Source organism: Canis lupus, chromosome 29 (assembly GCF_048164855.1).
Source record: "Canis lupus baileyi chromosome 29, mCanLup2.hap1, whole genome shotgun sequence".
NCBI lineage: Eukaryota > Metazoa > Chordata > Mammalia > Carnivora > Canidae > Canis > Canis lupus.
Window position 1 is genome coordinate 38425071 of NC_132866.1, and position 70726 is coordinate 38495796.

Sequence of the window (70726 nt, forward strand, 5' to 3'; positions counted from 1 at the left end):
AAGCCTGCATTGGAATCACCTACAGGGCTTGTTAAAACGCAGGCCCCATGCCCAGAGTTTCTGATTCAGTAAGGCTGAGGTAGGGTAAAGAATTTGCATTTTTTGCAAGTTCCCAGATGATGCTGTTGCTGCCCGTGCTGCCAGTCCAGGGACTGCATTTTGAAAAGCATAGCTCTAAATGAAAGCAAAAGGCTTCGACCTGGCATTCGAGCACATTCTTAATCAGGTGGCAGTCCATGTCTACTGCATTTCTTCCATGCATCTTTTTCTGCACAGTCAGTTATTAGTCAGGGCTGCCATGTGTGTTCCTGCCTCTGCATATCCACTCATTCTGTGTCTGCCAGGAATGCCTGGACCCCTCCACCTTCCTCCCTGAGATCATGACCTGAACTGAAATAGACTGTCGGGTGCTCAACCCACTAAGCCAGCCAGGCGCCTCTCTTTGTACATTCTGATTTTACGTAGATCCTCCCCCATTCTGCTCTAGTTTACCTGCCTCAGGATATGTTCATCCCTTCCTTGCTTTTGGGGTAGCCTATCAGCTCCTTTCTTCTGGTGCTTATAAAAACTTCTGTCCTTACATATCTGTCTTGTGTGCCCTGCTAGAATGTAGGCTCACACAGAGGCAGGGCAGTACAGTGGTTAAAGGCACAGGCTTTGGACGCTGGCAAGGCTGGTTTCAGGTCTCTCCACTACTTACTATCTGTGTGAACCACCGTGGTCAACTCAGCCTATTAAGGCTTTGGTTTCCTCAGTAGAATGAGGAAAAGAAATACTGTGTACAGTGGTTATTAGACCTGTCTGAAAATGCTTTGACACTCCCCCTGTTAAGTATGATCTAGCCTCAGTGACTCACTTGTAGCAAATAGAATGCAGTTGAAGTGATGCTACCTGGTTCCAAAGTGAGGTCATAAGAGGTCATAGAACTTCTGCTTGGTTCTCTTGGGATATTCTCTCTTGGAATCCAGCCGCTCTTCATGAGCAAGCCAATGCAGATGTTCCAGCTGACAAACCCTTCTGAGGTCCCATCCAGTCCCACATCGACAGCCAGACTTGTGAGTAAGTGACCCTCAAGGTGACTCCTACCCTCATCACTGAGCCTAGCCACCCAGAGCCACAAGAATAAATGATGAAACAATTGGTGTTGCTTCATGTCACTAGCATTCGGGGTGATTTGTGTAGCAACAGATAATTACTTTACATACTTATTTTAAAAGTTAAAGGAGACAATGAAAGAACTTTGAGTACAATCTGGCATACAGGAAACACACTGAGAGGAGTCATCTTGTGGCTCATGTGCCCAGCCACCCCACCAACTAACCCATATTAGAATGTCAGGGTTTGCCCCCATGTGCTCTTCCAAGTTGCCTAGGTCGATCAGATATTTAGATCCATGGTCCATGTGTTACAGGCTTCTCCCAAACTCAAGGCAAGGCAGCAGTTCATCCGGCAGTTGGTCTTACCTGAGACCTAAGACTAATGTGACCCTGACTGTCCTCATCTTGTCTCTAGAAGGGAAATGCATACAGAGGCCATCCCATGGTATTAGGGCTCTTGGCACAGATGTGCTTCTTCACCCAGCTTCCTAGACAATTGTCAGGAAACTTTACCCTGTCTTCAGTCTTAGTTCTCAAAGGGTTATTACAAATTTTATAGTGTGCAGTTGTAAGACATTGGCCCATATTTCTTGGCACTCCTCCTGTCAAAAGGTAGGCTACCCCCCTGCCCCTGCCATGAATCTGGATTTAACTAATAGAGCACAGGAAAGTGATGCTCTGTGACTTCTGGGGCTCAGCCAAAGAAGGCCTGGGTACTTCAGTCTTCATTTCTTCCAGTGAGCTCCCTTGAGATTCTCTCTCTCTGGTCCCTACATATTAGGATTTCCTGGGGGGGGGGGTAAATAGAGAGAGAGAGAGAGAGAGAGAGAAATTTTTAAGGAATTGACTCACTATTGCAGAGGCTCGCGAATCCACAATCAGAGTAGAAGGGCAGGTTGAAGAGCTGGTTCTGCACTCTCAAGTTTCAGGGCAGTTTGGAGGCAGAATCCCTTCTTTCTGGGGGGAGGTTAGTCTTTTTTCTCTTGAGGCCTTCAACTGATTGCATGTGACCAACACACCTTATGGAAGGTACTCTGCTTTATTCAGTTTACTGATTTTTTTAATAATAAATTTATTTTTTATTGGTGTTCAATTTGCCAACATACAGAATAACACCCAGTGCTCATCCCATCAAGTGTCCCCCTCAGTGCCCGTCACCCAGTCACCCCCACCCCCCGCCCTCCTCCCCTTCCACCACCCCTAGTTCGTTTCCCAGAGTTAGGAGTCTTTATGTTCTGTCTCCCTTTCTGATATTTCCTACCCATTTCTTCTCTCTTCCCTTCTATTTCCTTTCACTATTATTTATATTTAAATGTTAATCTCAGTTTTAAAAAAATCCCGGACACCTGGGGGGCTCAGCAGCTTAGCACTGTCTTCAGCCCAGGGGTGATCCTGGAGACCCGGGATCCAGTCCCACGTTGGGCTCCCTGCATGGAGCCTGCTTCTCCCTCTGCCTGTGTCTCTGCCTCTCTGTGTGTGTCTCTCATGAAGAAATAAAATCTTTAAAAATTAAAAAAAAAAAAACCCCGCCTCTCAGTGATATCTAGACTAGCACTTGACCGAATATCTGTGTACCATGGCTTAGCTAGGTTGACATATAAAATTAATCATCACAGGAACCCTCTCCTGGAATCCAGCTACTGCGCTGCAAGCCACCCAAACCACATGGCAAGGAGGAGGCACTGTGGTCAGCAGGCACAGCAGAGCGTAGGCTGTCAGCCATCTAGCTCAGGGTCAGACATTGAGTGAAGGCATCTCCAGATGAGCCCAGGGCAGCCCCACATGGTTAGCGTCACCCCTGGCCACTCAAGTCTTCCTAGATGTGGCCTCAGAGATCATGAAGAGGAGGCAAGCTACTCCCTTCTGCCTTGTTCAAACTCATGACCTATGTAATCTGTGAGCATAGTGAAATGGGAGTGGTTTTATGTCACTGCATTTTGGGAACATTTGATAGAGAGTAGTACATAACTGGAATACTAAAATCTTTAGGAGAAAAATTCTGATGTAGCCCTCAGGTTAGCTAAGGGAGGATTTTGTTGGTATGGCGGAAAGCCACAGCTCCCCAAACAGTCCTCATTAAACCAAATCATAAGGCTTCTCATCTCTTCCTGTCTCATCTTTCTTTGTTTTTCTTCCCCAGAATCCGGCCTTCTCTGAACCATCCCAAGAGGTCTCAATTGTCAAGCATTAACTCCCCAGTCCCCCTCATTTCATCTTCTTATGTGCCCCCGAACCCTCAACAAACCAGGCCTATAGGATGGATCAGTTTAAAGCTTAAAGAATACAATAATGTACAGGCTATAGAATTCTAACTTGATAATTAACTTAGCTGAGAACACATTGGGGGTTGCTTTATTAATGTAAAGAAAGAAATGTCATAATTACTGGAGTTAGTAAGGGATCCTTTCCAATCCAGAAGGGCTTTCTTGTGAATTTCACAGTCAGTGTTGTGCTGGCCCAGAGCCACCTGTAATGAAGGACACTGGGAATATATACGAAATAATAAGATTGCTTTGGAGGGAAACGCATTTCTTTAGGAAGGAAAGAGCCATGATATTTTTGTGGGAAAAAAGTGGGAGAGTAAGGATGATAAACCTGGTTCGCCACATTCTGACACAGAAGGATTCATCTGGGCTCATTCCTTAAAGTTTTTCTGGGAAACACTTTTGGCAAGCTGTCAATACAGACGCGGTGTATCTTTAACATATGAAAACATCGATGAAATTGAAAAAATGCAGTAGACAAAGTCACGCTCCTTTCTACTTGGGCATAAATGAGTCATAATCCAGCTGAGAGAGGCAGGGATGACTGTTAAACAGTTCGCATGAAGGAGAATCCTGACTCCACCTTTCTCTGGGGGGATCTCAGAGCCCTAAATTCTGGTCCAGACTCAGTTCTTGGTGCCATTTATTAAGGCAGGCAGAACGGCAAGCTGCCGAAAAGGCGTTCGAGATACCAGCCAACTGTAGACACTCTGATCAAGACTTTGAATGCATGAAGCTGGGAGGAATTTCAAATGCCTTGGGTGACAGAACCAAGATCCCCAAATTAACTTGGCCAACCTAGAAAAATGGGAAAAAGTAGCAAAACGAAAATGCAAAGAGAGTATCTTGGGATTGAACAGGTTCCCAGACGTCCCCTGTAGAGGAGAAGACTAGAGACAACTTGAAAGTCTTAGGTATCCAGCGACCATGCCTCTGAGGGTTGACTGGAAGGTTCTGAGATCCTAGGGCATATAGATACATTGCAGTCCTCCAAATGCATGTGAGTTCTCTGCACCACTCAGGGACCAACACTTCCATGCCCACAGGGACTGTAGGTCCCAGTGGCAGAGGACAGGGTGACCCTGAACCCATGGGAAGTCAAGTCCCTCCGCATAGGGTGCCAACTGGGCATGTACCGAGGTGTAGGAGCCCCCCAGACCTAGCTTCCCAGCCAGACCTACCATCTCTCCTCCCTTGGTTACTTGCACAGCTTTGGGGCATAACTTTTTTTTTTTTTTTTAACTTTCTGCTCTTTCTTTCCTTCCAGGTATGGCTCAGAAGCATCCAACTAACACAGATTCCTCTGGATTTCCTATACATTGTTAAGTTGTCCCTGGGACTCTTTGGGGGAAGAATCCTAATGGTTTTTTTGGAGGGGGTGGGGGCACTCTCAGTGGTTAAAAAAAATAAACATCCTACACTTTTTAAAATTAATCAATAGTTCTTATAGTCAGATGCATACCAACTATCTTCTGGGTTGAAAAAGTGGCTTTTTTACACGGGGTCACCTGGAACCTGAAGAACAAGACATGCTTTCAAATTTCAATAAACTAGGGAAGGAGGGCACTTGGATTTCAGGGACTTCAAGGAACCTGCCTGTGAACTCCTAATTATTGTATTGAATGTTGTAACTCACAATTATTTTTAATGAGCTAGGATGATGGATGCGAGGTTTTAAAATACCACAATGGCTTAACTGGGAATAAAGTCATAGTGCACATTTGAAGGGCAATTATTGATTTCTGCTCTGTATGTCTTATGAAAGTCTTGAGTGTACTGACCTCGGGCAGGGGCTGGTGAGCTCTCCTCCCTAGAGACCCTTCTCTTTTAAGGAAGGTGCACAGTGGATACTAAGGATGACTTGCCTCTTAGCCATTGATCTGGATGCCAGGGAGAAGGCAGTGGGAACTGGAAGGTAAAGAGGAGATCCACCCGGAAAGGGTATGCACAGATCAGAAAAGTCCTGGACCGTCAGATTGAAGGGCCTATTCATATGCTTCCTGGTTTGGGGAGCAGTGAATGGTGCTTAGGCGAGAGAGAACAGGGCAGTGATTGGCTGTGGTGTCGGCACCTGCTCCCTGCTCCAAGGCTGGTGAGCTGTGCTCCCTCTCAGTTCAGTTTGGTCCTATGGCATGGGGTGGGGAGGGGGACCAGGGCAGGGTGGAGGGCTTTGGGCCAGGGAGAGAAGGGTCTGCCTCATGGGGTGACCTGGAACAGCGAGTGAGCTGATGTGTGTGAGCTGATGAGCATGGGGCCAGACACACGCAGGAGGCCATGTGTGTACGTGTCAAATAACATAAAACCTTGGCTTGAGGAGGATTCAACAGGCAAAGGGGAACTGAAGAGAAAATCCGAAGAGGGGGACAATGAAGATACTCCTGCTGATGTGGTTCAAAGAAAGTGAAGACGAGTTAGGGCGGCAGAGGTTTCAGGGTTCCTGGCCTCAAACCTGCATGATGGCCAGCGAGTGGGTGGTGGTGTCGGTGGTCGGGGAGCAGCCAGGGAGGGCCTCCCACCCGTGAAGAGCCAGGCAATGTGTAGGGAGACAGGGGAATACGGCAGAAACACGACATTGCTTCTCCAAAGCACGTTTTCTCTTGTTTCTTGTCTTTGACGTATTCCTCTCTCTCTCTCTGTATATCACCTGATGAGTAGAGGACAGATTTTAGAAAGGTTGCTGTGTCAGTGGGGCATCAGCTGGAGGTGGCCATGGAAAATGTGAGACTGAATTTTGGAAGTGAAATGGGACAGAGTACAGATTTAAGAGCGAGTCACATGGACGACTGGTATAGCTGAGCCCTGCAAGGTGGAGAGTGGAGGGAAGAGGGAGAAGAGGGCTAGGGAGCCAGTCAAGGGTGGGACGAAAGCCCCGTATGCTCTTCCCCAGCTTCATGTGCAGCTCCGGGAGTAGAGGGGACAGCTTACCGGCCCTCATGCCTGCAGCCGGCGCTCCTGGGATGATCTCCTTTGCAGCACCCTCAGTCTCAGGAGCTCTAAGCTCTCCATCCCACTGGGGCCCACACAGGTTTCCCTGCTTGGCAGCCACGAGAGTAATTTTCCTAATTATTTTAATTAAATAATTTTTTAAATTCTTAAACAAAACACACCTGTGTGTTTAAACGTGTGTAATCCCCGGCGTATATATTGGTTGACTTAAAAGTTTCTGTTAGCCTCCATGTTCAAAGTCATTCAGGTCTCAGATACCTACTAGAAAGGTGTATCTTCCATCCCTGCCCCTCCCCACCCACTCAGGCAACAGGAACCTTTTCTGAGGCTGTTTGTGTTAGATGCATAGCTGGAAAGAGCAATGGAGAATCAGCTCAGGACCAAAAAAAAAAAAAATAGCACCAGGACCAGCATTGCCTTGGGGGTTCAGCAGCCCCCAGATTTCTCTTCCAGATACCAGCACTAGGAGGAGCCCCATCCCACTACAATTTCTGCCCTTGCCTCTCTACTCTTGAAGGTTCCATCTCCCACAGGGCATCCCTTGGCCCGGCTTGGGAAGGAAGCCCTCAATTCTCAGATACCCTGAGCAAAATGCCATGGGTGGGATTAGGGATTAGGGAAGGAGAGAGAAGATTCTGCAAAATGGAACCTCTGTGCCATTAGGAAGAGGGAATGGATTCTGGGAAATCTGAAAACAGCCATTTATTCACTGAGGATATCCAAGGAGATCTTCACAGGCAACCCAGACCCTGGGCCAAGCTGAGAACCCAAGGCCCTGCCTGGCTCAGGCACAGAGGCCTCCAGGAAAGATTGAAGCAATCCAAGCTCTTGGGAAACAGTACATGAGCCTCCCAGAGAACCCACAAGGAAAGCCTGTGCTCCTAGGAGGTGGTCACTTTAGAAGAGATCTTTGAAATTCATTGAAAAATGATTTGACAAATGCCATGGCCTCATTCACTAGGTCCTTTCTAATTCAACCTCTGAGTCATTCTGCAAGACCAAGTTGGCCATGGAAATACAGGGTGGAGTTCAGTATTGCCCTCCCCCAAGAGCTGGTGGCTCTGGGTGTGCTGCTAGGACCTGGGACATCACCTGGGCACCGTGGGAACTCCACGACCTGGGGAGAAGGGGAAGAGAGAGTCATAGACCTGGGACACAGGCCCTGCAGCCTCTGATCCTGAGTAGAGGAGGGTTTCTGTGGTCTCCTTAGGGAGCCTGGCCAGGTAGCAAAAACCCCACCACATGAGCACCTCACCTGATGGACTCTGACTCACTGCTGAGCCAGTGCCAGCTATCAGCTTACCCAAGGGAGAAGATTCTGGGCTATTTTGCTGATCCATGGCAGGTAACCAGCTTTCTTAATGGGGCCCATGGGAAGGGAAGTTTGCTTTGGCAAACATGATTGTTGGGGCTGGCAAGCCCAAAATCTACAAGACGGGCCGGCAGACTGGAAATTCCCACAGAAGTTGACGTTGCAGTCTTGAGCCCAAAGGCAGCCTGGAGGCAGACACTTTCCTTTTCAGAGGACCTCAAGCCTTTCTCTTAAGTGCTTCAACTGATTAGATGAGACCCACCCACGTTATGGAGAATAACTCGTTCCAATCAGTCTACTGATTTAAACGTTATTCACACCCAAAAATATCCTTACGGCAACATCTAGATTAGTTTTTGACCAAACAACTGGGCACCATGACCTAGTCAAGTTAACACGTAAAATGAACTATCACAAATTCCATTTGCTGATCTGTGAAAGGAGCTAATAATTATACCCCCTTCCTATAGTTGTTTGGGATAATAGTAAGAGCTATTCAGTAAAGTGGTGAGACAAGTGCTGGCACACACCTCGACCAGATCAGCGTGAGCCAGCTTCACCTGTTACCATCATCCTAGTGGAGGTGCCAGGGAAGTCTCCAATGCACTGGATTACAGCTGTGCACACACTGATGTGAGGTCACTGGAGTAGTTCCTGAGGTCAGATAGAGGGAGATACTTCAGGGTACAGCTTGACCTGTTCCCCCAGCATGACCTTTTATGAACCCTACCTCTGCCACTTCATATTCCCTGTCTGTCCTCAGAGGAGCCAGGATTATCCCTCCCTTGCACTTTGTATCTCTCTACCCCAGAGCCAAGCCCATGGGACTGTCCCATGGCATGGGTGGGTGAGCAGGTTGGGCACAGCATTCTTCTCCTACTCCCACAGCTTCATCTCACAACATCTTACTCATTTTCATGTCTGTTTTCTACCCATTCTCCAAGGTCCTCAGAGTCAAGGATCTATCCTTGCAGTGAGGCTGGAGAATTAGCCAGTGCTAGAGGGCCCTGCCACCTAATGACTAAATGGCCTTTGGACTTGACTCAACCTCACTGAGCCTCAGGTTCTCCATCTGTAAAATGGGAATAATACCCACCACACAGGACTGTGGGAAGAATAAAAGGAGATAGATGGGTGAAGCAAGTGGTTGAGAACCAATGACCATTGTTACTCTTCTCGACAGTCCCTGCATAGAGCACAGACTCCAGCAAGTGCCAGCCAATGCCCTATTTACGTTCAATGAATTCTTGTTGAAAAACTGGAAGACACATCTTTGCCCTCTGCTGGACGCTTGGAACAAGTGGAAAGTCTAGTGGCCATGTGACCTGACCCACCTGCCTCCTCGGACATGCGATGTGAAGTAGACAACCTTGCTGTCTGATTTCCGGGTGGCACGCGCATTCTGTTTCCAGGTAACTTGCCCTTGCCTTGTTCCTCCTGAGCTTTGCCAGTAACACTGAGAGGTTATTCTCAGTGTTATTCTCAGCTATTCTCATTCTCTCCATTCTACAGATGAAGAAACTGGGCTTTAAAGTACTGAAGGCCCCCCTGGAGGCCATGCAGATAGCTGCTAGCAGTGTGGTCTCACTGCTGGTCATCAACACTGCCTTCTCTCAGAGAAGCGAGTGGCCAGGACCCGTGTGAATCCCAGCATGACCGGCCCAGCGTGGCAGAAACTCCTGATCTGGTGTCTGTTCTCCGAGGGCCCAGGGTGGGCTGCTGCTGCTGCCAGCAAGACCACATGCTGGTTCCTGGGGGAGAGGGACACGACACCCCCTACCCACCCTCCCCCTGCCCCAGGCTCTGGCTGCCTTCCTTGGGAGGAGAGTATGTGCTAGAAGAAGGAATTTCTGATGAGACTCGTTTTTCATCAGAAGGAGGGTGTCTCTTACTTGGGTGTTTTGCAAGCAAGGAGTGCACAGAAATTCCTAGGTTAGGTGAGTGCCTTCAAAATACCTTTAGCTTTCAGAAGTCCATTCTGTTTAGCCAGGTGACTTTAGAGAAAGTTTATGATCACTCAGTTCTTGCCTCGCTGCTTCTTCCATGACTCACCCTCCCCTTTCCTTCCCTGTCCTTCCCTGTCTTTCCATTTCTCATCTTTTTCTCTCTTGTCTTCCTGTTCCCCCCCACCTCCCCTTCCTCCTCTGTCTCTCTCTTCCCTTGGCCCCTCCTGCACAGTGATTGAGTCAGGAAGGACAAGTGTGAAATTCATTTTCCTGTACCAGAGCCTAGGCCTCAAACCAGTAGAGAAAATGTTTGGGACAAAGAGACCTACAAGGACTTAAGACTTATCAAAGGCAGTGGACTTCCTGTTTATACAGCTCTCCTTCCCCGGGGAGGCCCAGCGGAGCCCAGCCAGCTGTGGTCTGGGCAAGCGGCCTAGTTCCAAAGCCCAGGATCCCACCAGTCGGTGTCGAGCCTGGCCTCTTCCCCTTGGTCCCAGGCCTGCTGGAATCCCCAGTGCCCATGCCTCCCCCATGCTCCCCACACTTGAATGAATGTGTCTGAGCATGTGCTGCTTTTGGACCCCAGTCTGCCTCAACGGGGGCATCCGGGCCTGAGCTCAACAGGGTGGGTGGCCATTTCTGCCTCCGTTAGGCCTGTTGCACAGTAGACCCACAGGGCAGCATGGCTGCTGGGCTTTACCTGGCTCCTTTGTCCTGGAACTGGGACCCAGTGTCTCTACATTGAGGAATCCTGCATCCATCCAGTCCTCACATATTCATGACATACCTACTATGTGCTCTGCACTGTTCTAGGGCCCTGGTGACACTGACAGAAAACAACTGTCCTTAGATGCTTATGTTCACAGACAGATAATAAACCAAATTATCAAGGAAATGCCTTTGCACCCTTATTGCCTAAATGGGGCAAGGCGCTCACGTGGAGAGGGTGGTCTGCCTTGTACAATCAGGGCAGGCCTTTCTAAGGGGGTTTCCTTAAGTTGAGGGTGAAGAGGGGCCAGCTGTGGGAACATGGACGGGTCAGTGCTCCAGGCAAAGGAAACAGTCAGTGCAAACGTCCTGAGAGGGGAGCCAGCTGGACTTGGCCAGGGGACACAGAAGCAGCTGAGGAGGTTGGATGGCAGAAAATGGAGAGAGGGGTAGTTTTGGTGAACACTGGATGGTAACCAGAGGCAGAGCTCCTTGGGCTGCTGGGCTCTGGAGTGGTGTCTGGATTTTATTCCAAAGGCACACAGACACACACACACAGACACACACAGACACACACACACACACACACAAATTGGAGAATTTCACTTGGGAAGAAGGATTGGAATGAATCTGTCTTAAAGATCAAACTAGCTGGCAGGAGCTATTGAACACCCAATAGAGGTGGGTAGAAGGTGTGGTGCCATAGGGAAACCTGTTGCTCATTATGTGTCATGTAGCTAGAGGCAGGGCTATATGGTGGAGACCATGGAACCCAAGCTACACAGATATTGCAAATGTGGTCTTCTTGATTTTCCTGTGGACTTGGGCCACACTTGAGCAGAAAGGAGTGGACAGATGCAAGGGAGAGGCAAAGTCTGTGGTGCTCCAGCTGTCCCTTGGAGTGCCATCCTAAAAGACTTCCTAGCAAGTATTTGTTCTTGGCCCATCTGAGATGGACGATGGGTGTCTTTGGTGTTTCAGGCCAGGGCACATAGAGCTTCAGGCCTACTCTCCTACCTTCACATCTGCTGATGCCTTCACAGTGGCCATCCAACTCACTGCTCTGACTCACAAAGGCTTTGGTGAAGTCTTTAATGGTGGGCAGAGTGGTTGGGTGGCCAGCAAGGACAAGGTACTGTCATGGGAAATTATTCAAGTAGGGGCCCAATGGAGGCACAGAGCTTGAATCACATTTGGGAAAAAACTTTTCCTGAGTAGCAAACATTTAAAAGGGCCCCCACACCACCCTGAGCGAGTCACAGAGCCCTCAGATGACCTACAGCAAGATGCTTTCCCACTGACCATCCAGCTGGCAACTGATGCCCTAGGGACCCAATAAGGGATCTTTCTTCTTCAGACGTCAAGTGGTAATGCCTCTGTACGTGGAATTCACTTTGATCACGGATGTGCAGACTGTAGATTTTCTGCCAGCTGTGACAAAGACCTGGGTAGGAAGGCTCCACAGCTCCAAGGCAGAGCAAGTTGGGCCTAAGGCAGTCTGGGTCACACAGGAGAGGACGGACAGGATAAAGAGCCCAGGCCAGACTGGGACACAGATGCCCCTTGCCACAATCCCCTTCTGAAAAAGAGACTAGAAGTGGGTATACCATAAACCTACCTTACTGGGCTTATAGGCTGCTCTCTATATAAAGTAGCATTTATAATTATAATGTAGATTACCTCCATGTTTGAGCCCTTACTGGGCACTTATTATGCTAAACATTTTAAATACATGATCTTGCTTATTTCTCCCCACAAGTGACACTCTGCCAATGACAAGGTTGGAGCACAGAGGATTTAGAGAATTGGAGCCTGTCTGAAGTCACACAGGTTAAGCCTGATTGGAGCCTAGGTCTGCCCAGGTCTAGCTATGGAAGTAATGTAGACTAAGGTTAGAACGCCTCACTCCAGAGTGAGAATTGAGCCGTGCTCAGCAAATCCTTTTGGTGTCATCATAACTACTGAGTTTAGAATCCACCCCTAGGTATTTTTATGCTCAGATGCAGGGGCCTGGGTCAGCCCTGTGTCCTCGTTGGGGCTGAAACATAGGCCCAGAGTGAGTCAGGTCAGGGAGCACCCCTCACCCCCACCCTGACCATGCAGTGCAATGAATGCTACTTTTTCTTGTTCTCTATCTTTGCTGTTCACTTTTACTAAAATGTGACACTGGCTTGTTATATGAAATGCAGACATCATGGGGAAATGTAACCTTAAAATGGGATAGTGAGTGTAGCAATCAGGATCCCAGCAGAAAAGAGATGGCACACTCAAGGTAGGGTCATTTCAGAAGAGTTTAATAAGGAGACTCCTTAGAAAGGTGCAGGCAGGACACAGGGTTACCTCCCCTTGAGGAGGGAGAGGGAGCAGTCACCTGGTACAATGTCAGGAAGTAACCCTGGGTGGAGCTCCAGACTTCCAACTGCAGAAACCAGGACTGACCTGGTCTACAGATTCCAGAGAATTAAATCTCCTGACCCCACCTCTCCCACTGTCGCTGTCCTGACCTCCTGCTGGGGATGCAGAGAGCATCAGAGATGAGGCCCAAGAGAGTGGGGCTGGGTCTGGAAAGTGACAGAAGATAGTCCACATAGTCCCCCAGAGTCCAACCCATAAAGTAACCTCTTTTTTTTTAAGGTTTTTGTTTGTTTGTTTTTTTATTCATAGAGATGCAGAGAGAGAGAGAGTAGCAGAGACACAGACAGAGGGAGAAGCAGGCTCCATGCAGGGAGCCCGACCTGGGACTCGATCCCAGGTCTTCAGGATCACACCCCGGGCTGCAGGCGGCGCTAAACCGCTGCGCCACCGGGGCTGCCCAAAGTAACCTCTTTTGGTGGCAATGTCTCTAAACATGGTCTTGGGGCCTGAGTCTCCAGGATATGCACTAAACCCGGATTGTTCCTTTAGACTGAAGCTCCTGCAGCTGTCTGCCCTCGGTTCCATGGGGAATTGAGTAGAATGATACTCCCGGGTACTGGTTACACTCAGGGAGTCCCAGTAATGGAATGAGAGCAATGGAGACATTAATGAGGGAGTCTGGGTCCACAGCCTGGAAGTGGCAAATGGGCAGAATGCCTGTGTCCTCAAGGCTCCAGCACTAGTTCAGCCCTCCACCTCTGGATGCCCCGCCCACCCCTCCCAGCTCGCCCCTCTCTCTCTGCACATTCACCAAGAGCTCTCTGTGTTGCCAGGTGAGGCGACAGGCAAGGGCAGGTGTGAGCAGGTATGGAGGCTGAGGGCTATGGGAAGCTCTTAGGAGAGTCTGAGTTTGAGTTGGTTTTTTGGGGGGTTTGTTTGTTTGAGTTGGTTTTTACACAATCCCTCTGGCTTTGCTGATGGGTTGGATGGAGACGAGGGTGGGTGGGTTGGTGGGGCTGCTGCTGAGGAATCACAGGTGACTTTGGGTTTTTGGAGTGACCCCATGGTTTACCGAGGTAGGAAAATGGAGGGGAATTACTCAACTTCACTAGGGTAAGGCAAATGAGATATTCAAGACTTCAGTTTTATCTATGCAAATTTGAGATGCCTTTGATGTGCAAGCAAGTAATTGAATCAATGAGTTTGCAGGATGGAAGATATGCATGGGAGATTCTCAGCATTTTGACATCAGCATTTGGACCTTGGCATTGCCCAGCCCTAATGATTTTAGTGGCTGGAGCTTGGGTAGATTCATCTTCTTCCTCTTTGGTGAAGTCATTCTCTATCTATCTATCTATCTATCTATCTATCTATCTATCTATCTAATCTCATTCTTGAGGTCCCAAGGCAGGTGGAATGTGAAGCCTGTAGAGGAAAGAACACACCATATGGATCCCAGATGCCTTGTTTCTGGGCATTTGGGCTCACTGTCTAGCCCCCAGAAGGGCAGTCTGACCAGGTCCCCAGCCCTGAGAAAAGTGCAGGATCAACCTCACCAGCCCCACAAAGCCTTTTATTCCACAAGCTGAGAAAGAAGATGCTTCAAAGAGCTGGTGGGGTTTTGGGTGGGAGCTGATCTCCCCAAATCGAGAGAGCTTTCCTTCGGTAGTAAGTCACTACCTCAGATTCTGGCCACAAAGGCATTTGGTGGTGACTCGAAATCAGGGACACGGATGGGCTTTGTTAAGGTCTCACAGCTGGTGGCAGAGATGGGATCAGATTTTCTATGCCCTCTGGTGCCCAAGTTCATATGCCACTTCCACCCCTTCCCACCCACCCTACTTGGTTTTGTGGAAGTCTAGTCAGAGTGAAGTGAAGGCATCACAGGGATTTACCTCCTTGGGGATAAAAACCGATGACCATAGGGGAAGGGAAGGAAAAACAAGATAAAGACAGGAAGGCAAACCATAAGAGATTCTTAAATGTAGAGACCAAACTGGGGCTTTCTGGGGAGGAGGTGCATAGGGGGATGGGCTAAACAGGTGATGGGCATTAGGAGGGCTCTTGTTGGGATGAGCACTGGGTGTTATAGGCAACTAATGAATCACTAAATTCTACTCCTGAAACCAATACTACACTATATGTTAACTAATTTGAATGCAAATAAATAAGTAAATACCAGAGTTCAAAGAGATGAGGCACTGGAGAGTAAGCAGGTGATGCTCTGGAAACATTGGAGCATGCAGACAGGGGCTAGCATGGGCCCGGAACCGGGGCGGGGGGGTACTGTACCCCATCCAAAGAGATACTGGGGAGAAACTTGAATAAGAAATCAAGATGATAACTCCCCTAGTCTTCACATCACCTGGATGACACAGCCTTCTCTCACAGGTATGCTGAGAGCAATGAACAGAAGATATAGCACAAAAAACTCAGCTTCATTTAAGGGAGAATCTGAAAGAAATGTCCTGGACTCCCCTAGGAGACAGGGATCTCCCTGCACCAGAGGGGAGTTGTGCACATGGAGGGAGAGACCAAGAGGCAGGATTAACATTCTAGAGGATGAGTGTGTTTTTTAATCCTGAAATCTCACAGTTCTCTTGCCCTCCTGCTCCTGGAACAGTACATGGTCACTGCTTGCACATCATCCAATACTTTAACGTTTTAGGCTGAGTGCCCCAAGCTGCAGAGCACAGGCCCTCTCTCACCCTGAGGTCCCAGGCCTGTAGCATCACATCCCCAGGACCTGTTGGAGATGTGCCTGCTTCGGCCCTACCCAGACCTGCTGAATCTGAAGCTCTGGGGGTACAGCCAAGAAATCTGCGTCCTAAGAAGTTCTTGGGCAATTCTCTTAATCCCTTAAATTTGAGAACCACTGGTCCAGAGCAGTTATTTTGCAGCATGAGATTACCCACAGACAAAGAATTACTCTGTCTGCATCCCACTCCCAAGACTGATTTCTCTGGTCACAGCCTGGGAATCGGGGTTGTAACGTGCAGCTCTCACTGGGAGCCCCTGGCCCAGGACTTGCCCCAGGAATGCTCTGCACCTCTCCACTTACTTTTCACATCTGCTTTTCTGTATTTCTTTTACTAAATCCCCTTCTCAGATTTACCTTCTCTTTTATTTCATATACTCACTGAAAACACGCTAAGGCAATAATCTCCTTTCTAAATATTGACGGGCAAGAGAGTGCCAACTAAGATAGACACTTGTGAGTAAGTCCTCTGGGGGTTTTGCACAAGCATGCTAAAAATAGTATATTCCAGTTTTCCTAAATGCTTTCGGTCTATAATCGTGGGGAGTTACAGTATTCTGTATTAAGCTTGCTAAACGAAATCGTTTTCTTTTTTAATAAAATGAATACTATGCTTTATGTTCAATATATTAACATATATTGCAAATGCAACTACTTGTTTAGAAAAACATGAGTTTGCCACATTATTCAAATGATAATTCCATCAATGAAATATCCTCAGGGCATATGGGTAACAGTAACAAAAACAGGGCGCTGCTTTGTAAATAGTTAAAATGTGACAGCTTTGTTGCCTTCCTCCCCGTAGTAGTGAGTTAGGCTTTCCCCAGAGAGAAGATGAACAGACTTAGATCTTGCTGGAAGATGGGAGAGGACTTTCAGGGAGGGGACCCTGAGAAAGGCCAGCTGCCCTCAGAGGGTGTCCTAGCAGGGACAGCTGGGTGCGCTGGAGGAAAGTGTCTGCCTCAGAGATGATGCAGAGGCCTGTGGGGGTGTGAAGGAAACCGGGTACATGGTTATCAGGGAGGCATCCCGGGGAGGGGAGGATCCAGCTGAGGGATAGGTGGCATGGGGGGGCAGGTGGAAGGTCTGGGAAGAGGACTTGGACAGAGGAAAGGTGCACTTGAGGACCCTGGTGGAGGCAGGAGGGAGCCCATGTGATTGAGGATGGGGAAGGGAAAGGTGCGTGGAGGGGATGCCCTCGGAAGTTCTTGGAGGGTTTCAAATAAAGGAGTGGTGAGATCCAAGCAGAACATTTTTATTTAGTGCCTATAAAAACCTCACTCTTTACTGGGCACAATGAAGAACCCAAAGCAAGAGGAGGCTGACGTTTTTGCTCCAGAATCTAATACGTTGCTCCTATTGGGATCCTTTTCAGTCAGTTGATTCCAAAATCTTAAATAGTTGAAGGGCATCATAAGCCCTTCTCACATTGTTTGTCTGTTTGTTTATTTACTTTAAATATTGCATTTATTTATTCATGAGAGATGCAGAGAGAGAGAGAGGCAGAGACACAGGCAGAGGGAGACGCAGGCTTCCTGCAAGGAGCCGGATGTGGGACTCGATCTTAGGACCCCAGGAACACGCCCAGTGCTGAAGGCAGACACTCAACCACTGAGCCACCCAGGCATCCCTCACATGTTTAAAATAAAATGTTTGATATTATTTTATAAATTCTGTTTTCCATTTATTTTTTCAGTTTGTTTTTTTTCTTCCAGACTCTCATTAAATCTCTGCATGTTTTTTCCTACCATGGATGGCCTCCACTGGCCATGTCCAGAGAGTCAGACTACTTCCATTTTGGGTTCTGGGAAATGCAAGGTCCATGAACCTACCCTTCATTGCACCAGGCATGGGAGGACATACCCGAGGAGTCACAGATAGAGGCTGGAGCTGCTCCCAAAGGCTGACGTAGCCCCCTTGGCTGATTGAGTGTTTGGGTTTGGCTAAGTCTCTAAGGTGAGATTTCTCATAAATGTCTTTAGTTCTTGCCACAATTCCAAGCCCAAACCCACTGAGGATGCCTTTTTCTGTCTTGTTTTGTTTCACTTTGATGCTGGAGGGTATGAACGTGTGAACAAAAACTGTGGAGAAGGAGCATTTTTATGCTGGGGATGTCACAAATTTGTTCTACTTTGATCTGATCTCTGTAAAATAGCTCCTGGTGTGTGGGGGAGAAGAGAGGAAATGGAAATTATTTCCAAGCTGCATCGAACATTTCTGTTATATCCTTCAAAACAACCTCTGAGTGGGGACCAGGCTAAGGAGTGAGTATGCAGGGACCCTAGAGGAGGGCACCACCTGTCCTATTTTACTTGGAAACCTTATGTATTTATGAGTTTCTTTTTGGCCAGGTGGCCATCTGTCTGCTCCATGGAGGGATCTGCCTTTGCCCCACTGGCACTGCTGGTGCTGGGGCCCCCTGGCAGGACAGCTGGGGGAATGAATTTGCTGAAGCTAGAACAATTGGGAAGGAAGGATGATTGGAAGCTCAAATCCCAAGAACACATATGTTCAAAACTGTGGAGATCTGGGGTTTGTGAACCATCAGCAAAATTAAGAAACAGTAAAATCCTGCAAAATTTTCAGTTCACAGGTAAAGGAGCATAAATGATTTTCAAACCATGTCCTCAGCAGCAGACTTCTAATCAGAGGTGCCCCGTGTGCCAAAACTTCGCAGGGATGGGCGGCTCTCAGGATCCCCTGGCCCAGCCCAGAGACGTGGCTGGCCCAACCACTCTGAAGCTGTGGGTCTGGGAGCTGTAGCACATGGCAATTGTATAACCTCTGGCATTTGTTTCAGTATTCTGGTCAACAAGTACTTAGAATTCCTTGTGTTGAGTTAGTTGTGACCCAAGGATGGAGACTTAGGAGTTAGATATTTCCAGGAAATTGGGCAGAGCGGTGACTCTTGCTGATGGACCCAGGGCCAAGGGGAGTAGGGCCCGAAGCCCCGGAGAAGTGGAGCATCTGGTGGGAGGGCTGAGCTCAGAGCTGGGGGACCTTGAAGGTGGCAAAGGGAAGGGACGTGGCAGGCTGAGCCCAAGGTGGGTGGATTGTGGGGCTGAATGCCCTACAGCCAAGCCCAGACCCCCTAAGCACAGGAATTTGGAAAAATTCCTAAACCCCGACTTCATTGACAATGTCTTGCCCTGGAGCACTTCAAGTACCCCAACAGGAGCACAATGGGAGATGGGGGGGGGGGAGCTGAAAGGAGAGGACTGAAATCCTTTATTCCAGCATGGCCTCCAGCAAAGGAACATCCTCCACACAGCAGAAGGGACAAGCATGGCCAGGAGCATCCGGCTCTGGCACTTTGCTGAGATTATAAATGGGAGGCAGCCCCGAGAAAGGAGGGAAACATCCGTATTCTGGCAGGGTTTGATGGCAAAGCCAGGAAGGGGAACCCTGACTTAGCACTGCTCTCCCTGGCACCCAACTTACCTTGCCACAAAATCCCAAATGTTAGCCTTCAAACCAAAGCCATGTGGAGACGGAGAGGAGGGGTGCTGAGCCCATGTCTGCTATTGATCCCAGGGGGCCCTGAGACGTCACTCAGGTTCCCCTGAGCATGTCAGGTTGAATGGGCTCATGGACCTAGAGCAGCCAGCTGAGTCTGGAACATAATCAGCATTTAGGGAATGTTACCTGGCATCATCTTATGCTTATCATTCTTGTTACTCTGTATCAGCCTCCAGCACCTTTCTTGACTGGTCAGGGCAGAATCTAACTCCCTTTTCTAGCTCAAGAATGTTTTTCTTACATCCACCCTCCTGCACCCATGGCTGCTCATGATGAGAGCCTGTCAGCCAATATGTCACACCCAGGAGACACTTGTGTATACTTTGTGTACCAGACTCGAGGGTGACTCCTGTCACCCCTGCACTCCAGGGCAGCCCCCAGTCCAGCAGATGGTGGAGAGACTCCCTCCAGTCACCATCACCCCTCCATCGCCTGGCACCTCCCGTCTACCCCTCAAGGGTAAGTCTGAGACCCACGAGAAGGAAAGATAACTGTGATATGGATAGCTCAATTAAAAAAAAATTCTGCTACTTCTATATACATGACTTAGGAAAGTGCTTAACTCAACTTTTCTCATTTGCAAATCAGGAATTCCAGCTCCCCTTCAGGAAGCATGGAGCACCAGTGTGTCATAAGCCTGGCACGTGAAGGGTTGCAATGGATGTGAGGCTGGTATCCTTCCCTGCACTCAGGTAGCAGCCCAGCTACCCCCAGAGCGGTCCAGAGCTGTCCCTTCTCCCTGTGCAGTGAGCTACAGAGGAGGAACTGCAGATAAGGAGCCCCGGGCTCCGGAAGGCTTGGACACTTCCCCAGGTCTCATGTGTGGTCAGTGATGGGGTGGGCACTGACCACAGGCCCTGTGCTCCTTCCACTCCTCAGCTGGCCTCCCTGTCTCATGTCTGGCCTCCAGAGAGGATGAGGAGCCCGAGGCCGGGCTGGGAAGCAGCTCCAGGTTTGCGTGAAGAGAGGAAGGCCAGGGGAGGAAGCAGGACATGGAGCCAAGACTTGTCCAGGCTTTGCTAGAAGGAGAGCAGGAGACAGAGGAGGAAGAGGGCTGGGTGAAGCAGGACCCTTTGCCATTCTGGCACGAGCCTAGCAGATTCCACACACTTATTCATTATTTGATGAGGTGGCCATAGGATCTATCATTTGAAATAGGACATTCTGAGAGAGAAAGGGCACTGTTAGTCACGTTGCTAGGACAACAGGCAGCCACTGGGACTGTCTAGGTGCATATAGATTACTGGACACTGCATTCTTTAAGGACTTGGAAAGGGCATCTGAACAGTATCCCTGGCACCCTTGATTGCCCAAGAAATGACCCCCCCCAGGTTCCTCTCTAAGAATTTTCAGGTTCAAGTCCTCCCTTTCTAGGACCCTGGGTGCCAGGCCCTTGCTTCTTGCAGCCCAGATCCAGTGAGCAGGTTTGAGCAGATGAGCAGGGGCCTGATGAGCCCTGCCACATTGGAACTAGGCTGTCTCACAAGGCCACTTGAGAACACAGGCCTTGGCAGCTTCAGTTGTTCTAGGAAAGCACAGAGTAAGCACTGTGCCTTTCCTGGGACAGCTCATATCCAGCCATTTCCAGAGTGCAAGGAAAGAGCCTCTGGTCAGAGATACCTGTGCATGGATTCCAGTGCTGCAGCCCAGCACATGCACCTAGGCTCCGGGTGCTCCCCAGCACCTTTCTGGGCCTCCCTGGCTTCGTCTGTGCTAGGAGCCGAGGCACCCCGTGAAGGACAGCCTTCAGTGTCAATATAGAAGCACAGAGCTCAATCCAGGGTAGCGATTACAGCCATGCTGCTTTGGTTCTGAAATATCATCATTTACTTGTAAAGCCTACAGCTGTTTAGGAAAGGAAAAAAAAATGCCATCAGATGTGTCCTGTTTAATGTATGCAACATTTGTGTTTTTTTTTTTTTAATTCATTAAGTCAAAGAAATCTGGTGTCTTCTTATAACTTCTTTCCTTTTACTCAGGGAGGCAAGCCACATTCATTGTCGGATTTTATGTGCACAAGGGTGGTACATTTTGTGAGGATAGTCTACAATAAAAATTGGATTTGACATTGTAAAACACACACGTGCACACACACATGTGTGTGTGTGCTAACTTTTCTAGTAGGTATGACATATGCCAATGTTTTCTATACTATTCTTTTTTGGTGCTATTTCACTTTTTTTTTTTTTTTTTTTTTTTTTAATGCCTGCTTCTGACAGTCTCCAGTGATTTCATAGCCTGAGCCTACTGAGCACCTCCTCTAGATGGACTCTCACGTAAGCCCCAGACATACCCGTGGACCTTACAGGTCAGACCCCGCCTGAGCCCAGCAGCCCCTGCCCACCATTTCTGCCTGGGGAGCTCTGCAAACTGCAGGAAGGGCTTGCCAGGTGCACCGGAGCCAAATAGCCTAGCATCAGTCTGGGCCCCCAGATCCCAGCTTTGAGATATGGAGACTCCGTGGTCACTTAGGACTTTGTCTCTGTGTCTGTCACATGGGACAGGGCTGTAATCTTGTGGGATGGTAGGGAACCCCAAAGAAGAAAGTATCTGAAAAACAGCTCTGTGGGCTGGCAGGCAGGGGCTGCTCCGGAAATGCCATCGGGATGGAAAGCACCTGATCTAGGTGTTTGTTTGTCCCCACTGGGAACTCTGTCCTGCCTACATAAGGAGAAGTACAGTGAATGCATTAGCCTCCAGTTCCCACAGAGAACTGGAAAGAGCTGGTCCCTGGCAGGCATCATTCCCAGGTATCAAGGTTTGGATATGGCTCTCGAGGGTTCCCAGAGTGGCCGGAAGGAGGCTCGCCTCCCCCAGAGCTCAGGAATGCCCCAAATGATTGTTTCCTCACGGCCTCCAAGCCCATGTGACCTGGGCTGATGTTCAGGGAAATGCCTAGAACAGGCAGGACAAGGTGAGCCTGTGGCTGCATCTAAGCACCTTCCAACTGACCAAGACCAGTCACTCCTCCCGAGCAACTTCCCCGCTGTGTTGCAGAGCCGGGCTGCTGCCCAGGAGAATGGAACACTGCCCTGCTGCCATCAGCCTTCCCTGAGGTCTCGGCTCCTTCCCTGACCTCCTCCCCTGAGGACTAACCAGCCATCCATTGCCCCAGGTCAGGCCTGGGATGAAACAGCAGTAGAGTCACTGACACCCCTATAGTCTGCATAGGAGATGTGTGCAGGTCCCCACTGGAGTGAGGAACACTCAGAAGGAGGTCCCCTGGGGACAGGGATGATTCTTCAATCTGGGACACAGATTGGTTTTTCATGCTCTGAAGACTCTGGGGGCAGGGTCAGGCACAGGGGATTCTAGATAAGAGGCTCTGTGTGTGTGTGTGAGTGTGTGTGTGTGTGTGTGTGTGTGTGACCACTGATAGGTGCAGAGTGGAGGTGGATTTGGTTCCAAATAATGACTTCACAATGTGCCCCTGAGTGTGGAAACGAAGACGCAGCCTTGTAAGGTGGGTACTGCTATTTTCATTTCAGAGATGCTCCCATGTGTTAACAACCTGTTGATTTACTTGGCAGTCATTCCAAAAATATTTCTTTAGCATCTTCTCTGTGCCAGCCACAAAGTGAGCAAAGCAGATGAAGCCCCTCTCTTCCCACGTGGTATTAACCTTCTCATGGGGAGAAGCAGGCAGTTCACAGGCAACCATGGCGGAAGGTTCTGTGGCTGGGAAGGAAGCTGAGCACGGTAAAGGGGCCACATGCATCGGGGGAGGGCTGCTGTGCAAGCTGGGGAGTCTGCAAAGTCTCTTCTGATAAGGTGATGGCGAACAGAGACTGAATGAAGGAAGGGGTAAGCCATGTGATATCTGGGCAGAGGCTACCCAGTACGAATGTCCCCTGCCAGGGGCAGTCCTGGCCTGTTCCAGGGAGAGGAAGCCACTGTGGCTGGAGCAGAGAGAGGGGTGAGGTCAGAGAGGTGACAGGCGCCAGTGGGCATCGACCTCTGTCGGTTAAAAACTAGAGGGTCTGAATAGGGGTGGCATGGCCAGGCAGCATGGCAGGCTGCTCTTGCTGCTTCGAGAGGACACTGCAGGGGGGCTGGGATCAAGATGGCAGCAGTGAGAAGTGATTGGATTGTGGGTGTATTTTGAAGGTTAACTAATTGGGTTTGTTAATGGTTTAGTTCAGGGTTGTAAGGGAATAAAATAAATCAGAGATGGCTATACAGTTTTGGCCTGAGCAACTGGAAGGCAAGGAGTTGTCATTCATAGAAATGGGGGTGGGGGGATGAACAGGTTGGGAGGAAGGTGGCAAACAGGAGTTTCATTTTGCAAATTGATCACTTTCAGAGAAGGAGCAGGTGTCCAAGCCTGGAGCCCAGGAGAGAGGTCAGCCTGGGTTACTTAGCCTCTGCATGGTGTTCCAGGCCAGGAGAGTGAATGAGGTCACCTGCTTTGAACACAGAGCATCTGAGGACTATCTGAGGACTGACCGAGGGGTGTCCTTGTATTTAAATGTCTGGAGGATGAGGAGGAGACCAGAAAGTGTGTTTAAAGGAGGGTGACCAATGCTGCCAGGTTTGCTGATAGACCAAGGAAGCTGAACATTGACAACTGACCATTGCATTTCCCGATGGCTCAGTGATAATCTTGACAAAGAGTAGTTCTAGTGGAGTGAATGGTAGGGTCAAAATTCTCGTTGGGAATGGGTTTTTCAAGAAAGATAAGAGAGAGGGAAGGAGAGAAAGTGGACACGGGAAATACAGACCACTCTTCTGAGGACTTCCGTGTGACAAGAAGCAGAGGAATACTGCAGACATGGTAGGGGACAAAGGGCTGGAAGATACCATGTCAGGTTTGGCTTTATTTTTGCTTCATTTTGTTTCTGATGGGAAATATTATAGCTTGTTGGTGTGTTGACATAGGGTGAAAGATTTATGGTGCAGGTAAGACGGGGTGTCAGGAGAGGTGTCCTTGGGCAGGTGAGAAGCTGGGCTCCAGGGCTGGGTGTAGGACAGCAGGGGGGCAGAGTGCTTTCTGCCAGGTGACGGTGGTGGCATGAAACAGAGGTGGAGTTCATGAATTCCCTTTCTTGTTGTCTTTCCTTCTGACTTAGAAGCCAGACCATCAGCTGAGTGTGGAGGGTGGAGGATGAAGAGTTAAAGGGAGAGCTGGAAGTATGCAGTGAGCACCTGGGAGGAGGAGGGGCAGATGGGACAGGAAAATGAGGTAGGGTCCCGGCAGCACTGGGGATCCACTTCTAGTTAGTGTCATGAATTCAGAGAGACCCGACAGTGGTGGGAATGGTGCGCGGACTGGGTTGATTTTCCTAGGGATGGGTCACCAGCAACGGGCAGCCAAGAGCCACATTCCCTGTGAGTCCAGGGCTTCTCCCAGTCAGGTGCTCCCCTGGGCCCCCTGCACTTACCGGGAAGGACAGAAGGCACAGGGAGAGTCAGGGGCTTCAGCTAGGGCTTTGTTTCTGTTTGGTTTCATGGGTCAAGAGGTAGCTGCAACTCATTTGCTCTAAAGTGAGTGCTGACTCCTGAAAGCTTAGCGGAACAACCTCCTTGAAATTTGAGAGTAGCTCCAGGCCCAGGTAGGAACGCAGGGGGTTGGTTGTGGCTTGTCTGGGGAAGCTGCCGGCCTAGACCCTGTTGATGCCTCACAACCTGCTCACACATCAAAAGTCTGTGAAACACCCACTCTGACAAGCCCTCTTAGAGGCACTGGGAACATGGCTCCCCGCATCCCCAGGAGGACTCCGTACAGCCTCTTGTGGATACCATAGGGATGGACCCCATCTCAGAATTCCATTTTCCCAGTTTGTTCTCAGGGAAGCTCTCCACATTACCTCATGACAAGTGATGTAGGGCAAGTTGGGTTGGTGCTGGTGGGTGCCTTCAAGGGTAGAAGAGCACTTAGGCCCTAAACAGAATCTGTGCACCTTTTGTGTGTGTGGGGTGCATAGGGGATGCCTCAGGGTCCTTGATCAATCCCAGCATGGCAGGCAGTAAGAACAGGCTTAAATGGTCCTTCCTTGGAGTGCTAGCTGAAGCCAGGGAAAGGGCTTGGAAAAGACCCCTGGGGAGGCCAGGGAGGCTGGTGAAGTCTCTCCAACATAAATCCTGTGTGAGCAGCAGCCCATGTCCTGACCCTGCCTGCTCCCAGCCTGCTGGGCCCACTTTGCCAACCTAACTGCCTCTAGGGATGGTTATTTGGGTGTAGCGCAGAAATCCTTTCTTGCTCTCGAGGGGGATTTACTTGGACCACATGGACCTCAAGAGGGACCTTCCCAGCTGCTTCTGGCCCCTCTGCAGGTGGCCACAGCTCATGTCTGTGTAGGGCCACCTGGCCTCCCACCCGGGCTTCTTTCTCTGAGTCTGTTTCATGCCCCTGTAGCTCCCCTCTGCTTCTCTGTATCCTGGCTAACACACCCCCACTGCCAAGTGCAAGGCTCTCAGCTGCAGGCACAGGGAACCCGGCGAGCTGAGCCACAGCTCAGCACTCCTGGGACAGAACACGGGATTGCTCACTCATCGGCTGTACTGAGGTCCCTGCTCATGACGCTTCCAGCTGCTGGGATCCTCTCCCCATGGGGGGCCCAGCTCTTCGCAGCTGCATCCTGTGGCTTGTGCCCTAAGGCGAGGGTGCCGCCAAGCAGAACGAGGGGCCTAAAATCTAGCTCCCCCTGCCCCCCTACTGGGCTCCCCAGGGGAGCAGCACCCTTGGGAGAATAAGCGCCCATTTCATCACACGGGCTCTGAATGCCAGGCCTTGGGGGTCAGGTCACTCCAAAAGAATCTAATTTGGGGTCCTGCCTTCACCAGAGCTTTTCAGAGCCTCTGACAGTGCTCTGAGCACAGGATGTGCGCAGTCCCCCACTTTCCGTGCTTTACCAAGACTCATGTAATTGCGAGTCAGTCCCTCAGACTGTGGGCTCTGTGAAATCACGGGGTGAGCTGTCCTGATCCCCACAGCATCCACACTGCCTACCACAGGGCCTGGTGCAGCTGCTGTGGCCCAACTGGACAGGGGGCCAGCAGCCCTGTGAAGCACGGTAGGCCATGGACTTTTTCTGTTTTATGCTACATCATTCTGAAGAGTCAATGTCATTCTGAGGACCTGATACTTAACCCAGAGGGTTTTGTTTTCTGGTGCTAGAACAGTGGTGGAGCGTGCTGGAACCAGCACTCACAGGGGCTCAGGGAACCTACAAGATCCAAGCAAGAGGCTTTTCCCCACCTGTCAGCTAAGAGGGTGAAGCTCATCCTTCAATATCATTTCTAGCTCTGGGTATCTGAGCGTTGCTGAGGCCTGAGGAGAGGCAGGTGGACCCCAGGCAACAGCAGGTGGAGAGAGGAGCAGAACATACGCTTCCTGAGTCTAGTTCGCCCAATTACTGGGGGTACTAAGCTTCTGGCTTCCAGCTGTGGAGGCTGGGACTCAGGGTAAGTGGTGCATCGCGGGTCAGAGTGAGCAGAGAGAACAGGACTGGAGCCCTGCTCTGCTAATGTGCACACCGTGCTCATCCCAGGACACCATGCTGTCCCTTGCCAGGGCCTCCTGGAATACTTCTCTTCCTCCAAAGCATCTGCAACTGAGCAACCACATCGAGGCCACCCTACAAATAACCGGGAGGTTCTGAGCATGGGACTAACATGGTCGTGTCTGGGTCATTGGGCAAGAGGGTCTGGAGGACAGAGCAATCTGCACGGACTTTGGGGCTCGTGTCCTGGCCCCTCCTTTCCAAAGTGGTTGATCGTGGAGCAGAAGGATATAGGAGAAAAGTATGCCAGACTGACCTCTGTGAGGACAGAACCCTATAGGACTCATCCCCTGGTCCCAGTATCCGGGACAGTGCTGGCAGGCAGCTGTTGAGAGGTTCAGTAAGCTTCCTGGAGGGCCCCAGCGCAGGGCAGAAAATACACAGGCGGCTGGGTCTTGACACTGCCTTCAGGGATAGGCTGTGGAAGCAGAGAATGGAGGCTTCCTTCCCCACAGCTGACGGGCAAATATGTGGGCCCTTGCACAAACCAATCCCTTCTGGAGCAGAGGACTGGCTTGCCTTAGGAAAGGATTCCAGCAAAACCAACTTTCAGAGAAAAGAGAGAGCTTTCCCCGTGCTAGGAATCAGGTGACTAGGAGACATGCCCCCAGAGTTCTTCCTTATGATTAGCATGATTGCAAGGGCCTGTTTTCCACCAACCAGTGTGGCCGCTAGTATTACTTGATCCCTCCGTGTTGGGTTGGAGGAAGAAAAAGCAAGTCTGGAAAATTCTGAATGGCAACATTAATTTCAAACTGTTGGCTGCTACATTTGAATACATGTCTTTATTAGGAAAATTGTAAGTGCATATACATCTTTTCATTGATATGACTTCAGAGTAGAAATGGTGGTTTCTCAAAAGGACTTGTTATTTGTTAAAAAAAAAAAAATTAAAAAAAAAGCACACTGCGTACAGGAAGCTGCCTTCTCCTGGACCCTTTTCACATTATCTGGGAGATGTATTTAAACAACACAAAATACAGTATTCATCACATTTAACACTGAACCCATCACTGCCCGGAGACTGAGAAGCCAGCGAGGTTACTGACTCACAAAGTTGCCTGGGAGGATTTTTTTCAACTTGGCAATGTCAGGGGTCTGCTTAAGGGACTTGAAATTTTATGGAAGCATTTCCTAGGGATGGGGCTCCCTTGGAATGGGTCAGGGAGGATGTGTACAGGGACCCCCACAATTCTCACCCAGCTGCAGAAGGGTGCACTGCCTGCAGGGAGGTGATGAGCAGCCTATGGCCATAACAGCAGGTGGCAGTCAGAAAAGGAAGGTCAAATCGGATCCAATGAAAACGCTGAGAAGTTCTCTGGACTTCACAGGGGTGGGGGAGACTGCAACCTTTGGCTATTCAGGTCCTCTGCTCAAAGCTGAACCTCCTCTCTGGAGGACAGGCCCACATGCAGAGGGTCCCCTTCCTGAGCCTCCTCGCTGGGGTCTCAGCACCTGGCTGGGGCTTGACAGAGACCAGTACAAACACCACATGGTACAGATTGGGATATAAACACATAGCACTTTGGTGGGTCCAGGTCCCCACCCCAGCCCGCAGCTGCCTGGGTCCTGATGCAAAGGCTGGCAGAGAAGGACTGCCCTGGGGGTGACATGGAGCCCAAGGGAAGGTCAGGTGGAGCAGCACAGCACAGCTAGGAACAGCTGGATGACCCCTAATCTGGGATGCACTTGATTTGTATTTTTAAAGCAAAAGCGGATAGGGAGAGCCTTTTCCTTTGCAAATAGACTATTTAAATGCACATTTGCTTTAGCTGGGCAGTCTCTATTTCAGAGCAGATTGCAAGGAGAGCAATTGTTACGCAGATAACTTTCCCAGCAGTGTCTACTCTTAATCTCTTTTTCCCCTATTGCAGAGAAGCAAAGGCTTCTTTATTTAACTGTGACCAAGATTTTGGGCCACGTTTATTTTCTTGGAGTAACAGATTTAATGGTTCTGGTTCATGGGTTCCAGGGGAATATGGTGCCACATTTTCCATGAGAGTTTTTAATATCTTGGATTGCTCAGGAAATGCCCATGCCACAGAAAATTCTATCCTTTCACATATAATTCAGGAGACCTGTAGTGACAGGTTAATTTCAAAAGAGGGTCTGAAACCAGTTCAGTATCCTTTAAAAACTAACGAAGATTTCTGTACTCTATTTTATTCAATATAGCTGATTTGAAGATAAAAATTTTTGTTTGCCTGACAGATTGGCTTTCTACCATGAAGATCCTATAAAGGAATATTTACGAATGCTTTAAGCATGTTACTGATAACCCAAAGATTATTACATCTAAGAACACCTACAATTCACCATTATTTTACCATAATATACTTTCTGCATGTTATTTACAGTGTCCTGTTAATTAATACATTTCCTATTTATGCCCCTTTTTTCTACTTTTGTAATTTAAAATTTCTTCCTGGGATATTTAACCAAAGGGACAAAGTATAAAGAGATAAAACGTAAAACAAAGCACAATAAGCAAAAAACCCCTTAAGTGCCTACCTGTTCAAAAAGAGATATTTTTAAACTGTTTAATGCAACTCTACAAACTGGTCTCAGTAAAGGAAAACACTCAGTAAAGGAAAACACTCTACATGTGGGGTTTTCATCTACCTTTCCAAATATCCCCTTTTTTTTTTAAGAGGAATGCCCTGCTGGACATTCTGGAAGCATAAGATAACAACAGTGGCCAAGTCTGGAGGCCATACAATAGAAGGTAGCAGGTGATGGGATCGCCAAGTAGGCCAAAAAAATGAAGTTAGATTTTAATTGAGAAGGAATCTTCACATCCAGAACTCATCATTTTGTGGATCAGGTTTTCAAAAATCAAAAAAGCGTTGAGGATTCTTTTCCTGTGATTCCCAAAACAATCACATACTCGGTGCAACGGAGACAAAACTCTCCATAGTTTTGATATGGACACCTGTGGAAGCATGAAGGGCTGGTGTCCTCACAGGTCAACATTGCTGCAAACCGAATTCCCTTGGGCTCTGTGGATCCATCTTGGGTTTGTGATCAGTGGAGAAACCTAGCTTGTCCCCCACGAGAGGACTATAGGCCTGATCAGAAACCTGGTCAAAAGACATCTCCTGACTCTGAGCCTTTGCATACGAGAAGCTGACAGCGCACGCACCGAGGACACTGGCTTTGAACAAGAACACAGGATTGGACAACAGACCATATTCTGAACAAGACACAGATGTACACAGTGTTTTCTGAACTCACACAAGACATTTTGATTGGCTTCTGGCTGCCCAGTTAAAATTAAAGCTTTGGTCTTGAGAGACTCTTTTTTCCGGGGTGATGGAGACAGTCGTGGATATGCATGATGATGGATGAGAGAGAGAATGATGACAAGAACGTGATGGGATGTAGAGAAGAGCTCAGGATGAGGGATGCATCTCCCTCACCCCTGGCCTCATACTCCTGCCTGCCTCAACTTGGGGGGCTCTGTGATGCTCACTGAAGGGAAAGACCCCAGCTGGCACTCTGGGGAAGGGCAAGGCTCCTGCCTGGCCCTCTAAACCTAACCCTCCTCCGCCCCTTGCCCAGGGCAGTCTTCACTAGGGTTTGCCGCTGCCCACTGGCTCTAATGCCTCCTCGTGGCTCTTCATCCTAGGACAGGATGATCTGCGGTCCCAGCCTGCACATAGCTCAGGGAGATATGACGCTCAGGAACCTCTGGCCAGGCGAGGGGCTCCATGGGAAAGATTTGATAAGAAAGCAAGTAAAATAACGGCCTTAGTCTAAATTCCTATCTGTCAGCAGTGACACAGGATAATCAAACTAAATGAAGAATAAACACCATATATTTTGCTACATAATCAAATGGTGAAAGTAAGGCAAACTGTGCAAAACGAAGCCCTTGGAAATGCACTGGGCCCTGCCTGGGTGCAGGGGAGCTGCCTTGGGCTCTTTCTAACACTGCTTTCAGACCCGGGCTCCTACTGTAAGGTTTCCTCAGGCGTCTGACCCCACCTGCGCCTCTCACATCTTGAACCTCCTGTTAACAAGAACAGAGGGAGACACCATTAAGGCGGGTTCCCACAGCGGCCAGGCCGCTCACCTGAGACGCCAAGCCCTGCTGCAGCAGGGCCCCCCACTCCTGAATTCCAAATCGCCGCCGCCGTGCACCTCCCTTCCGAGGCCCTGGGAAGGGGGAGGATGGAAAGAGAGGCAGCCAGGGCTGAGTGGAGGGATGGAAGGTGGGAAGTGGAGAAGATGGACGGGCACAGCCAGCAGGGGGCACAGCAGACAAACAAGGGCACACTGACGGACAGCATGGGACAGCGGTCACATGACATGGCAGGCGGGTCGCATTGTCTCAGCCCAGCACAGACGGAGGGCTGGTGGCCCCCCCGCCTGAGTGTGGCTCACTCATCCGAGGCCTTGGCCTCACCAGCCACCTCCATCTACCCCCGACTGGCCCCGGGATCTCTTGGCCAGCATGGCAGGGGTGGCCCTGGTCAGTGCCGGAACTGCGCAGGGCCTAGTTTCAACCACCTCAATGGAGTCCGGCTCTTCTCTCTTCCACGGCCACCCTGTCTTCAGGGAGGTTGGCACCACGCTGGCTTTATCAGACACAGTGAGGGCCTGTGGCCAGTCGAGTCATAGAAGGACAAGACTGGAGCTGGTTTGCTTTTCTGAAGGTGGGGCCAACTGTCTGAATCCCTGCAGCCCCACTCCCCCAGCAGGAGTGGGAGCACTGTCTCCCTGAACCCCGCAGACAGCAGTTTGTCACCTCAGGGCAGCAAGAGCTTGACCCACCAGTGCTAGATGGCAAGTAGCCCTCCACGGTGTCCAGGATGGACTGCCACCACTCTCTAGGTGCAGAGATGCACGATCCTGCTGTATGAAGGATGGAGAGCATGGGGGTACAGCCCTGACCAGTTCCTGGGTGCCTTTGTAAAAGGGGGACCACCCCGCCACGGTTCCCAGTCCAGGACTCCTGCTGGCTTCCAAGGAAGACTGCAGCCCTGGGCAGACCCGCAAACATGCTAGTGACCTCCGGGGCAGGGAGGGTGCCAGCAAGAGGGGTGCAGGCTGAGGGTCAGCCAGATAAAAGGGACGGCAAGGGGGAATGAAAGGTCTTTGGCTGTAGCGCCCTAGCAGGACACTCCTCTAACGGAGAAAAACAATGGCCACAGGGCTCTGTGCTATCACAGGGGAGGGCTTGAAAGCATGAGGGAACACAGTGTTCCAGGTGAGGCTGACCAGCGGCAGGGACCTTGGATTTTCTTCTGATTCCATCTGTTCTGTCCTCCAACCACTTCATCTTTCTGGATCCACATACTGAATTATGACCAGGGGCTTGGGGTGCAGGGTGAGTGTTTATGAGAGATGGGAGGATGGGGAGAACAGTCCGGAGTCAAGGTGTCTTTTCTCAAAGTACTACTGAAATCAGGGCCTTGCTCTCTTAGGTGATCCCCCTCCTTCTGGTCCAAATTAGAGAGACTTGGCAAGAAATCTTAGACCTAAATCTGTAGAGGGTATGAGGAAAGTTCTAGACCTTTCTAGAACACCATGTTCACTTTAAGCAGACATTGCTCATGAGAGAGGACTGACACAGCTGAGTCCCGGGACCTAATCGCACAGGGTCACAGAGCCTCTCCCAGCAGATGGGTGGGGACGGGCCCTTCACAGTTCTTCCATGTCAGGGACCCGTTTCAAGAATCTATAAAGTGAATTGCCTGGCCAACAGGCTCCCTGAGAAGTATTTTCCACAGCTGCTTCCCGGGAATGTGGAGCACATCCCCCCCCCCGCTTCCCCACTCGGTGTGCAGACACCACCCTTGCTCAGGGGTAAAGCTGCTGGCCCAGTCCCAGGCCTAGGGAGGCGGTATGGAGAGGTCCCGCCCCACATGCGTGGCGGGTGAAGAGCCAGGCAGCAGGCACTTGGGAAAGAAGAGTCGGGTATCACCTGCAAAAGGCCCGTCCATCGCCAGCTCTGCCCCACAGAGGTGGTGATGTGTGGCACTGGCAGTGTCAGGGGAAGGGCAGGAGGCACAGGCCTTTTGGGCCTAGGCTCCCGCCACGGGCTAGCGATGGCGCGGAGCAGGCCGGGCAGCCGGCCCTGGCCTCAGCAGGAAGGCAGACTGAGTGTGTGGAGCTGTGAGAGCTGGGGCGTCCCGGGCCCTCTGGGAGAGGCAGTGGAGGGCAGCGGGGAGCTCGGCAGCCTGGGGCAGTGCTGGCGACCCCGGGCCACACTAGAGTCCTGAGATTAGTCTCCTCGTCCCAGACCGCACCCCAGTCTCCGCACACCTACTTTCTTCATAACTTAGCAGACCAGGAAGGGCCTTAAAATGCACATAAAGACAGGAGCCCGTGTGGCCACAGGAGCGCTGCTCCTCCACGGAGGTCTGAGCCCCTGCGCACAAGGCAGGGGGTCTGCTGGGGAGGAGGCTTAGAGCAAATTTACAAAGCGCCGGGAGATACAAGAGCAGCGGGCACTGCGGTCCGTCTCGAAGCGGCAGATAACTAGTTTTTCCTTCTCTGAGCAGCCTTTCTTTTCTTCTGTCGCTTCTTTTTTCCTATCTTTTCTTTTTTCCCCATTTTTTCTTCTCTGCGCCCCCTTAGATAAAATTAGTAGAACCATTAATGATGTTGAAATAAACAGGGGTCTGTTTCAGTCTGCACAACACTGAATGCTGGACTGGCTATCCGTCTAACCCTGTCTTCAGTCTTAGTCCTGGAGGCCCCTGGGCAAAGCACTGTCCACCAGTACTTCATTAAAATAGATCCAACATTTTCCCCAATTCAAAGAAAAATGTTAGCTGGCCTTCCAGAATATCTGTGAACTGGTTATAGCTGCGGCCACTTTGCCAACCTGGCCCGGGAACGGCATTCACATCTGAAAGGGTGTGAAGGCACACCCAGGACCAGGCTGGACTTGGCCTTCTAACTCACCTCAATCCCATCTCCTCTGGCTTCCTTCCTTCTCAGTGCGGAGCTGAACTCTGCTTTAGCTAAAAAAAATACCTGCATTTCAAATCAAATCGTGCTCCGGAGATTAAAGACTCAAGATTCAGGCGGCCATCCAAGGAGAGGAGAAAGGCAGCGGGCCTCATCCCACCTTCTCCTTTCTGGATGCCGGGGGACAACCCTTGGGAATGACTGGGATTGTTCTGGAGAGCAGGGGAGAGAGCTGGTTAGCAGAATTTGATTACAGCAACTGGCTCATGACTGTCACATTTTAATGATTCAAGCTGAATGGTATTTAATGATTTATGGGGTAAGGCCACCTGTTCCCATGAAAGCTTGCTATTAACCATGGCCTGGAATTATGGGATTTTTACATGGGGAAAATGTAAAAGCTGGATATTATGAGAGTTGAGTCTCTGGAGATTACATGGGGATGTTAGGAGAACCAAGGAAGAGGAGGAAGAGGAAGAGGAATTAGTGAGTCAAATATTATTCTTCAGAAAACTAGCACTGCTGTTTCCATTGAGTTAAAAAAAAGAAAAAGGCATAAAAACTTGAGTGGCAGCTCTATTCGGCTCCTGATCAAGGCCCATGCTCACATGTGAAGTCAGCAGGAGGGTTCTAAGGCACCTGACCTGCAGGCCACCTTACCTTCATCGACTCCACAAATGTATCTGAGCCCCATGTCTAATAGCTGATGAATTTTTCTACAGGTAAATAAATTCCCACATACAGTAGGAGCTTGATACCATGAAACAATTAGCATTTTATTGCTAGTGCATATAATGTCACATTTGATACAATTTTAGTACAAGTGAAAAAATACACTGTGGCTAACATTAAAAAGCTGTAATCACATTTATAGATCATATATATTTCTCTACAAATTGCCAGTAGTTCAAGATAATAGAGAAATGTAACCTACTGACATTCATATGGCTCCACTTCAAATATATGAATTGTTCGACTATAAATATATTCTGAAATACATTTTTTTTCTAAAGAAACATAAAAAAATGTGCACAAAAATATATAAAAAAATGCCTTGCAAAAAGTTACAAATACCACCAGGCCCATCTGTGGATCACATTTATGCATGGCAATGTCACTTTGCCAATGTTTCTGATTGGAACCTGAAACCCTGCTGTGGTTTCAGGAGGAAGGGTTAGTGGCAAGATGCTCATTTATTCATTTTTTTTTTTTTTCATTTCTGATTTCAGAGACCTCAGAGTTTGTAGAGCCTCGTGGCCTCTATAAGCCTCAGAGGCAATCACAGAAACCAAATTCCTCCAAACAAGTTCTCAGATTGAAAATTTCATTTGATTCTGCGAAGACCAGCCTTTCGACAGAAGGTGGAGACATGATCTCCCACCCTCCAGGACAGGGCCAGCCCCATTCTGGAGGAGGCCGGAGAAGATTCTCACAGAGGGCCTGAACAGGAGGGGAGGGCAAAGGGAGGAGGAGGCTACAGGGCAGAGCCCCAGCAATCACCCTCCTCCCCACTGAGCATGTACAGAAATGAGAAGCAGAAGCACGATGAAAGCATGCTATTGGAGGCAGGGAGAGGCCTGGGAATGGCCGGCAAAGGGTCTCTGAGCACAGTCCCTAGTGACAGTAGTACATGGAGCCTACAGAACCAATCACCCAACTGGAAAGAGGAGGTGGAGGCGGTGGCCGCTGCCTAACCCTGGCCAGTATCTGAGTCACTGGGGTTGTCATTTTAGGAGGGACACCCCCCACAGAAGCTGTCCATGGCCTTCCTCCAAGCCTGAGAGTCTGGAGGAAGGACACTTTTCTGAGCTCCATGTTTGGCCATCACCTGACTGTGCCCAGATACCCCGGGAGCAAGGAAGAAAAGCTCCAAAACAAACCAAATACAGATCTTGAAGTAATCACAGATTTTAAAAAAGATAATGGGAATGATGGGGATTGTGATGATCAGGAGAGAGCAGACAGTGGGTAATGCTGTTGGGACAATGTAATTTCTTAGAAAAACCCCAGTTCTAAAACAGCCAATGTGCAAGGGTCTGGGGCACCGGTGAATATAAGCTGCAGGATCGTACCAGACACTATAAATGCAGGTGTCTATGTTCTGGGCAAACCTCAAGGCTGAGATCCCAGGTCAGCGTGCTACCCCCCCAGGTGTACCTGGCCCTCCCCATCCAGGCCCACCTCCCCAGCACCTCGCCTTTCCATCTGCCATATCTGCCATACGCTGTTAGCTTTCCTCAAGTGGATCTAGCGGAAAGTCTTTTTCGGCTGTTGTGCTTACTTGTTTAGAGCTTTCTCCAGGTATTCCTGGATCCACTTCAATTTCGGGTCAATGCACACCTGTCTGCTGTTGTTCTTCAGTCTTGCCCTGCCAAAACAGAAGAGGCTATGGATGTGCAGCCGAATGGCAGGAGGCAGGGGCATGATCTGGGCACTGGCTCATCTCACACTCATGTCAGGACCCTCTCCCGCACCAAGTGCCTAGCTTGGCAGGCTGGGGTTTAGGAGGAACTTGGGGCGAGCTGGGGAGACAAATCCCTAGCAGTGGGCAAGTCCCACTGTACAGATACAGGAAGGGGAAAGGTGTGTTTGCAGGGGGAGCCCAGGGAGAGTGCATGCACCACAAAGAACCTCTGAGTTGGCTTCTGAAGGGTGCAAAGGAGTGGGGTGAGTGAGATAGAGGGGGAGGGAAACGCAAGAGCAAAGGCATTAGAGGGGTAACAGCACCAAGGAGGTGGAGGAAGACGGGATGCCCAAGGAGCAGGTGGCCAGATGTAGGAGCTGGATTGAGGGACTTCACCAGCAAGATTATGGGGATTTATGCTGGAGAGTGACAAAGGCAGATTTGTTCTTTGGATGAATCATCTTGAAATACAAGGGAGAGAGAATGAAGAGTAAACCTGAAATAGGTGATCTGTAAAGAGGTATTACAACAGTCTGGGGAACAGGGGTAATGGGTCAGTGCGGGAGGGACAGTGCAGTGGGGGGTGACAGGGCAGTGAGGGAGGGACAATGCAGGTGAAGGGAGGGCTGGTGTAGGTAATTTGCCAGAGAATGGTTCTCAGAGAGATTTTACAAGTTCACTGAATGCTCCACAGTTGCATTTGTTTCTTAAAAATTCATTTGGCACCTTCCTCCCACTTCTCCGCTACACTCACACTACCCCACCTAACAACTCCTGGGGGTAGACCAGACTTCTCTCTCTGGGCCCCTCTCCATAAAGACCTCAAGCAGCAGCCTGCCCAGCCATTCACAGGTCTGTAAGGACAACGAAGGCCAGCATTGTGGCCCGGGGACACCCAGGGGCATCATGCAGCCTCCCTGGTAAATGACTGACAGGTGCAGAGGAAGAGTGTGGTTCGGAGCAATGGGTTTCAATCTGGCTGTCACTGCTTATCGGTTCTGCGTCTGCCCACACCCCCACGTTCTATCTGGTTTCTTGAACTTCAGGGGGCATTCCTAGCAAGTGGACTAGTGCAATGTGAACTGCAAAGCAGGTCTATGGAACTAAATTCAGTATTTGATACAACACCTCTCAAAGGAGAGAGCAGTTTATTGTAAGCAAAGCCAGTGAAAACACATTCACCTTCCAGTGGCCTAAAACATACTGTAAATGACAAACACATTCAAGGCAGCAAAGGCTAGCCAAAAAAAAGACAAAATCAAACTTAAAAACAGTTGGTATTAGGTGGCAAAGGCTTCGGGAGGGCGGCTTTCATTTCAACTTCTGGGTCTCCACCCCATTCTCAGCACTGGGACTTTACAGGAGGTGAGCTCCCTCAGAAGAGACCTGAGACTCTGCACCCCTGCATCTGGACACGTGAGCACACTCACTGTATGTGAGCAGGGGTGCACTCTAGCACACAAGGGCCAAGCAATGAACAGCCACATGAAGGTCTCTCTTCCTGAACCTCGTCCAGCCTCCGACAAGCCCAGAGAGAGGTTTTTATGTGTTATATAGGTGTAATTCTCGTGTGTCTCGTTTCCCATATGAGTGACATCAAATATCAGCAGTTCCCATCAATATCAGAAAAAACGTGTGTTGTGTTTGAGAAAACAGTTAAGTGAGCTGAAAATTTTGAGTTTTACCCAAAGGTTGAAGACAAATTAAACTGAATTGGGGTCTTGTGAGATTTTGCTATGTGATAAAGGATGAATTTAGAACACCAAAGCCTAGAAACTGGCAGGACAGACCACCGTGACTAGCAGAGGGCGACCTCATTTACTGGATTTCAGCAAAAGAAACTCCTGGTTTCTCTGGTCTGGTGGCATCCCACTGTACTGCCGTCTCCTGTGCTAAAGGAGGAAATTTGGAAAAAAAGAGGCAAGAACCAGGAGGACCACAGCAGGGTGCCAAGTGTAGTAAGCTTGGCTACTGAAACTCCTGCCTGGTGGAATCCTCAAAGGCCTTCTGGTAATCAGAGATGCCGCTAATTATGCCAAGTTCCAGGCTAGCTGCTCGGCATGTGTGGGTTCTCCAGCTTTTACAAGTTTTGAGTTAGGTGCTACTACACCCACGGGATGCAACCCTCCTGGAGGATGATGTTCAGACTTACACGATCTGAAGGGCACAGTTCGGAGTGTTGAGGATTTTGAGATGCTTGACGTTGGCTCTGGCAATGTGGCTCTCGAAGAATCGGCAGGGACATCTGTAGCTCAGGCTGACTGGTTTGCCTAGAAGAGGTAGTGACAGCAGTGCAGTTTGTTATGATCCTGCCAAACCTTGGGGATATGTGTATGTATGGGTCAAGCAGCCCCTGCTCAGGTGTCTTAGGGTAACATATATTAATCCCAGGACAGAAGTGTTTCAGTCCAAGGTACTGGGGTTCCCAGTTACTCTCTGCAAAATAAACTCCTCCAGAGCCAACGAGGAAAGCTCTCCTCTCCTCAGGGAAGGAGGAAGGGGAAGCAGGAGCCTCCAGGCTCTCTCTGGTCCCAGGAGCTACCACAGTTCCCTTGGGAGTGCTGCCCTCCCCACCTTCTCCTCACACTCACCTTAAACCGGGGCAACCACAAAAGAATCCCACTGGCAGGTTTCCTACCTGGGAGTCCCCAGAGGACAGGGCAAGGGCCCACATTCTCCACAGCACTCCCCTGAAGGCAGGGAGATTATCAGGGCTGGGGTCAAATGTGGCTTTCATTGTGCAGAGATGCTGTAGCCTCCTGGGTTATATTACCTCTTTGTTTGCCAATCCACCAATTTGCAAAATGCCATAATTGACACTCATTAGTTTAAATAAGCAAAGGGCTCCTGCGGACCACCACTCACCATTTAAGTCTAGAATTGCAAGCCTTGGGGGGCTGGGATATTCGTGTTTTTTTTTTTTTTTTCTTTTCTGCAGATTTTATCCAAGCCCTACTTAATACCCCAAATTATTTGAATTTGTGGATCCTTTCATCAGGGATTAAATCTATATTTGAGAATATTTAGTCCAGAGACTTAAAAAAAAAAAGTTTGCCTGTTTACACAGCTCCCAAGAGCCTCCTGCTGGTCCTGAAGTCCTGCACTTTGGGGCAAGAGAGCTAGGGAAGCTACATGAAACCTTGTGAGTGAGGGATTTCTTAATTTTTCTACAGGCTGCACTGAGTTGAGAGATGGCAGGGCCTGTAAAGACCAGCCTATTTAGCCACTAAGTCAGGGAAAAAGCAGGCTGCCCAGCCCCCTGGGATCAAACTTGATTCCCTAAAAACCAGTAAGGAGAAAAGCCTGGCTTCAGGGTGCTCACACCCAGGATACTGCAGAGCAGCTACAGCAGCCTTCACTTGTATACCTGAACTAACTCCAGAAAGTCTCTGCTGGGGCCTGGCCTTCAGCAATGGCACCCAGTTCCCCCGCTGCGGCGGTTCCTACTGTACTGCCCATACTGCCCTGTAACCAGATCGCCTGGGAAAGTGACCCCAGGGCTGGGGGCGAGGGGGTCTGGGTAAAGCCTCCCCTCTGAGTGTCCTGCCTCTGGTCTCCCTGGAATTCTCCTGGATCCTCCTGAGCTGAGCAGGGACTGGAGAACTGGGGTTGTTGGGTGGTGACATAAAGGGTCCCAACCCCAGTGCAGCAGCACATGAAAGGAACACAGTGTGAAATGCTTTGGCCGGTTGGGGAGGCTGCTCTCCTCTGTCAGGGAAGCTGTTCTGGCTCCACTGGTGGAGATCAGGCCAGAAATCAGAGCTGATTCTGAGCTCAAAATACAGGTTTTTTTCTCTTCTCTTCTTCCCCACCCCACCCCTTGGGAATTATCCATTTCCTTCAAAGGCAATTCTTATTCCTGCTCCCAGGACCCAGTTAGTTAGTTGCCTGACTGTCAAGTGGGGGAATTTCCACAGGTTCTTTTAAAGTGACAGAGCACCCAGGGCTCTTACCTAGGGAATACAGTGCTATGTCTACCTGGTGTCCTCTCCTCCAGCTTATTTTGTCAATATTACTAACTTTTCCAACTGGTTTGGATGTGACTCTGTATAGGCAAGGTACCTGGTTGGTCTGGATGTTTACCAGGGGTTGGGACCTGATGAACCTGCCTTTGTTCAAGAGCAGTTCTGAGAGAACCTTCCACTCTAATGCAGAAAAGGGAGTCCTGGCCTGCCTCTCCAACCAGGCCTCAGAACAAAGCCCAGCCTGGATTTCACCACCCCTGAATACCCAGGGCACACAGGGGCCCAGCTGCTTGTCTGAGGTCAGCCAGTGGAAGGACAGAAGCCTGTGCCTGCACCAGCCCCTGACCAAGGGGGGGGTCTCCAGGTGTAGCTTTGGAACTCAGTATGGGCACCCATGCTCAAGAAGGGCAAAGAAGTATATTCCGGCCTACGAATGCAAGGAGACGCAGACCAGCCTTGAGCCCAGGACCCTGTCCTGGCCATGTGGCTACCAAAAGAGCAACTCAGAGAGGCAAGCAACCAACCCTTTTCAGGGTCAGGATGAGTCTGTTAATGAGACCCCACCCCCCACTCCCTCTGTGCTCCTTCCAGGTCAGCTATGCCTAGGGCTCAAGGACCAGGGTGGGTCCCTGCATTCCCCTCCTTTCTGCAGCTCCCCAGGGAACCAGAGCGGCACCATTTCCCTAGCAAAGTGCAGGATGACAGCTCCACTCCCACCACTCAGTTGTTAATGCTCAAACCAGAGTGTCCCCCAGGACCTAGGGGGTCAGTATGGAGACTCAGCCTAGCATACCTCTAGGCTAGGCGGTGGACTAAATTGCCTTCCATCCAGTCCCTCTGCACCTCTGCCCAGCAACTTACTACACCCCCTGCCCCCAACTCACAATCACAACCTGGAGATAAAGACCTGAGCTGAGATCAAGAGTCTGACATTCAACCAACCCAGCCATCCAGGCACCCACTGACCTGCTACACTTTTAAAGAGAACTCTCCAGGCAGCCGGCTGTGAGCCCCTGGCAGTCCCCGCAGTGCTCCCTGACCCGGACACAGGCATGTTCACCTTACCCACACTGCCCCCAGTCCACTGCCTGTGAGGATGCAGAGGGTCAGCAGCTGGAACCCAGCCTAGCACTGTGGGGGCTCAGGCTGTGCATGGACCGTGGCTGCCCCAAGAGCACTCCCAGTGTCCTTCAACCCTTTGCAGGGTTTGTTGGCAACTTTGCAGCTAAGGACAGCGCGGCCTGACTAACATGGCTTGTTTTATGTATTTAGAGACAACAGTTTATTTTGGTTTGCAGCAGTGGTGTCCTGTGACAGGACAGCGAAATTTCTCTTAAGCTCCAAAAGAAAAAAAAACAAAACAAAACAAACGGGCTCTCCCTCTCCCAGTGAAACAGGACACCACCTTTCCCCGTGGCCTAAGGCCTTGGCGATTGAACTCCGCGGCAGCTCCCTCCGAGGTAGGAGCTGCGGCTTGGCCGGTGACAAAGCGCCCGCCCGCAGGTGTGTCCGGGGGGCAGGGGAGCCGGCAGGAGCGACCCCGGCGCCCCTGGGCCTCTCTTCGAGGACCCCGGGAAGAGGCCGGGGAGCAGGCTGGACGCACGCCCGGGGCCGCTGCGCTGCTGCGGGCCGCGGAGCCGAGCAGGAGCGCGGCCGGGCGGGGGGCGCAAAGCCGACAGCCGCTGCTGGGCTCGCCCGCGACGCCTCGCCGGGGTGCGTGCGAGATGGGGCGGCCTGGTTAGGGGGGCGCCGCGAAGCAGGTCCCGGCCGCACCGCCAGCAGAGCGTCGCGGCGCCGGGCAGGCCACGCCAGGCAGGTTCGCCCAGCGCCCTCTCGCACGCGCAGCTCCGGGCCCGGGCCCCGCGGGAGCGCACGGGGGGGGCGGCCGGGCCCGGGCCAGCGGGTCCCCACCGCGCTCCGCTCCCCCGAGCCCCGGGCGCGCGCCCGGCCCGGGACCCCGCCCGACCCCCGCAGTCCCGCGGCCGCGCACCGTCCCGGAGCCCAGCCCCGCGGCAGGGAGCTGCGGAGCGCGAGGCCTCGGCGCCGGTGCTGGCCGCTAAGCTTCGGGCTTCGGCGCCACGGCCCGAGGGCGCGCGCCCCGCGACGGGGACTGCCTCGACCTCCCCTGCGCTAAGCGGCGAGCTGGGTCCGCTCGGGACCGCGCGGGGCCGGCGGTGGCACTCACCGTGGCTGAGGCACAGCGCAGTCAGCACGAGGACCAGCGCGGCGGCGACCTTGGCGTTCATGGCACCGGCGGGCGCGGGGCGGGCGGGCGCGGGGCGGGCGGCGGCGGCGAGCGAAAGTGCGGCGGGCGGCGGGCGGCGGGCGCTTTAGAGGCGAGAGCGGGGCGGGGCGGGCCGGGGCGGGGCGGGGCGGGGCGCGCGGCGAGGGGCGGGGCTGGAGGCGCAGCCCGCCGGCTGCAGGGGCCCGGCTCCCCCGCCCCGGCACCCCCCGGCTGCAGGGGTCCGGCCCCCCGCCCCCCCGGCCCCGGCCGCTCCTCCCGTGGGCGCTCCGGCTGCGGGGCGCTCCGGCCTCCGACCTTCCCCAGCGCCGCGGGGCCCCCTCCGCCAGGCTCCAGCCGCAGCGAGGACCCCCGACGCGCCCTGAGGCTGCGACAAGGGCCGGCCGTTGTGCCCACTTAGCAGGTGGAGAGACGGAGTCCCAGAGGCGGGAACTGAATGCCGACGACCCTAAGGAGACAAGTCGATGTGCGCCGGCGAGGCCCGAGGTAGCCACGCGCGCCCCGTTCGGGGAGTCCAGGGCCTGGGGGCGCCCGCCGGCTCGGGCTCGCCGTGTGAGCTCCCCGCGAGCTCTGCCTAAGGGAGGGCGACCAGTGTCGGCAGAACCACTCCCGCCCCAAGCCAACGCTCTGGCTCAGTAGCCAGGCCTCAGTTTCCCAGCGGCGACCCCGGCAGCTGACCGAGAACCGCGCGCCCTTAATGGGCCGAGAGGCAGCAAGCTCAGTCCGCTCGCTGCTCCGTAAACGTGTCGCGGATCCTAGGGAAACGCGCCTGCACTTGGCTCGCGGTCCCTCCGCCCCCTCACCCGGGAATGGGCCGAGCGAGCTGCCATCCCGCCCAGGCGCACCTGCGGGGAATGGTCGAGACTCTCCTCCGCCGAGGGCTCGCCCCCGGGTCTGGCACAGGGTGGCTCTGTACTCGGCAAATGGAAGCTAGAATACCGTCCGCATTTCCGCACGTGCTCCCTCTCCCAGCGAAGGCCCTGTGCCACCCAAGGTGTTGAGAGACCCCCCCCGTCCCCTCTCCGTCTTAGCCCAGGACAGTACCCCCAGCGTCAGCCTTTCTGGTCCAGGAAGCGAGTCTGAACTCTTGGCAGGACGTGCCTGAACCTGGACACCCCGAGACAGCCCCGGCCCAGTGGAGAGGGACGCAGGCAGGCGGCCCGGGGGGAGCACGCTTGGGGACCTCACCAGTGACCACAGGATTCCCTTGCCACCTCCTCCTGCCCTTAATGGCATAGCGGGACCGTGGACTAGATTCCATCCCCCGCCCCATGCAAGGAGCGCGCGGCGGGGACAGGCCGGTACCTGGGAAGTCCCGGCACAGGGGGAATGGGTGGGGCCCGCGGGGCCTGGGCTCAGCAGCTGCAGTCAGGGCCCCAGGAGGGGGCAGTCAGCAGGAAGCTGCTGGAACTCCGGGACTCAGGTCGTGACGACGGGTGTCCTTTGTGCCTTTTTTCCAAAACTGCTTTCACGCTCAATCAGATGCACTGTGCACTCACATTTATTCATTCATTCCCTCCAGGCCAGGCGGACTTCTGGGCACTGGGCGTGGAGCCGGGAAACGCACGGGCTTGGTCCCTTCCTTGAACGGAGTAGCCATGGGGGGGGGGGGAGACAGTCCTCAGGCGCTCCTCAGCCCCCCTCTTCTCAGGAGAGCGAGGCCGATCCCGAAACTAGCGACTGGCCCGAGCCCGCCGCCGCCGGGAACGCGGGGGCCGGCTGGGCGCGCGCGCCCTCTGCTGGCCGAGTCTCCCGCGCCCTGGGCGTCCTTCCCCGCTTTCCCGCCGCGCCCGGGGGCTGGGTGCGCCCAGGCTCAGGCCCTGGCTGAAACCCGTGCGCAGCCCAGGGAAGCCGCGGTGCTCCGCGGTGAATCGAGAAGCAGTTGGCATGACTTGGAGCCGGGAACCTACACTCTTGCGGGAACCTGCCTGCAAATCCCGCTAAAGCAAACGCCAGTCTCTTGCTTGCTGCTTTGCCTCAAATCGGGTTCTGTTCACGCAGCTGAGGGAGTCCCTGGAGGTGCCCGCGTGGGCTGGGGCAAATGAGAACCGAGGCCTCCTGCCTGGCTGTATCCTGCCACCCCAGGATAGACATTAGTGTGGGACACATCAGAGTCCCCTGCTTCCTCTATTAATTTATTAAAATACTTATTGAGCACCCACTAAGTGACAGACACTGGCTAAGTGAAGTACTTTAGTAAAGGAAGAAAAAGAAAAAGAAAACCCCAAGCCTCCTGTCCCAGAGTTTACATCTAGGGGGAGGAGAGGAGGATATGGCACAAAACATAAGTAATTAAACACAATCTATAGAAGGTTCTTAGGTGCTACAGGTAAAGGGAGAAGAGGGAAGGGGAGGGAATTAGGATTTTGAATAGGGATACCAGCAATCTGCATTTTAGGTAAAATCTCCACAGGTTTTCAGTTGGCAAGCTATTTGAATTTTTAAAAAATATATTTTTATTGTTTTAAAGACTTTATTTATTTATTCATGAGAGACACGCAGAGAGAGGCAGAGACATAGGTAGAGGGAGAAGCAGGCCCCTTGTGGAGAGCCCCATGCTGGACTCTATCCCAGGACCCTGGGATCATGACCTGAGCCAAAGGCAGACTCACCAGTGAGCCACCCAGGCTCCCCAAGCTATTTGAATTTAAAACTGTACTGACCAACTCTCTAGGGGCCAGAGGCTGTTAGACTAGACTGTGCCTTTTATCCTGAGCTCTGTGTTCAGCCATGGGGGGGCCTTCCAAATTCAGGACAACAGACCCCACCACCCTTTCTCCCCTGTCCTCTGCTTTTGCCACTACCTCTACTGACAAGGCTCCACCTTTCTTTCTGTGCTGGGAAACTCAGTTCCTCGTCAACACCCAAAGCAAGGTGCCCCTCTGTGTGAGATCTTCCATGTGTCTCCTGGCTTATCATGCAGAGTCTCTGCTCTTCAGAAACACCACAGTCGGGATCCCTGGGTGGCACAGCGGTTTGGCGCCTGCCTTTGGCCCAGGGTGCGATCCTGGAGACCCAGGATCGAATCCCACGTCAGGCTCCCAGTGCATGGAGCCTGCTTCTCCCTCTGCCTGTGTCTCTGTCTCTCTCTCTCTTTGTGTGACTATCATAAATAAATAAAAATTCAAAAAAATGTGTATATATATATATATATATATATATATATATATATATATATATAAAAGAAACACCACAGTCATGTGGAGTTTAAGGTAAGAGGCAGGCAGGGGTCTGGCTGTGGAGGTGCATCTCCAAGAATTGATTTCGCTTTATGAGTTCTAGACCTCGAGTGCCCAGTTGAGGTGCCTGCCTGTGGCCCCCTGCCCCTCGGCCTCGGTTGTTCATTCCTTCACAATTCGATGGCCTTTCAGGGAAGGACCTTAGTAAAGGTTAAAGGTTTGCACCAAATCATTGTTATCCAGCTTGTAACCCACAGGATGACTTTAGGTCGTATTCTGAAAGCATTGTTTCTAAAACATACAGATTTATATATTTGTTTTTAAAAATAATAAGAAAAAAAGTATAACTATCACATTAAAGCAGACATTTCATATATTAGTCAGGATTGATCTCATTTTTAAAAAATATTTAATATAATTTAATTTTTTTAAAATAGATTTTATTTATTTATTTATTAGAGAGAGAGAGAGAGAGACACAGACAGAGAGAGCACAAACAGGGCAGAGGGAGAGAAAGAAGCAGACTCTCTGCTGAGAAGGATACCAGAAGACGACTGTCTGTGCTGTACCCCACCTACATACCTCTGCTTTCCTAACTTTTGACACCTCACATTAGGATTCAAAAGTAGGTATCCTACCCTGGGCACTAGGAGGCTCTGGGAAAAAGACAAATCCTCAGAGCTAGTTGCTGTCATCTGTGGAATAGGTATACTAACTCTCAAGGTTGGTGTTGGGATTTATTAAGTTTGCATCTGCTTGGCTCAGAGAAGGCCCTCAGGAAGATAGGACTACAGCTTACTTTCTCTGAATTTGTTACATTTTGTTCTCCCAAAGACAGAACTCATAAAATAAGCCCTAATATCTCAGCTTTGAAGACAAGAAGCCCAAAGCTCAGAGTGGTGGAAGGCCTTGACCAACATGGTAAATCTGGCCAGGGGCAAAGGCACAACTCTCTGGACTACCATCTCTGGATTCTGGAACACCATGGGAGTGTGCATAGGGATGTAAGACACTTTCATGGCAGAAATCTAGAGCCTCTTGGAAGCCTGTACCCAGGGCTGGGGCTATACTTAGGCTGGCTATGTTTTCCTCAACTGGATCCCAGATTGGCCTCAGGGGTCAGTTCCAAGAGCCTGATTTCCTCCTGGAAGGAAGGACCCTAGGGAGGCTGAATCAGGGCTCACCAATGCAGGGCTCTATTGCAGGGTCCTGGCTTGCTGTGGGGCACAGATGCAGGCAAGGCTTACCCTAGGTAAGTGTGCACATCCAGCAAGCCAGATCTTCTGTCCAAAGAGTCCCTCGTGGATACTCCTAAATAGGGGTGGTATTTTCTGGAACATCCTCCAGGAAGATTGGATGAGCAGAACTAATGTTCTAGGGAAAGTCAGACCCAGGGGCTCTGAGGGTTCAGGTCAGGTCTGTGCTCTCAGCAGCCATGCTAGCTCTCTCATGCCCACTCAATTCTGCTTGCACCCCATCCCCAGAATCAGTGGAGTCAGGTCCAGATTGATTCTGCTGTCCCTAACCCCTCCCCTCTCTCCTGTTACCCTTGCCTGTGGGTAGATTGGTCTCAGCATCTGGAGCTCCATCAGTTTCTAGAATTGGGAGTGTGCACCAGCTTCTATGGTAAACCCCTAGGTGTTGGGAAGTGTGAGCCCTTTAAGGATAAATAACATTTACACATGAGTTACTTAGTGTTGTACACCTTTGACTTCTTTTATCCTCACACCTACCTTTGAGATGGTTTCAGTCCCCAATTGTGGGAGCTAAGATCACACGGCCACTCTTCAGAGTCAGGATTTAAATCGTCTTAGCCTGGCTCTGGAGTAGGACTGTATCTGGTGAAGGACAGAAGAGTAGGTTTGCCATGCAAAATGCAGAAAACCCAGTTAAATTTAAATTTCAGATAAGTAATGAATCTTTCCCCTTTTTTGTATATATGTTCCAAATATTGCCCAGAACATGCTTATACCAAAAAGAATCGTTCGTTGTTCATCTGGAATTTAAGTTTAACTAGATGTTCAGGATTTTTATTTGCGGAGCCTGGTAACCCTGCACCAGAGTCTACACTCTTCACAACCCAGAAAGCCCTCTTTCTGGGGCTTTCTCCCTGGGTCTTCAGGACATGTGGGCAGAGGGAGTGAAGGGTATTGGGAAGGCAAGTTCTGGAATCCCCGCTTTCTTGGTGAGGGGATTTGTTGAGTTTTATTACTACAGAGTTTTATTATGGTATGAAACGGTGCATTAAAGCAGTATGGGAATGATCTTTTTTCCCCTTTCTCTCTCCTTTCTGCCATGAACATTTTAATACTACCCTGACTCCAACTCTGATTTTCCAACAGTCTGGTCATGCCTGAGGTGACCAGAGATAAGCTTTCTCCCCAGTATCACCAGCCCTCCTCTTCCTCTGGCCCAGGCAGAGGTACCTGAAGCCCACTCTTGGTACCCCTCCTTCTGCTTCAGATGGCAGGGGCTGAGGATGGGGGAAGAAGAGGAGCCCTCAGCCAGGAGTGAGCCTCACATGAGCAGTATCCTGCTCTGGAGGGACCTGCAGGTGAAGAGGTTATGCGCTGCTGTGGGTCATGGAGGAGGCTCTGGGCCTGCTGCCTGCACAGCTGGTCCCCTGGTCAGAGAAGCCAGGATTCCTGTCTCACTGGCCCTCCTTTTTCAAAGGAGGGACTTGTACTTTTTTTCTCTACTTTACCTCCCCGTGGCTGGGAGTCTACAGTCTTGTAGCACAGATGCGCTGGATAAGACCGCACACGGAGGCTGCCCAGAGAGGCTTTCCAGGCCAAGTGTAAAGGCAGGCCCCACTGGCTGCCTTGCTCAGGGGATGTAAGTCGGGGATGGACTCAGCTGGGACACCTCTAAAGGTACTCATTGGACCACCCCACTTCTCAGAAGCAGACTGGGGATATTGAAAGGTTTTCTTTGGGGATAATTTATCAAACAAAATTTTTGTAAATTAGGTGTTTTTGTTTTTGTTTTTAACAATGCAGACCCAGGATGTCTATTGGGAGTTTGGGCTTCATCCATCAAGTCTCACTGGCTTCCAGCTTCTAAGCAATCTTTCTCTTCTTAGATTCCCAGAATGAAGTTTCTATGTTTGCAGCGAGGTTGATTGCTCATTAATGCTTCCTTTTTCCCTGTAGGGTACACAAGTTTTGCCTCAGAGCCCTAGGCTGTGCCACCCAGAGGTGCTATATTTCCTTCATACATCTGTAATCCCACATTCCATCCATCCATCTGCCCTTCCACCACCTACCCATCTATCCATCCTCTATCCAACATCCACCCACACATCTATGCACCCATCTACTCACCAATCCATCCATCCATCCATCTAGCCAACCAGCCAAACATCCCACCCACCATCCATCCACCTGGCTCTCCCCTTCAATCACTCCCCACCAATCCTCTCCAGGTGCTCTAGCCCTGAGATGCCTTTTCTGCCAGAAGCAGATGTGCCTCCTGCTTCCTGGGCCACAGGGGAAGAATAATCAAGCATCAAGGGCCTCAAATCCAGAGATCACAGAGCAAGCCCTCACCTTGAAACGGATTGAAACCTTTGCTTTTCCCTCACTGAAGGAATGACCTTTCTGAAAGGCAGGGAGGGTTTCCTGGGGAATGCCCACCCAGGAAGAAGCTGAGAGCAACATACGAACACCCCTTCTCGCCCCATTATTCATTTCATAATTTTATTCCATAAGTTATTTTAAAAAAGAGAGAGAAAAAGCAAGAAAAAATAGCAAAGAAACGAACCTTTATTTCTCTGTTTACTCCTCTGTATTTAATGACCAGTTGTTAACATGAGTAAAACCATCTGAAGATTTTTGCCAAATGGAAAAATCTCCCTACAGGGGCAATAAAACAAATATTCAGGGATAGAGAGAGGCGGTCATAAAAGGCATTACCCGGTTGTAAACAGAGGCGGGTTGTGGTGATGTATTGCCCCTGCCTCCACAGCTTTCAACAAAGCACTGAGATTCCAGGAGTGGCTCTGACCCGAGGCAATATTTACTTCTGCGGCTTCTTCAGCAGGTCAGTGTGGGTATAATTTTGTCTACCAGTTGACTAGAATTGAGGTTTTGAGCAGGAAGCCCAAACCCTGAGCGCTCATAACTCAAGAGGAGTCAGGCACCCTTGCCCGGAGCATGCCAAAAAAAGCACATTGTACTGTCTTGGCCGGATGGAGTGAGGGTCTCTGCACACCCAAGCCATTGTCAACAGAGACCAATGGCCCCTGTTTGTACCTTGCCCAACAGTGCCACTGGTTTGTGCAGTTGTCAGCTGTATTTTGTCCCAGTGCTTCCAGAATATCCAACCTTTCTGGTATACCACCATGTAGTGATGATAGTCTTCACTGGATGACTGTCTCATGCAACCTCGGTAGACAGAGTCCACTAGACCTAGCAGAGATCTTGAAGTCTGAAGAGAATGTAAAGCCTCAACTTATGAGGACCGTATCCCTTTTGAGGGGCCAAGCACCACAACACGTCTTGCAATGGCCAGAGTTAGCTGGTAGGTCCTGTGTGTGTGGTGACAATCACAGTATGGCTGAATTTCAGACAGATGTGAGACAATTATGTTTGACAGGTCTCACGGCCAGCTCACTGAGTCCCCCAGCAGTATTATAGGGTAGTAGTGTGCGTATCCTTTTCTTCAGGTGTAGATACCCAGGCTTAGAGAGTGAAGGGCCGTCCCAACACAATGTGAGTTGGCAGTGCTGTCTAGACTCTGGCAAGGGCTCATGAGGGCCTGCATGTTCCCCTTCATGCCCCTGATCTAGGTGTGGAAGTGCTTGACCTTTGATTTCTTTGGATGCAGAAGTGCATGCTCCCTCCTGTAGGCTGCTGCAGGGTGCATCTGCTGATGTGCAGTAAGGGTCTGTAACATCACTGTTAGGCTCTCTAGAAAGTCAACAGGAGGCAGTTTAATAGACCTATAGAAGATCTGACTGCAAAGACCAGAATGAGGCCTGGATCCCTTTGGCTGTGTCCACAGCCTGCCATGGGGTCTGCGGAGCCTCAGAGGCTCAGGCTGGCTGGGAGCATATGGTGAGGACCATAGGCCAAGCGACCTGGAGGGCCATGGAACTGGCTTCCACTCTTCCATGCTTACCAGTGCCTTCCTGGGGGTTCTAGACATGGCTGTCTGGGCTCCTGAAGAGGGGCTGCCTTGACTGTGCAGACCCTAGCAGACCTGGAATCCTCATGACTAAGATCATACCTAAATGCCAGGCTTTTAGAACGGAACAATTTAAAGGCATGTAGCTGGTTAATGGAGCTGGAAGAGGGGCCACAAAGGCTTTGCCCTTTTGGCGGAGCCAGAAACTCTGAGGGTGACACTCTGTGCTCTGGGTAGGGGTGAGAACACCAGCATTTTTTATTATTGTTATTTTACTCCTTTCCAATTTATAGCTCTTGTTGGTTTATGGAGCAGCCCTCAGATGCATTTCTTTCTCCCTCTGGACTGCACTGAGGCAGGGTTTTTCCTCCTCATTCTGCCCAGGAGGTATCCAGGACTCAAAGAGTTGAAAGACCATGCTCAGGTGGTGGGTGAGGATGCAAGGTCCCGGGGGTGGTCATACCCTTGGCTGCATGACCTCCAAAGGCTAGTGAAGCAGACCCTGAGATGGCCGAGAGTGCTGCCTGGAAGAAGCAGCTCATTCTGGGGTGGAGGTACGTCCACCCAGAGTGCTTTGTCCTTACCAAGACATTCAAAAACCAGTTCGCTCCCAATAGTCTTTGCCTGCCGCCTCGCTCTTAACACAGGGGCAGGTGTGTCTGTATATACCCGGTCCCCGAGTCAGATCCGATGTCAAGGAAAATGGGTTTTGAGCCCACCCTGCTCACTTCCTTCCCTTGCTGTTCTCAGCTTGGCCCCTTAACCGACTTTTAAATGGGAGCTTATTTTCTGGGACTGGGACAATCATGGTTTTGGTGAGAACCAGCCTGTCTGCAGGCCTAGGAAGTGATGGGACAGAGAGGTGAAGATATGCTGGTCTCTGCTCAGGGGTTGGCCGTCTGTTGGGGTTGGGGCAGGGGGAGGAGAAGGCAGAGGAGACAGAAAGAAATTGCAGGGGCTGGAGCCCACTGAGATCCAGGGAGACAGGGCATTTTCTAGACGCCTCATCACGGTAGGAGGAGGCGAGTTGCCTGTGTATAGCCCATCAGTCAGTCTCACTGGGACCGGCCCCTACACCCAGGATCCCCAGGGAGAACAGTCAGGGCACTGGGCTGGACGGGGGCGGGGGGCTGCCATCTGCTCTGCCCTCCAACCCGGAACAAGGGCAGGTGCTTCCTTCCAGACCATAGAAGGGAGACTCTCCTCCTCCCTTCCCCACTTGGGGAAGAAGTGAATTCCCCACTGTGAACTCACACAGCCCATGTGTGCTACTTTTCTCATCTCAGAGTACATCTGGGGTCAGGAGGTAGCCAGGGATGTGAACAGCTGGATGGATTCTGGGAATGAAAGAGGACAAAAAAAAAAAAAAAAAACGGAACTTGTTTATTCAGGCTGAAATGTATCATGTGTGCAAACTCTGATCTCCATCCCTCCAGGTTGACAGGTGGCAGATGTATTTAGTTTGTAGACAAGAAAAAAGAAGGAGCTGGAGGGGATGGCAGTCCACCAGTGAAGCCTCACAGTGCCCACTCCCCACTTTGGGCTCAGAAGGACATGGTGCACACCTATCAGGGAAGGGCCCCAGAGGGTAGCAACACCCAGTATGCCCAGAAAAGAGCCTTAACTTCCCCTCCCCTGCAGATCCCCTACACCTCTCCAGCCTTGTCTGGGACTTCAATGACCAAGGACCAAGTGAACTGCTTAACAGATGCTACGTTCAGCTCCGATGACGGCCAAGGAGGGATGAGATGCACTCAGCATTTTAGCCAGCCAGTCTCCGCCCAGCACTTGGCACTTTGGACAGAACCCACTTGGCTGAGGCAGCTGCAGATTTGGGATGCTTTGGAGCATAGCATGAAGGGTGTGAGCCCCACACTTTTCGCCCCCTGGAAGGTTGGCCCAGGAAGGGTGGAGTAATGGTGGGCAAGCCCAGCCAGCAGCCACAGAAGGCTCTGGGCTTTTAGCCAGAAGTCCCCCTGCCTCTCTATTTGGGGGAAGGATCTAGAGATTCATCTCTACTATCCTTGGGCACTGAGCAGCCTCCCTGCCCCCTCTCTCTGTAGCCTAGTATTTGTTTTCCACAAGTGACTTCACAAAGCCAGTCATGATGGCACGTCTCCAGTCCCAGTGGCCACATCTGAGCATGGAGACTGCCCCTCCCGGCACCTGGCACCATTCCCAAAGGTTCCTTGCGTCCACTCTGTTGTGGTGGGAGCACACTCTCTTCTCAGTGGCTACCTGGGCTCTTCCTCATTCCCTTTCAGGGGGTGACTAAAAGTCCCAGTGGGGGACTCCAAGGGTGCAACTTTCATGTAGAAATCAGGGCAGACAACCTAGACTCCAAACAGCTCTTCCACTTCAGGGAGGAGAAGTCCCTAGAGCCCTAGCAACAATGGAGGCAGGAGAAGGCACCTGCCATGGCATCTAGGGCCTGCATGTTGTTGCACATTTCTCTGTCACACGAGGAGACTGAGGCTCGGGGAGTTTGTCATCAGTAAATGGAAAAGATGGGACTTGAACTCACACTGAACCACCAGTCCTGGGCTCTTCCTTCCCTTCTTGCCACACAAACCCCTCCAGGGTAGGTGAAGGAGGCATCTCAATGGGATGGATAGATGGGGTCTTGAGTTACAACAAGAATACCAGGAGTCAGGAGGGGAGTGGGTGGAGGGTGAAGGCAGAGGACACAGGCAAATCTCAGAGGCAATTTCAAAGGTTGGATGGAGGAGCACGAATCCCAGCTAGATGCTGAAGATTGATAAGATCTAAAAAAGAGCTGAGGTGGGTGTAGAGGAGGGTGAGGGGAGCAAACGAAAGTGTGTGGCCAACGGGAGCACATTGGAGTCAGCAAGGAGGAGAATTTGGTGGAGTAGCAGATGCATGAGGGGCAGTCATGGGCTGAATGGGGAAGGCAGGTTGTGACCAGGTCCCAGAGTCCTTAAGTGTCCCACCAAGGAGAAGGAATTCATCTCAGTCTTCAGTGTCCCTACCCTCCCAGCCTGTGGGAGGATTTGCATCTGGGAGAAACAGTACCTCTCCCCCTCTGGGCCCCACAAATCCCCTGCCCCTGCTGGGGGCGGGGGGAGGAGGGGTGGTCTTCTTAGGAGCACCCCTGGGGGCTTCCAGTTCCACTCACTTGTTCTTTCATGTCCAGCCTCGAGAGTTGTTGGAGGACATGCTGACACTGGTCCCGCTGCTGGACCAACCTGAAAGTGGCCCCTGATGCCGTGGCCCCTGATGCTGAGGCCCATAGCTGGCAAGCTGCCCGTCTCTAGCTGCCAAGGCAGAGGTGGGCTCTCCTTTGTGCAGTGTGAGCAGGGCCCATCTTTCTCACCTGTGCCACACTGCCACCAGGAGGACATGCTTTGCAGAGCTCCCATCTGCTTGCAGTAGCCCTTCCAGCTGTCTCAGACTCACTAGAGGGGCCTGTCCAGGAATCCAAATGCCTCCTGCTCTCCTCCTGTCCCTCTACCTGCAGCTCAATGTCACTTTGCTCTTCTCTCCAGGTGCTCTCCTGGCTGATGGACTCTGGCAGGACCATGCCCAGGATGACCTGAACCCCCCACGGTTAGCCCCTTTGGATCACTGCTGAGTTCTAGGGGCAAAAGGGAGCTGCTGACAACATTTGAGTTCAGGACTGTTGGAATCAGAGCCTAAATCTTTTATCCAAGTGTTTTATTAACATGCACAACATTTATTCGGGTTTATTCCCAGGGTTGACGCCTGTGGAAATGAAGGGGAGGAAGCAGGATTGGCCAGAGGGAGTTAGCCTGTGATGTAGCCTGAGGAAGGTTGTAGCCAACCTCATGGGAACCCCGTGCCTGAGGGAGCAGGGCGCTCACACTCCTACCTGCAGGGCCTCTAACTGTGGGTGAGGCTGCTTTCTCCAGCAGAGGGTGGCTTCTGATGGGGTGACCCATGGGTGGCCATCAGCCAATGGCACTCCCAGGGCTGGGGAGAAAGGAGTCCTTCAGGCCCAAAGGGGGAGCCTGCTGGCCCATTGCAGCACTTACTGCAGTCCCCTCCGTTGACTTGCCAAGCCATGGCTGGGAAGAGTTTTGTGTTGGAAGAAGAACTTGGCCAGTTAAGTCCCTGGGTAGGGACTGGGAGAGGATTCCGTGTACACAGGAGGCTCCTGGGTGTGGGCAGCCAAGTAGGATGAACTAAGGGGACAGGCCCCTTGCAAAGCCTTTCAGGCAATCAGTTTGCACTGGTTTAACATGAAATGTAAGTTTGAGAAACTTTAATAATGAAAACAGCAGGGATGTAGAAATTCCACCAGCTTGTTAGAGCAGAGTGTCTACAAGCCTTTTGCAGGGGTTTTGGTATGAGTTGTCTTTTACAGTCGCAAATGACTAAAACCCAACTGAATTAACTTGGGCCAAGGTGGGGAAATTTACTGGTTCTTGTAAATAGACCCAGGAAGGGAAGACAGACTTACTTTAGGGAAGACTAGATGTCCCTCCTTCCCCTTGTCTTCCCTTCCACATATTTGAGGGTGGGGGAAGAATAGTTGCTCCACAGAAGAGGACTTAGACCCCCCTCCTGTATTTTGCCCCTGGGTCTGGTTTCAGGGAGCAGGGAGAGGGGAGTGGCAGCATGGGGAATGGCAGGAAGTGCTCCCTGGGTCCCACTGCCCCTAGAGAGGCACTGAGCCCAGCCCCAGCTGCCCAGGGAGGGGTCCAGGACCCATGGATCTTGGTGACAGCAGTTCAGCCAGTGGTGCTGAAGATCTGGGTTGTGCGGTTGCTGTGCTGATGCTGCCGGAGGGCCCTTGCATGCTAGCTCCCCTCCCACTCCTTTCCTGCCCCAGCTGCTGGGACGCAGATGCCACCCAGGCCAGAGGGGGATCTAGCCAAAACTGCAGCAGGGACCTGGCCAGGTTCACCACCTGACTTAGGCTTTTGCCGCTGGTTTTTTCCCCTCCCCATTCCTTACTGCTGGATTTCTTCAAAACCTAGTAGGATACTCAGCATGTGTGGTCAGAGACAATAATGCCCTTCCTCTGGGCCAGGTCAGGGTGGGTAAAGAGTGGTGTCGGTTCGCATATCTGCTTTGTGAAATTGGGAAACTCCAGGTCCCAAAGGGCCACTTAATCCTGAGCACACAGAAGGCAGTGCCAGACAAGGAAGGCATGGATGACAACAGCCTTCAGGTGCCCTGAGAGCCAGGGCTGTGTGTTGCTAGCACTCATACACACATGACAGCAAGGGTACGGATTAGCCATGCTCTTCTGGTTACCGCTGTCCTTTCCTATGGGTGGGACACCTTCAGTGGCGGAAACAGTGGTGGAAAGAGTGGGCAGCTGAATGTAGGTCTATTGAGAGTCCACTGCATGTGGGACCCTCCTGGGAAGTAGATGGCCATCGTCTACTTTAACTGACACATGCTCCACAAAGCAGGCAATTGCACTGCAAGTTGTTAGCTTGAGAAAGAAACGGGCTTAGGAAACATTAGTGACTTGCTCAGCCCTAGAGCTGGTGAGTGGCCAGGATTCAAATCTGGGCTGTCTGATTAAAGCCTGCGGGGGCCACACTGCCTGTGTCTATGAGGCAGCAGCTCCTTCCGGGTTCCAGGGAAAGTCACTTTGCAGCCCTGAGTCTTGCACCAACATCCCCCCCCCCCCCCCCCCACAGAGCTAACCAAAGCCGATTTTGCTGCAAGGAACAGGTAGATGTGAAAGTGCTCTGGAAACTGCGAAGCGGTGGACTCCTTGCACTGTGGGCTGTCCTGGTTCTCCCCAAGTCAACTAGTCACTACACAGCTGTATCCGGGTGACAAGGGCCAGTCTCCTTGGCTTTTCTATTATTTCCCAGTGCCCTCTGGCTGGAGAGGATAATGTGAGCCACTGACTCCTCATCCCGCTAATGCGGAGCCTGTTTTCGTCATCAGGCAGAGGTTTTGTAGAGGAGGCTCTGAACATGAATCTCAGAAAGTATTCTTCGACCCTTCAATCCTGGGGTCCAGCTTTTGCTTTCCTGATCTGGATACCTCAATGCCCAGGGGATACACAGCAAGGAGGACCTCTCTGTAAGGCCACTCCAAGAAGGACTGGCTGAATGGACCGGGGGTAGATGTGGAGGGGGAGATTAGGTGACAAGTTTGCTGGGGGACATCACCTGATATCTGGTGCAGTCAGATTTGACCAGGCTATAAAGTAGAGGAAGCAGGTCCTCAAAACCTATGGCTTTTTTTTTTTTTTTTTAAATCAACCCTGGTGGGTTCAGCAGTGGAAGGATCTGCGTTTCTTGTCATAAAGACCTGAGAAATCCTGCCCCCTCTTCTCTGCCAACACCAGGAGCTCAGAGACTTTTCAGGGGCCAGATGCTTCTCTACCCCAATGAGGCCTGGGAGACACAAGTTGATTTACTCCTCTTTCAAGGGAGACAGAGCCAAGAAGCCCTTCAAGGTAGATATTTCTGTTTGTTTCCTCCCCAAGAAAAGCAAACTAAAGACGCCCACACATTCCACACCCTCTTTTCAAGGCCCATTAATAAGGGGCCTGAGGCCAAATCATAAACATGGCAAACTCTGTAACCACCAAGGCCAGCTGAGCGAGGGCTGCATTAAGGGGGAATTTCAGCGAAATGCCGCACAGTTCCTAAATTCATACCAGATGAGTTCCAGAAGATTAAAGTTATTACAATAAAGCTCCAGGGAATCAATCATGCTCTGCCATATAACCTTCTTGGTTTACCTTGTCGTTCATACAAATCACTTTCTCTGGGACCCTGAGGAGGATGTGGAATCCTTGGAGTTAAATGTGGCAAAAAGGCAGAGAGACAAGGAGGAGGGGCCATATCACAGCTTCCTGGCCTCAGAGGTGTTCCCGAGCTGGATGCGCTCAAACTGGGCTGGACGGACCTCAGGTGGAAAGCCCCAAGAGCGAGGACAGCCTGGCCTGGACGGGAGGCTAGGGTCTGGCATGTGGCTTGTTTTGTGACCCTTCACAGTGTGGGGGGCACGGGGAGGTGGAGGAAGCACAGAAGGGGAGGCGTGTGCTCCTTAGCTTCCCAGCTTGCCTGAGGCTGGCCCCCAGGGGGTGGTCACTATCCAAACCATGATAAGAAACAGACCAAAAGTTGCAAAGAGACTTGGTTAGTTGTGAAACGTGGCACAATTCTTTTTGTCCTTTGATGCTACTTTGATGTTTTCACTTTTCACATTTTTCTTTCCCTCCCAAGTGCCTTCCAGCTGTCTAGGATAAATCTCCTGGTGCTCAGGAACTGTGAGCCAGCCCCCTGGCTCTCAGCTCCAGGCTCCTGCCTTGCCCGATGATCCCCGTTCCTGCTTGGAGGAGAGCTGTTTACCCGAGGCCACTGTGATGCCCCCACTGTCCTGTGCCTGTCCTTCATTCCCCACTGTACCCCTTACCTCCGGTTTACTGCAGTGTCCCAGAACAATTCCCAGAGGGGTTTCCGGCCTCTCAGACCCACAGCAGCCTGGAGACCGTGCTGGGCCCCTGCATCCGCCTCCCAGCCCATCCTCTGCAGCATGCCAAGCTTGGCCACACTTGCTTATCTTGTCTCCGAAGGCCCTCAGTCCTTCTCTTGAGTACTCAGTCTTGCCTGTGATGTTGAGTGGGACGGACCTTCCAGGGCCTTCAGAGAAGATCCTGCTCTCAGGGTCAGAAACAGAGTTTGACCCGGCAGGATACTCACAAAATCGGCTGGCATTAAGTGCTCTGCCCCATTTCCCATTTACACATTCTTGCTTAAACTAACATTTAGTTTAGGAGTTATGCATTCATAACTCCATAAAATCTGCAGGGATTTTCTGTACTTTTCTTTTTCCCTGCTGTCTCTTTTAGGTTTTGATGTTAGAATTATGTTAGCTTTCCAAAAAGTAATTGAGAGACTTTTATTCCTCCCCTCCCCCCCCCCCCCCCCCGCCTCCGCGCCTCCCCCCCCCCCCCCCCCCCGCACCCCGTATCTAGTCTCTGGATCAGTATAAATTCAGGGAATCCAGAAAATTGTTGGGACCAGGTGCTTTACAGGGTGTAGTTCTTTGACAGTTGTTCTGGTTTGCTCTTTTGGCTTTTTTTTTTTTTATCTCTCCTTGAGTCTATTTTGATCATTTGTGTTTTTTCAGAAAAGAGGACATTTTATTTAGGTGTTCAGAGTCATGAATATGTGTGTATAATTCTGTCCCTCCTTTTTTATACTCAAGTTTGGATTATTTGTGCCTTGTGTCAATTTCTTTCCCCTTTCCTTCCTTGCCTTCTTATTCCTTTTTCTTTTCTTTATGCTTTTTTAAAAAGATGTATGTATGTTTGTATGTATTTATTTATTTATAAAAAATAAATGAGAAAGAGAGAGAGAGGGAGCCACATGGGGCTCAATCCTGGGACCCTGGGAACTGAAGGCAAATGCTTAACTAACTGAGCCACTTAGACGCCCTTCTTTTTCTTTTCTTTTATAGTTTATTTTTGTTTTTCTTTAACAGAGCTAGTTAATATTCTATTATTCTATTCTATTCTTTCTATTCTATTCTCTCCCAAAGATCCACCTTTTATGCCAGGATCAATTGTATGCTGCTCCTCTGTTTTAAGTTCTTACTCTGCTTATGATTCCATGTATGATATTCTTTCTATGACTTCAATTTTTGAAATTTATTGAATAGGATTCTTAATTCACCTGTTTTTTTTAAATCATATTTGTTACTAAAATTATTCATGGCTACAGATTCTTCTACAATCACAGCTATGTCAGTATCCCAAAGATTTCAACAAGGAGTATTGGTTTGAAGAAGTTCCTTGATTTATCTTAAATTTTATTTTGACCAAAACTTTGTTTAGGAAAGAGCTTTTAAAATTTTGAGACTGTTCCTTGCTATTGGCAATGACTAAACTTCTGTTAGGTGCGTCTAGTTGGACTCTATCGATGTTATGGCAGGTGGTTTCTGGTTTTGTTCATTTTTTATTTGAGATTTTCTTTGTGAAATACAATAAGAAGAGTGGACCATAGAAAAAGACATAAACTTTCTGTTTACAAGGCCTGGAGACATATTCATATATAAATTAAGTACATGTGTTTATGTAAATATATGTGTGTTGGGATACCTGGGTGGCTTAGCGGTTGAGCGGTTGAGTGTCTGCCTTCGGCTCAGGGTGTGATCCCGGGATCCGGGATTGAGTTCCACATCGGGCTCCCTGCGAGGAGCCTGCTTCTCCCTCTGCCTGTATCTCTGCCTCTCTCTGTGTCTCTCATGAATAAATCAATAAATTAAAAAAATATGTGTGTTATATGTAATCAATTAATTATATTATTTGGATTCTCTGTATTTTATTCATCCTTAATTTCTTTTTTTATCCTTAATTTCTTAACATACAACATTAAGTAAAAGCTACAGTAAGGTCTTCTAATGATTTTGTGTTTTGCCAGATTTATTTTTTTATTTCTCTGCCTTTTTCTTTATTTATTAATGCTACACTATTTAATACATATAAGTTCTTGACAGCTCTATCTTTACTGGAAATAGAATGAACAACAAAGTATTATAAAACATTTTGTATTTTTATGTTGAATGCTTATGTTCAGCACAGTATTTTATATTGAATACAATTCAATATTTTTTGTGACATAATCTTCATTTTTGGCCCTCAAATTAACCAGGTGTGGTATAAACACTCAGATTTCTATTTATGTACACTGATCTGGAGTATTTTTGCTCTTCTTTTTACTTTCAATCTTCCTAGATTCTTTTCTCTTGATTGTATATTTTTGGAGAATGCATGCGTTTGGGTTGTGAATTATTTTGTTTTGGCCCTGACTGATAGCTTTCCTCTTTATGAGTTAGGTTTATAGTGAACTCATAAAAAGACATAGTCTTGATGTTCTATTTTAATGCTTCCTGGGTGTTTTTAATTTTTCTCTATCTTTTGAACTATGGTCACCTCAAAACTAATGCCAGGAATAGGAAAGGGATATAGTTGATGTTTAGTCTTACTTTATAACTTAAAATAATAAAGTAGATATATTACCTTGTTATAAGATTCAAAATGATGTGAAGGCAGATTAGAAAAATGCCTTGTGGCTCAAGAACTTTCTGTGATTTGACTTCAGCAAATTGTTTTTCTCTGGAGAGTTACCTGTGATCTATAGTTATAAAAATAGATATCTCCTGACCTCACCCCTCCTGTCTGTGAGATCTGATGACAGAAAAGAAAAACTCTAGTTGGTAACAAGTTTGTCTTTAATCCCTCTGCCTATACTGATTGGAATTTAGGAGAAGCTAAAATGGGGTTTACCCTCCAGTCTCAAAGGAACACTGGCCGGGGGTCCTTTCCATCCATGCTGGAGGGCACTAGGGACGTTCAGAATGCCTTTCTCTCAGTCAGACAGTGCTGTCCTGGGGTGGCTTGTTTTGTGATGACCTCTGTCCCTGGGCTCAGTCCCAGCCATGGTGTATCTGAGGGCTGGTTTCCAAAGATTGTGGAATGAGCTGAGACTTCTTCAGTTCTGTATAGATGATTATTTCCTCTTTTTTTCTAGATTGAGTTCATTGGTTCATTTGAAAAATTACTGGACAGGAGGCTTGGCAACATTTACTTGAAATGCCTTATTTAATTACCTCTGAATTTGTCTTCTTCTCTGGGATGGGACTCTCGGAAGCAGGAGGAGTGTCTTTTTCATGTTTGGGATTCTAGCACCTAGCACAGTGCCAGGCAGGCAGGAAGGGCTCAAGGAGTGTCTGTGGAGTGCAAACCTCAGCGGTGTGTGGGATGGACTCATGAATGGAAGCCTCTGGTCTGCAGCACAGACAATTGATGGCCAGATTCTGAATCCCTTTCACAGCTGCTACCTGTTACCTACCATATGCACTTTCTTTATTGTAAATACCTGGCTTGGGCAGTGTGATCCTTTGTTTAAACTTTTATCTTTATTGTGGCTAATAGTACTGTTTTGAGAAAAGAACCTAGAGGACATTATGTTAAGCGAAATAAGACAGATCCAGAAAGACAAAGGCATGATCTCACTTATATGTGGAATCTTTTTAAAAAGTTGAGCTCATAGAAGTAAAGAGTAGAATGGTGGGTACCAGTTGCTGGGGAAGTGAGGGCAATGGGAAGCTATAGGTCAAAGACTACAGAGTTCAAATTATGTGAGATGAATACTTCTAGGGATATAATGTACAGCATGGTGACTATAGTCCATAATGTAGTATTGTATACATTGTATACATCCGGATCAGGTCATGATCCGGATCCAGCCCCATATCAGGCTCCTTGCTCAGTGGGGGGAGCCTGCCTCTTCTCCTGCTCCCCCTGTTTGTGTGTACTCTCTTTCTCTGTCAAATAAATGAATAAAATCTTTAAACAAATTTTAGTGGTTTCATTAGAGTTTACAATACCTGAAATTTTTGTATACCTGAAATTTACTAGGAGAGTAGAACTCTCAGTACACACGTCCAAAAAATGGTAACTGTTGAGGGAGTTGGGTGTGTAAATTATCGTGACTATTCCATTTCATTATGTATATCAAAACATCATGTTGTACACCTTAAGTATATATGATTTTCATTTTAAAATAATAAAGAATTAGAAATACCTCACTATAGAAGGCTTTATTTAAAAAGGGGAAAGATTTTCTTCTTTAAATCAAGCATTAAAAAACACTTAGGATATATTTTCTTGTGATCTTGATTTTATTCTGAAAAAAGTCCAGAATTTCCTTGGGAGAAGTAATTAATGGCCAATGTTCAGAACGGAAAGTTTAACTTTCACTGAAGAAGAACCATTTTTAAGTTCATATCGACAGTAAATTAGCCTCTGGAGCAATAATGCTGTCCTCAAGAGTCTCAACCATCTGGAGAAGTGGTTTCCATGTGAAAATTTACAGTTGTGTGGTTATATTTTTGCGTTTCCAGTTTGGTTTCTCATGAGAACTTTCCTTCTTTTGGTGAAGTTATTTAAATTTCACTATGGCTTGCATGGCAACCAGAGTTCCAAATTCTCATTTTAAGAGAATCAGTGTCTTGGCTGTAAGTAAATGGTCTCTCCTTTTGATGGTATTTAGTCTCCTGAAGATGAATAGCCATTTTTTATAAAATAAATTACTCTTCTCAATTTGGAAGATGTTGATTCTATTTCAATAATCCTAATAAATGCTGCTATAGAAATAACTTTTTTTCTTTTTCTCTTCTCTCTTTCTATAGTCATGAATAATCAAATGGATTCATGAACTTAGAGGATTTAATGTTGCATAAATAAGAAGACAATTTTGTACACACCTATTTCCATTTTATCATTTTTCATTGTTAAGAAGCAGAAGATGGGCTAAAAGATAAATGCCACCAATCTAATATATAAAATTAGGAATAATGTGGCTTATTACTAATAAACCTCCCACATCATATAAGTTTTATTTTGGTCAACAAAATTTTATCAAGTACATCTGGCATTTTTGTTACTATCCCTTTGGTCATTATTGACTTAAAGGGCCAGATAAGGAAATTGTTCAGAAAAATTACTCCATGAGTGGACAACTTCTCTAGTAACCAAAGAAGTACTGATTTTTGTGTATGTTAAGGAAAAAAAGATAGTTGTGGACACCGATCTGAAGCAACACATTTGCATTTAACCTAGTGGTTCCCCCTCCTTCCAACTCCTATTCCCTCCATGTCTGCTTAGACTGAGTTGAAAGAAAACTTCACCTAGTCTACTTTTCTATTTTATTGCTTCTATTGAAATGTGTGTGTGTGTGTGTGTGTGTGTGTGTTTTAAGAATATTTTACTGGGGGTGCCTAAGTGGCTCATTTAGTTAAGCATCTTCCCTCTACTCAGGTCATGATCCGGATCCAGCCCCATATCAGGCTCCTTGCTCAGTGGGGGGAGCCTGCCTCTTCTCCTGCTCCCCCTGTTTGTGTGTACTCTCTTTCTCTGTCAAATAAATGAATAAAATCTTTAAACAAATTTTATTGGTTTCATTAGAGTTTACAATACATGTTTTAATATAATCCAAGTTCACCTGAAAATAATATTGTGCCACCTCACATGTTGGATAAGGATCTTTATTTCCAACTTTTTTATCTTTTGTGATATAATTGTCATGTATTTTGCTTTTACATAAACTACAAATACACAATACATTGTTTCTATTATTATATTAAATATTCCATTGTCTTCTAGAGTAATTAAAAATAAGAAATAATAAGTTTTGTTTTACTTTAATTTATTTCATTTCCACCACTCTTCATTTCTTTGTGTAGATCTATTTTTCTAACCTATCTCATATTCCTTTTTCCTGAAGAAATTCTTCTAATGTTTCTTATGGAGGAGGTCTGATAAGGTTAATTTATCTCAGTTTTTGTCTAAGAAAATCTTTATTTCTTCTTCATTTTTGAAGGATTATTTTCACTGGCCATACAATTTTTCACCAACAATTTTATTTTTCTTTCAGTATTTAGAAAATATCCCTCTGTTGTCAAAATTTCTGATGTGAAGTCTTATAATTCTTATCCGTGTTCTTATGCAGATAATGTGCCTTTTTGCTCTGTCTTAAAGATTTTATCTTTATTCTGTTTTTCAGTGATTTAAATATATATGTGTGTATTTTTTGTTTCGGGTGTGTATGTGTGCATGTGCATGCTATCCATCCTGCTTAGCATTCTGTGAGCTTCTTGGACCTGTAGTTTAGTGTCTGTCATTAATTTGGGAGAATTCTTGTTCTTGTATGCTGGTTCTTCAAATATTTCTTCTACTCCATTGTCTGTCTCTCTCTACTGTCCTGGAATCCCAACTCTGTGAGCCTTACAATATTTGATATTGTCTCACAGCTCTTGGAGTTGTTCTTTTCAGTTGAACTTTCCTCATATATTTTATTTTTTAGCTCTAATTTTTAAAAATTGAAGTAGAGTTGACAATGTTATGTTAGTACAACAGAATGATTTGACAATTCTATACCTTACAATATGCTCACCACTATTAACCTTTGCATTTCACTTTAGCTAGCTTCTACCAACCCATCTTCAGACCCTTTGATTCTTTCTTCATCTGTGTCATACCCATTGACCACATACCCATGTTGAAGGCATTCTTCACCTATGTTACTGCATTTTTCATTTCATTTCTACTGGAATCTTTTTTTTTTAAATTTCGATCTCTCTGCTGAAAGTACCCATCTGTACTTACACATTGTGCTTTTCCCATAAGAACCTTTAAAATATTAATCATAGTTATTTTACATTGCTTGTTGGACAGTTCCAGCTTCCCTGTTGTATCTGACTCTAATTCTGATGCTTCCTTTATCTCCTACAGTGTGTTTTTCTTGCATTTTCATATGCCTTCTATTTTTGTCATTGTTATTAAAAGTTGGATGTGTTATGTAGGATAGTAGACATTGCAAAAATGTTATTTTGTCCTTGAATCTGAGCACACTTTCCTTCTGCTAAGTCAGTAGTGTGGGGAGTTTGTGTTGATATGTCACATCACACACACACAGTCAAGAGTTGGGTTTTGTTGAAGTTTGTTGTCACCCTGGTTACCTCAGTATACCAGAGGCATCAGGTTCCCCTGGTAATGCCTTGTGTTTAGGGTGTGGGCTAATTTCCCCAAGGATTTTTTTTTCTCCACTTTCTGCACTCTGCTTGGCATGGGATCTAGCCACGTGATGTGAGGTCTTTGCTTTATACTGTTCTCCAGAGAGAACCCATTTGTTGTAACTCTCTCAGCTACAGTCCACTATTACTTTCACTTGATGTTTATCAGCATGGGCCTGGGGAAACAGGAAAGGCTCAGTCTGAGGCAGGCACAGTGAAAGTGGTGTTAGGGGATGGCATTAATAAGTGCTCCTTTAATTCCCTCAGTGATCATGCTGGTTCTAGCACATTTTCCTGGCCTTCTCCAAGAAGAGAGGTTCACTTTTGCCTTCCCTTTTCCCAGCTGTAGTGGGTTCCTACCAGTGCTCCCAGGCAGCAGTGTTTGTTGTTCTTGCTCTGAATATTGTCTGTTGTTACCTTTCCCTCTTCAGCACAATGAGTGTGACTATCTCAACTCTCCTAACTTTCCCCTTGAGTGCCTTGTGGGGTTGATGGAGAAAAAACCTGCAAAAGAGGCTACCAACACCCTTATATCACCACTCACTTCCTTTACCCTAGGGTTTCACCTTGTCCTGCTAGCCCACACATGGCATTTATCAATCCACCCAAAAGTTTTAGTTGAATCTTCTTGGCAGCTGACATGGCACCTGCTGGTGTCTGTCAGATAAGTAAACACTCAAATCTTGTTTCTTCTTGCATGCATCTGTTTCTCCCCAGATGTTGGGCTAGTTGGTTGACCTGTAATCTCCATTCTTTAATGGTATGAGTTCAAGAAATATCATTAATTTGAAATTTATGAGTTCAAAAAAATGCCATTAATTTGAAATTTGTCTAGCTTTTTTCTTGTTATAAGGATGATATTTTTTTAGCTCTCTATGTCTCTTGAGCTGGAACTGGAGGCCCTTTCCTCAGATTTAAACATGTAGAAAGCAACACTCTCTCAGATATGTGCGCCAGAACTACTGATTCCCTCATTTTCCTGGAGAGGAGACCCATGTGAACTGGTGTGTGAAGCCCTGCTCTTGTTTTGAAAAACACATCTGTGCGTATTTGTATTTGCCAGAAACCTCAAGTTGTTCAGCTAGTCTCCTGAGTACTATAGTTTTCCCATTTTGGAAAAGGCTTTGGAAAATCAGAATGGAGATTGAGTTGTGCTTTAACCAAGGCTTATGTATCCTGATGTGAGAGGGGCCTGCTGGAAGAATTGTTATGGATGGGATGTGCTTGGGACAGAACCTGAGCTAGACTTTTGGGACTGTCACAGTAAGCCCTGGAGGAGCTTGCTAGTGCCCAGGTGCTGGAGCAAAGGTTTGCAGCTTCCTGGAGAAGGTCTTGTAATAGTGGTTTGAGAGAGGAAGTAAAAGCTTCCTCTTTTAAGTCATGTCATAAACCCCCTCAGCAAAGTTGTTTGTAGGAAGTGTAGAACAAATATTATTTAAGGAACAGCATGGGGATATTAGGATGCTGTCCAGCCAAGGAATATAGTCTCACCTGAGTAAAGTGAAAATGTTCAGTTGCTAAAGAAATTTAGATAAGACAGCTCAGGAAGGCACCTGAGACTGTTTGCCACCTACTTTCCCCAAGGCTGTGATGGAAAGTGCCCTTCCCATAGGATTGTGGGGAACAGGAAGGGTTGGGGGATCCTAGGAGAGCAATTTGGCTGTCATCTTATACAACCTTATATTAGTTTGCTAAGGCTGCAGTAACAAAGTACCACAGTCTGGGTGGTTTAAACAGCAGGAACTTATTGCCTCATAGTTCTGGAGGCTAGAGGTTTGAAATGGAGATGTCATCCTTCTCAGAGCTGTGAGGGAAGGTTCTGTTCTAGGCATCTCTCTTTGGCTTCAAGATGGCTATCTTCTCCCTGTGTTCTCACATTATCTTCCCTTTATGCATAGTTGTCTCTGTGTTCAAACTTCCCCTTTTTATAAGGACACTAGCCATCCTGGATTAGAGCCCATCCTACTTCTCATGTTGACTTAACTAATTACATCCACAAAGTCCTTATTTCCAAATAAATTCACAAACTGAGGTATTGGGAATTAGGACATCAACTTATGAATTTTCAAAAAAGCACGGTTCAACCCATACCCCTCCTCATTTAAGAGAGTGGGTGCTGAGAGTTAAGAGGGGGAGTGGAGTGGGGAAGAGCATTTGGCAACAGACAAGCCTTGAGGGCCAACTGTGTGGTACTGTCTGGGGCTAGCTAGCTTCATGATTAAATCTAACTTGATGCCTGTTCTCTGGAGTCCACATTTTAGTGAGGAGACAGAGACAATTGTTGAGAAAATGAAAGCAGTTCCAGGGAGAGATGGGCATTTTGAAAAACAAAAATGAGAGTAATGCTCTGGATCTAAAAACTGCCTGGGTGTGTGTGTGTTGGGGAAGAGCTCCTTCAACCACAGTGGCCAAGAAGAACTTGGTGGGAAGTGAAGTTTAAGCTGAGGCCTAATCATGATAAGAAGGCCACAAAACAACACGGCAGTAAAATGTTGTAGAGAGTGAGAACATCTTGTGCAAAGGCCTTAAGGTGGGAACATATTTGGTGTGTTTGAGAAGAAGAAAGAAAGAAAGACAACCTCATTGTAGTGGAAGAGGAGAGACCAACTGACATGAGATTGGAGAGGTAGCCAGGGTTCAGATCATGCAGAGCCACAGGAGCCAAGGGAAAGAACATGGGTGTCATGATAGGTGCACAGGAAGCCAGTGGAAATATTTGAACTTGATGGTTACTTGACATTATTTACTTTGTAAAAGGCCATTCTGATGGTTGGGGGGCATGCATGGATAAGTGGCCCATGAGGTCCCTTCTAGCCTTCCAATCCCATGGTTGGACCATATCTCTACTTCTAGTGCAAGGTAATGGTTATTTAGAATCTTCTTTTTCCATCTCTCTCAAGATATTACCTCTAATTTAGAGATCCCTTAGCCAAGCCTGAATTCCACTTTTTTGTTGTACGGACTCTGTTTCCCTGCTGGAGAACTTAGTTCCCCACTCCTTGCCCTTTTTACATCCTGCCATGTGGTGGAGGTATGTGTGAGGCTTATCCTCCCGAGAGGGAGGCATCCTCAGGGCTGGGCTCTGCAGTGCAGAGGATCTTGCTTGGATTCCTTCACACGGTAAGGGCTGGGTCAGTATTTGAGGAGAAGAAGGAAGAAGTGAAGGAAGGTTGGCAGGAGGGAGGGAGGGACAGATGGAAGGAGGGAGAGGAAACTGGGAGGCAGGGAGGGATGGAATAATGAATATTTGCTAATCAATATTGTGGTCATATTACAGGGTTAGGTTGGCTCAGTGACCATCTATGATAGGTATGTGAGTGTGTGTGTGTGTGTGGGGGGGTCTTGTCTTCTCCTAGCCAGTACCCCTAACACCTCCAGTGAACCAAGGTGAGATACAGGGGCAGGGCAAAGCAGAGGAGCAGAGTTAGCCTGGTGGCCTGAATCCCAGGGTCAGTAGGTTCTAACTACATGACCTTGGCAGATTACTGAACGCTCATCTCCACGATGGGAAGCATACTCTTGGCTACCCATTGGATTGTTGTGGTAATACATCTAAGTGTGGTGATAAGTCTAGGGATTAGCTCATTCTCATTACCTACGATCAGTCACCTTGCATCCTTTCATGAATCTCTTTTGTCCTGAGCCCCTTTTCTTGATTTTACTTTAAAGAGTAGACCTTATTGTGGTTTCCCACAATGTCCAGAGGCCTAACACTGGAGAATGAATCCATGTCCTTGAAGATCTTTCTTCTTCCACAGGAAGACCTGATTTGGACTGCTTCCTTTGATAAGATGGATGCAGCAAGCCAATTCTCTGTGTTCCTTTTTCCCACAGCCAGGAGCTGGTAGGAGCTCAGAGAAGCATGCTGTGCTATGGCCTGATGAGAGCAGCATGGGAAGTCCTGGCTCTGGAGCCAGCCTGTTCTGGGTTAGAATCCAATTCAGTTACTTGCTGGCAAGTTCATGAAATGCTGACAGCCCAGGTTTTTTGTTGTTGTTGTTGTTGTTGTTGTTTGTTTGTTTGTTTGTTTGTTTTGCCATGATGCCATTGCATCCTTGCCGGCTTCTGGAATATTAACTGAGGTAATAATGTGGTTTCATGGGGGTAGGCCACACTTGACCTTTCCCTCCTCCTTTCACCTCATTTGAACATCATCCTGCAGTGAACAGAGTGCCTTCAGGAGCACTGGGGTGGAAGATCACTCAGAGGCCCACTGAGCTATTACTCGCAGTGCATGCAGAGCTGCTCCTGGTAGCACTGTGGGCAAGTCTCAGTCTTGGCCCCAGGGGAAGGGCCTGGCACACAGAAAATGAGCAAGAAATGTTTGTTCTCTTCTAGTGCAACAGCCAACTTTCCTCTCCTGTGGCCCTCCTCGGGTCAGGAGATGTTCTTCTGTCCCCTTCCTTGCTCTTTGATGCTGGCACAGACTGGCTATCCAGAGATGAGCCCATGAGGTGTGGGTCATGAGCACTGGCTGTGACCCTGGCCCTCCCATCCTGACTTGCTGAAAAATGTCACACTCTGTGCCTCTGGGAGCAATTATAGGCCTCTGTGACCTGTACTGAGGTCTCGTGTGGACAGTGGTGAAGGGTCATCTATGTACAACTCTGTGCTCGATCTGGCCTCATACAGTTGGTTTGTTGTGGGAGGAATTTCCCATGGGTATGGAGGAGGCTGGCTTTGCTTAGCTAGAACAAGTGCATCTAGGCAAATTTGCTGTCGGGCTCCAGACACTGGCAGTTGGATCATGCAGCAGGCCAGGGAAGTGCCTCCTCTGTGGATGGAGAGAGGAAGTCTGGGCAGGTGGGGCAAGAGAGGTGATGTAGGAAGGTCCATGACTTTCTGCTCAAGAAAAGCGAAGCAGAGGGGTTTGGGGGAGGGCCTGACATGGGGAGAGTCCCTGCCACTCCCAGCCTCCTTGGCTTGTGTGGAAGGGAAATAAGAATGGGGCTTGGTTGGAAGCTTCTGGAAGGCTGGCAGAGAGGAAGCCACAGCCTATGTATCTAAAGAAGCAGCAGGATTAGGTTTCACTGTGACAGCTGATCAGAAACTCCTGAGCAATGGGGTAGGATAGGGCTGGGGGGCTGAGCCGGGGCTGCAGTTCAGTCAGGAGTAACACAGAAAAGCTCGTGCATGCTTGGACAAACCCTCTTCCTGTTGAGGAAAAGTATGAATGATTTCAGGAGAAGGTGGACAAACTGCAGCCTGAGGGTAAGTTACTCTGAAGCCCCAACAATTAATGTTTCCTGTTTGTGTGATGGACCAGTTTCTACCTGGTCAACGCTCCCTGCGACTGTGCAGGAGGTGGAGGTACTCTGTCCTCCCGCGGTCTGCGAACTACTTGGAGCAGATGGGAACTACCTGGGAGTGCTGGTGACAGTGAGCACGTTCCACCTTGTGATACTATATGAAATAGACATCATGGTGGGATTTAATGAAAATGACCTTCACTGCTATGTTGCCCAGCGTGCATTGGTATGTGAAAGGTGGGTCCAAGGTACACACTTCTCTACTGCAGTGTGACCAGATCCCATGCCTCTTATTCTCTGGTACTTTTCTGGAAGCCTGTTTTCTCCAGAAGGTCTTTTCAGACTTATCAAACCAGTTGCTTCCTGTCAACATGAGCCATGTGGTCAGCGTGTCAGCACAACTACCATTTCATGAAAATTGTCATTTCGTAGATGCTGTGCTAAGGGGTTTATTTGCATCATCTTAATTCTCAGAGTGATCCTTTAATATAGGCACTATGATCATCCCCATTTTATAGATGAGGAAACTGAGGCTCAGAGTGGCTAAGTGAGTTGCATGACATCACAGAGCTACTAAGTGAATGGCAGAGGCAGGCCTCATACCCCGGCTGGATCTGCTGTGCCACCAGCCCAGAAAAACCACAGAGCTCTAGCTGGGCACTACACAGGGCTGTCGCCCAGGGCTGCTGGGAGT

General features: G+C 49.3%; 1 protein-coding gene and 1 long non-coding RNA gene across 3 annotated transcripts; one reads left to right on the top strand and one right to left on the bottom strand.

Moving 5' to 3' along the window:
- The first annotated feature begins 921 nt into the window (after positions 1-921).
- Positions 922-4795, top strand: LOC140621208 (uncharacterized). The gene is made up of 2 exons (XR_012020951.1): positions 922-1059; positions 4629-4795. It is a non-coding gene; the product is annotated as an uncharacterized lncRNA (long non-coding RNA).
- Positions 4796-27173: 22378 nt separating this feature from the next.
- On the bottom strand, positions 27174-41998 carry CXCL12 (C-X-C motif chemokine ligand 12). Of its 2 annotated transcripts, none has more exons than XM_072806266.1 (4): positions 41883-41998; positions 37885-38002; positions 35610-35696; positions 27174-32987 (listed from the first exon to the last, which is right to left on the bottom strand). In XM_072806266.1, exons 1-4 carry the CDS (start codon positions 41941-41943, stop codon positions 32894-32896), a joined length of 360 nt encoding a protein of 119 aa, XP_072662367.1. In that variant the 5' UTR covers positions 41944-41998; the 3' UTR covers positions 27174-32893. The 2 variants fall into 2 exon arrangements, with proteins under 2 accessions (XP_072662367.1, XP_072662368.1); XM_072806267.1 differs by having other exon boundaries at positions 27174-30419; positions 41883-41997.
- Between the last annotated feature and the right edge of the window lie 28728 nt (positions 41999-70726).

What these genes read in the sequence shown, in the direction of transcription:
- CXCL12 (XM_072806266.1), bottom strand. Translation starts at nt 41,943, where the DNA reads ATGAACGCCAAGGTCGCCGCCGCGCTGGTCCTCGTGCTGACTGCGCTG. An exon ending in AACTGTGCCCTTCAGATCGT is followed by an intron (nt 35,697 to 37,884) that starts GTAAGTCTGAAC and finishes CTGTTTTGGCAG; the next exon opens with GGCAAGACTGAAGAACAACA. An exon ending in CTGGAGAAAGCTCTAAACAA is followed by an intron (nt 32,988 to 35,609) that starts GTAAGCACAACA and finishes ATTTTATCTAAG; the next exon opens with GGGGCGCAGAGAAGAAAAAA.